This window comes from Varroa jacobsoni, unplaced genomic scaffold (assembly GCF_002532875.2).
Source record: "Varroa jacobsoni isolate VJ856 unplaced genomic scaffold, vjacob_1.0 scaffold_1468, whole genome shotgun sequence".
NCBI classification, from domain to species: domain Eukaryota; kingdom Metazoa; phylum Arthropoda; class Arachnida; order Mesostigmata; family Varroidae; genus Varroa; species Varroa jacobsoni.
Genome location: NW_019214370.1, coordinates 189,792 through 250,044, shown reverse-complemented (window position 1 = coordinate 250,044; position 60,253 = coordinate 189,792). Strand labels below are relative to the sequence as shown.

Below are 60,253 nucleotides of genomic sequence, written 5' to 3'. Positions count from 1 at the left end.
ATTTATATATATCAGACATTATCCAAACATCATTATCGAGGTCTAAGGAAATGGAAATGCTCTTTAATATGCTTTGATTTTTTTAATTTGACGAACGTTTCGTATTTTTTGAGATTTTAAAACTTATTAAAAACGAAAAATCTTGCATGATGCCTGTATCAGGCAGGATTTCTCGTCGATATACAATTCCTTGGTGAGAAACAAACTGTTGCCTTTCATTATGAGAGCGTATAACGTGGTAAAAGTGTCTTTGAAGCATGTAGTCTCTCGAGATTTCAGGCTAGTTAAAAGTTGGAAGCTTGAATCAAAAGCCAAATATTGCGGAAGTTCGGAATTGCGATGTGCCGATTTGAGCAATTTTTCCATACTCCTGCCAAGCTAGATTTTTGGCGCCTCGGAATGGCAACAGGTTCGTGGGCATTTCTCTTGTACGATTAACAGAATCACTTCAGCTCTGCCTGGAGCCTGAGCTGGTTCGTTAGCTTTACCCCGCCAGCAGCGTCGGTCAAGACCTCATTAGCCGTGTCGCCCTGGCTTTCGCGAGAATTGTTCTTAAGACATTGAGTACTTCGGAACCCTGAAACAAACAAACCCCTGCTAATGAGCGGTTATTTTGACAATAAGCCATACACCCTGTGTCTGTATCAAAGATGTTAGAAGGTAAAACAAAATTTACCTAAAATGGCGACTGTGGCATCTTCTACTAGTACAATGAATAAACGGGTATAACAGATGACTCACGTTGATGGCAATGTCATGATTTTATAAAGCACAGCGACATAGGCGTGTATACAGAGAGGCCCTGACGAGTAACACTCCCGAGATCATAACCAACAATTTTGTTACCGCTCGCTAAATAAGTCTACAAAAATACAGCTAAATTATATACCAAAGCTAGTTATACCCCGTAGAGCTTCGGATAAAGCTCTTTTTGCGTCGCAATTTTTCTAGAAATCGAGACTATGTTTAAAAAACGTAATGAATAGGTTGTTGCGATACGACGTAAGCACTCAAGATGGCTTTCGCACCATGAAATACCCCTAAAGAAACAGGTTCAGTTATGCTGTCATGCTCGTCCAAACAAATAAGTGATACTGTGAGAATTGTATTTCGGTGTTATCTAATGTTTTGCTCGAGATAGGATAGCATGGTACTTGAAAAAAGTATGCATACATGTATCCATGAAGCTAATTTAAAGTTGACCTTGAACTTTAATGGTCTTGAGCAATTGTCAACATCGACGATTGGTCGAGTGGACAGCAACGTCATAGCTGGGAACATTAGCCTCAGATATCGGCCGACATAGCAGAGAGGCGGCCGATTCATTTTTTAGAACGGGATTTAGTAAAGGACAAACATGATGGGTAGGTTTCTATATTTGGCACTCCCAGCTGTTTTTTTTGTTGTTAAATTTAAGAAAGTCCTCCGGACGGCTTTGTGGTTATACCGTCACGAACTCGCACTGTTAGATATTTAACCCTTATGTGGGTCCTGCTGGGCCTATCGTTAGCTGAATTGCAAGTATGCTGCCCATAACTCAAGTGGTTAGTTATTCTAAATATTGAAGGAAACGCTAAGGTTTCTTCTATATAAAATTATTGTTTACCCAATGGAATGGAACGATGCAGCACGACGATGGTGGTCTCGACGTGCGCGGCCAGTACGTCGAAAGACGAACTTGAAACAAACCGGTGCTCCAGCAGAACAAAGCGCGTAGGGTGCTTAATGAATGATTACTGATCATGAAACACATGAAATTATAAAAAAAAATGCAAAGATTTACGAAGGTAGTCATATAACGTTATTTTTCCAGTAAGCCTAGTTATTTACTGAAGCTTAAATCAGATAGGGAAACAGGCAGACATCCGTGTAGCAACTACCGTATTCTACAACAAATATCTGTCATTTACGATGCATAACGGTGTTTCCGACTACATGCTGAGACACTGAACACGCATGACTTCTTACTTTAACAATGCTTTAGCTATTCAGTTGAATGCGTTATCTAACATTGCCATCGTGTACAAACTTAATTGTGGAGTCAAGTTATTATTGGCTATTTAATCATTCAGCCACTCAAAGCAAGCTTCAAGTATTTTATTATTGTACAATATACGACTATACAGTGTCTATACTCAACTACCGAACTTGCAATCGCTTCCCATAAGTTGATGCTATGCTATAATAACCAAGTGAACTTCCGAAGAAGTGTGCCTTGCGAACGCAGAGGTTTGAGGTAGCCATGACTGTAAATGAGGGCCATCCAAATTTGAAGTTTGTGATGTCAATGCGCGTTGCAATGAGATATATTTTGGTGTGTCTAAAAGAGACAAAGGGGAGGTTGGAAGACCAGAAGTCAAAATTAATAACAGAACAATAAACTTTATTAGTGCCGGTCCGCAACTTCAAATCAAACCATCAGGGTATGGCAAAATGGTAAAACACCATCGACAAGTCATAAGAGGAAATGGCTTTTACAAGATCGTGTCAGGGACAAAGAAGTAACGCACTTGTAATCAAAAATGCATGATCCGACAAAATTTTCGTTAGCAAATAAAACGAAAAATGTTTTTTTATTCCGTTGATTATATACCCTAGTCGGTCATCAAAAATATAGTTAGGTTGTTACATTCGAGTCCGGTAGATTTTTAAAATGGATGACTTAGTTTGCTCAGAATGATGATTCTGAACATGTTAGAGGTATTGCCTTTCATTTTTCATACATTTGTCCGAAGTTTTGGCTGATTCTGGACAGTTACATACCCACTATTTGCATTCCCGTAACTTATTTCTCGATCTAGAACTTCTCGAAATAAGTCCATAGTAAGATCTGCCTGAGGCCCAGTTGCCATTTTAAGAGCATAGAGAAGCCAAAAATAACACGGACTTAGATCATGAGAATCAAAGGGTTGAGGCCAATGTTAAATATTTTTTTGCTCAATTCCACTGTAACTAAAGTATGCGTATAGGGTTTGACGTCGCGGTTAAATAACCAGATTGAGTGATTTTTGTCGTCATGCCAATGGTTCATGAGTTTTAAAGAACTCGAGATAGCGAACGCCGTTTCTTGTCTAATTTTTAACGAGTACTTATATCATACGGCGGCAGATGCTCCTTACGTCCATTGCAAGTACTATTTTCACCTTAAAGCCAAAGCTGATCGAAATTGCCAGCGGTTTCAAGGCAGGGGGACGCTATTCTTTCGCCTCGTCCCTCTCCAGCCGGTAGTTCGGATTGAACGATGCCTGCCTGCTTTGTAGCGACCGTACGCTTCAAGCGAATTTTCTGTTCGGCAGACTGTACGTAGAACACAGGTTACACATTTCCAGCTGGCTAGAGCCAATTCACGGGAACCCATTTTTTTAGCCGAATTCTGGAACAAAAATTTGGCCACTAAGCGTTAATTTTCGAGATAAAAAAACGGTTTTCCCTCTAAAGGAATTTCTTCTAGAGTAAGTTCGACCGGTTTTCTCAAGTTTCTAGTGTTGGCGCGATGCCATTGGTGGTCCAGATGACATATTACGCTTGGACGTACAAACCCCTCAAACCGAAGTCAAAGGTAACACATAAGGATAGCTTATTTATCACAGACCTGTATTCTCAATTTATTACAAATGTGTTAGGGCATCAGTTGACTGGGCTCGTTTATAGAGGCTAACGCATTGCTTGATTGTCCTTTACAAAGAAGATCCATACGAGCAAATTCGTCTTGTCCTTGTTCGTCGCTGCGGAGCTCAGAACAGCCTTTGGAAGATAGAAGATGAAGCCAATGTTGAAGGCGCATACTTACATATCCGTGAGATGTACCATATTCCTACAGTCTAGAACAATCGTTACGTTGAAAAACAACCACTGAACGGCGTTGACGTTGCTAACAACAGATACGCGCCAATCAAAGTTTATCTATATGCAATCATGTGAAAAAAATAGCTGGATAGATGTGTCAGACTTGAGAAAATTTTACTGCATTTCTAGGGTGATACTTTTACGTATCTCTGATTCAATATTAAAGCTGAATGTTTTCGTAACTCTATTTTTTAGGACCTTGGAGCTAAATAAAATTCTAAGGTGAATGTGAGAATAACGGATTTCTTAGTGATGACAGGTAGGACTATAAAGAATGCTCAAATATCAGTACGACACAAATGGAACTAGGATTCTCCGAGATAGATCTGTAGTTTAGTCGTCTATTCTTATAACGCTTTAGTAGTGACGTATTCGCCTACTAGACCTCAGGATACGTGAGGTGGTCTACGTTTGAAAGCGGGCCATTGGCCTACTTAGTTTTATGCCGGCAATCTGAAGCAATGCTTTACGACAGTAGCAGCCGGAAAATTTACGTGGTCGAGGTAGAACCATCCGTGAGAATGGTATCCGTGAGAAACCGCATAAAGAGATCCCAAAATATGAATATATAATATTGCCCATTATACCCTTGATTAAAGAAGGTCTAGTAAGATTACAATAGGACAAATACAGCTCAGCCTTATTCGTCTATTTAAACGTTGTGAACACCCAATTTGTCCTTAACTAATCCTGCTTATCAGTAAAATCGACAGACAACGTTTCCATGTCGTGGAAAAAAGCGCTCTCCGTCGCCCTTATATCTATATTATCTAACAAATTATTCAGAGAAGAATCCCTGCATCTAAAATTAAAAAAAAAACAAGATTTGCTATAGCTTTTTACAGTCTCTTCTGCGCGCAGCCGCGAATGTTTCTAAAACGCTGAATTGGCGTGTAGTTCTGACCGACTTTAGTAAAGACCCGTCATATTACACTAGTTATACAAAAATAACCGTCAGATTAGTGTCATAGTTGTCATATTAGGCAAATCCCAGGAACACTTTTGATAACTCACCTTCCTTATCGCAAATACACTTCCTTCGAATATACGAACAGATCCAAGTATCATGTGATTCATTTTGGCTTCTTAAACGTAGCTGCGCGCAGGTGAATGTCTGCGCGTCCCGTAATCACCACTGTCTAATTACTTATTTACTTACTCAAAAGCTTCGGTACTGAATTGAACACCAAGCAGATTCAGGTGCTTAGAGAAACACCAAGGCAGTATCAGTAGGAGCTTCGTACACTTTTTGTTAACAATGGCCGAATCGAGTGGAATATATTCTGCGCTATAGGAAACCTCTAGGAAACCCGCTAGGAAAATTCTGGGTGAATTACTTATTCATTTACCCGTTACCAGGGATCTGTCTCGCACAGAGTGTACAATACAAAACGAACGCCTGCAGTACAGCTTTACGTTAAATCAGGACGCACACTATTAACGAAAAAAACCCGATCTACGAATTATCCATTTGTTGAGGCAAAGACCGCCATCATATATACAAAACGACAAATAATCACCATTAAGAAGAACGATCGGGAGGTGTTAAAATTCGTTAAGTATACTTCAATAGAGAAGGGCAAAAACTTGTTTCTATATCTTCCCAAAAAAACAAAGCTGTACACAATTCAGTCATGCTATGGTGTAAGGTTTGAGAATCACCGGAATAAAAAACACATCACTGCTTGGAGGACAGCCTGCAAGATGGCTCTGTCGATGTATGGAAACAGTTTCTTAACAAGATAAAACAATTTATTCCGCGCGAGTCCAGACAGAAACAAAGGCATTGGATTTTATTTCAAGGTCATTACGGGGCCATTTCAAGATCATAAGCAACCCTAGGTCAGGTTGTGAGCAGAATTGGATAAACAGATCAAAAATGCCTCCAAAAATGAACTAGTTCCACCGTATCCCGGTCCGTGTGAAAATATTTCTCTATTTGATAGCTTTTATACAACCTGTATCCAGTTGAAAAAGATGGCCTTTCTCAACTATCCAAAGATCACCCCGCTAATATTCCTGAGCGATTCTCAAAGAAGCCGACAAATGGGCCACATAAAATTAAAAGGTACCGCAAATTTCGTGCAAACCGCTATAGATTATGACTAGCGTTCTAAAAAGTGGAAGTGGGAAAAACTATGAGGAAACGAGATGCAGCACGAGATTGAGGACGCTAATAGGTCAGGTCGAGCTTTACCTGATACCACCACATATTGTCGTTCGGAAGATAGTTCCTCCAGATACTACAAACCATACAAAACGAATGATGTTGGAGATCGTGACGAGCTTGAAATCGCTAAGGATGAGGATCAACAGATAATCATGTTAATCAATAATGCGGGCTGAAAAGACATTACCAGCAACACGTGGCGACTGAATAGCAGCGATTGCTGATTTACAGGTGATACAAAGAACAGGGATGAGAAGTCGCCATAAAACGAAAGCTGCAAAGCTTTGACTGGCGAGCTCGTACATAAGGGTAAAGATAGTTGATATTAACGAGTCATGATACTGTTTTATCAGCAGTCTTGCCCAAATAAGTGCCACCAATAAATACTGTGAAGTTGCCTTCAACTACTTATCAGTAGGATTCCAGTAAGGTTAATTTTGGGCTAGCATTATCAAACTGTTGACTAGTTAACCAATTAATTTATGATGTCGTGAGGTAATCTCTAAATAAACACGAAGTAGTTGGATTTCCAGTTCCGCCTACGAAACACGCTTTTCATTTTACGCCCGCTCCTGTTAAATAATCTATGGGGTTTCCAAATGTACAATATGTTCACCAGTGAGAATCTTTTCTATTAACGATTTTCGACAAAAATATTATTTTTTGCAGCTTTACCAAGTTTCTGTTGGCCTTAGTTTTTCATCTCAGCTCACTTCTTTTTTCCCCATCTCAATTGTTAAAACCCTCTAATTTAGCTCGCAATGAGCAACAGCTACAGTCGTGTTTACATTTGATTAGCACCTAGATTTTAGTAAAGTAGGTATTTTCGGTTAATCTGAATTAAGGCTATCGATTTGCAAGGGACCATATACTTATATATATAGAGACCTGAGATATGTAGAGTACCTTACAAGTTCCTTCGGCTGATAGGGAACTTCGATTTGCGGATAAGGGTTAGCGCATATCTTACAAACCTTTAATGATCATCTCTGAGAACAATTACCGGCAGCAAGCTGCGGATATTGCTAAAGATAAAAAGATCAAAGACTGAATTAGCGGAACGAATAATAGAAACTGAAAAATCTAAGAAAGACGATATAAAAATATTAACCATTTTACTTCTTTATTCCTCGACATGAACAATGGAACAGCGAAAATATATAATAATTCACGGTAAAATCTTATACATGAAGGTCAATCCAGATGCTACTGAGTGGAACTATTTTGATAACTTGAAAATTTAATTAAGCGGTGCTCAGTAAGGCCGACCTAATACCAAGGACGGGTGTAAGGGAGCGTACATTTTTGCTTTAATCTTTTATTTTTGACTCAAAACGAATGAGGATTAATGAAAAGGGAAAAAGTCTACCCACTGCGAAAGTAGGCCGCTATGAACTGTAAAGTACAAAATGAGGCTCATTATGGGACGTTTGCGGTGTCTAGATCAGTTTATGATATCGGTAATTGAAAAAGGCGAACTGCAGGGCAAACAGAATAGTATTGATTGGCTATTGGATTAAAATGATCCTTTGTTCAAGTTTTCCTATCGATATAGGTAGAATGAATCAGCAGTATGCATCATCTGCATAAAAAAGAAAAGTGTGAAAGAGTTACTTACATTTTTGTAAAGAGGTATGCTATTTCTGTTGTGAAAAAGTATTTTTTCTAATGAGAAATCTCACTCACTTGTTTATTTGATCTATTTTATAGAGTTTACCGTTTACCATTTGATTTTGTGACACTGAAGTTTTCAATAGGACCAAATTTGCCAACAATTACCAAGCGATCGTCAATGTAGATATACTAGGGTTCACGCGCGACATGCAGAACAGTAAAAAATATCTGCCTGACACAACTAATAAATTATTGAGAATTGATTTTTCCTATTATTTATATTTAAGCAGCTAATTTTATAGCAAGGTTGCTAGCGGTCGATTCGGCGAATTCATCGAGTCCTGTGTGACGTTTGGCCGCCTTACGATTAGCAGCCAACTGGTACTTAGTTAGAACGATGCCACTAACAAGGAGAACAGAGAAGGCACTGCGAAGGTTGAAGTGTGGTACTTTTTTCGTGCTCAACTATATATACGTCCGTATATTAGCTACAGCCGTAAGAGAAGCTTTGCTCTTAATGCAAAGATTGGGAAGAGCTTTACTTATCGCGTTCAAGAAACTAGATGCGGATGACGTTGCATCGTGGTTCTAGCGACAATAGGAAGCCGCCAGCCACTTCGACTATTTGCTTGCACAGTTGTGACGGTTTATACACAAACAGTGAGTAACGATTATCTCGTGACACCACCAGCCTGGCCCCGTTGACATAATAACAGCTAGTCATTAGACAAGGCTACCACTACTCCAGGCCTATAATCCTCACGATGAGCACACGTTTGTAACTGTTTGTGGTTGACTTTGTCTGCTGTGTTTAGCTAGAAATTTTCGATATATTTTGTCGTTAAATGGGCATTGCTTATACCTATCACTGGTTTATGGAGTCGCTGCTGGTACCAACTGTGAACTGTAAGATACCATTGTGGCTTCTCGTAGCTTCAACGAGGGCGGCCAGGGTCTGTTTACAAGCATCTATCTATCTATTGTGCCTTTTACGAATATCAGCTCATATTAGAAAGGTCAGTGGAAGCCGCCGGCGGACAGTCTATTCTAAACTTATTCTAGCACGAATTGTTCTGTGCATTCAGAAATCACTAAAGCATCATCATAAGATCAACAGCTAAAAAATGGTGCACCAGTTAGCCTTCTGCGAAGACAGTGAAATGTGGTCTTTGTTCGAATCGTGGTTCACCCCGTTCAGCCGTTGTTTCGAGTGGACCGCTTTGTGCTACGTGCCATTTGTTTATTTGGCACTCGCTTCGTATGTATGGATCTACATGGCCTATTTTCGAAAGCGCCTTGTTCGACCTCCAAAAAAGCGCCTCTCGGTTTGGACCCCACTACAATTTACGCGCTCGGCGTTAGCTGCTTCATTAATGACGGTATTCTTTATAAGTTCAGCTTTCGGTGAGGTTAGGTTCTATGGCATGCTATACACAGAGTACCGCGGTGAACTAGTCACTGTCCAAGCTGATTCTAATATAAAAACACGTTTCGTCCCAATGGCATCGATTCTTTACGATGTAGTCAACTGGCTCTCCTGCATCATAGTGCATGTACTTCACTATCTTCATCGCGATGTTGGCCGACAGACATCACGAATCCTGACATCATACTGGTCTCTTATGGCTATCTTCCACCTGCCAGCTTACTACCGGATCTGGATGGAGATCGTTTATCCTGCTGTACAGACGAATTTGGCCACCAACTCTGTAGTACTTCACACTGTCACGTATCCGCTAATAATCGCCTCTCTAACAATAAACGTCGTCATGAATAAAAATCAGACACTTCTCAATTACTATGAAAATATTCCCGGTTACAATCGGAGACGTTCCTTGACTCGGTAGACAACAACACCGGATCCGTACGAGGTGCTTTGAATACAACATCAGGTGGGCGTAAATTCGACAATGTTATTGACTTTATGTTCTTTGACTGAAGTGTGATTTTCGATGATAAAAACAGACAACTGATAGTAAAAGTACCATCTGTCCAAAAGTAATTAGCTAGCTTGCGAGTCACTTGTGAGAATGGGCCTGTTGAATCTTTGTTTCCTATACTGTGTTTATGCAAATACTTAGACCTTTATTAAAATCTTAGAGATAATAGTTTTACGTGTGGAAGCTACAAATTTGTGTAGTACTTAGGGCTCATTTAGTTAGAATTTGCATTTTACTTACGACATCAGGGCAGCCACTTCACTGAGCAGACGAAATTTTGTTCGGGCAGCTGCTGTGCGAGCACTAAGTAAATCTATTGTCAGAGTTAGCTTAGATTGAAAATAAATAGATTAGAATAAATATTATAACATTTTTTCTATCATCTTATATAGTGGAGACGTTACTTTTAGCTCGTGATATTATCGTTTTGTTCCTTTTACAAAGATTGCAATTTATTCATTTGTGCGCATGTTCAGCTGTTGTAACAAAGTAAAACTTGCTCCTGTGATGGTTTAGTATCAAAGTGTTTATCAACTAGATTTGGATACACGTGGCGATTTATGATTGAATTTGGACGCACCCATTCCCTTCACCGAAAACCAACCTTCTAAAACAATGCCTAACGCAGTACCGGACCAAAAACTCGAACCACTTCATCGCTATTATTAATAATGTATTTAAACAGATTCAGAATATTCATAAAATAACGCAATCCGGCTAATTAGCATTCAGTGCTTTAGTGGTAATTTCCGTGCAATTAATTTTCTTTTACTTTTTCCTGTATAAAATAATTCCGACATATATATATATATATATATATATATGTATATATATGCTGAAAAGGAATCTGCCAAAAATTACCTCAGGGGACTTCAAATTCGGCCGTAGTCTTGAATAGCTGGTTAAATCTAAAGCAAATTTTGTTCAATTTTATTTTTTTTCAAATTTTGTTTTTTGGCAAGAAAATTGCCTTGCACATTTCCTCTCAAATTTTTCTATCATACGCTATTATCCATGTAGGGCAAAAAGACAGAAAAATACTGAGACAAAAAATTGTTGGTACAAAAGCCTAGAAAAAGGGTTACTATTAGAAGCAGCGCGTTAGGCTTAATTTTTAGAACAGTATGTATTTTTAACAAAAAAAGAAAAAAAAATAGGACTCCAGTCCAAGACATCAAAGATAACATTTGACGTTTATTTCCTCGCCGATACCTTATCCACGAAATACTTGTTTACGTTTATTACCGCACATATATACGTAATACATGCAATAAACAAATAAATCATTACCAATGCCACTTACAGCCCTTTGTACAGGCAGGCTTAACTTAGCTCAAGCTTGAACCACAACATACGCATTACTTGATCTATTGATATACCGAAGCTTTTACTGTACCGCGTTGGGAGATATACGCTTACACCAATTAGCATTCGTGTACACCAGCTGTATATCTATGTAGGCATGACTATTAATAAAAGAGCACAGGACACCAGTGTACTAATGTTATTCATTAATTCCATAGATTCGATAGACAAATAGGGCATGTTTCGACACCGCAAAGCGAACCCAAGTGACCAATTCGATAGGCGGTGAATTTCCATTTAGTCTTCGAGAACACCTGTGCATAATATAACAAAACTCGAGGGCCGGCTGAACTCCGCTGATTCGAGCACCGACAGTACGTCTGAGATATTCGCGATGGCTAGCCGATAAGGGACAGCAACGGGCATACGTATAGCAAACAACAAAAGAAACGGGCTTCTGATGGAAAACAGCTTCGATACAACGCTGTCACCAGCCAAATCATCTTTCTCATGTACAGGCGATCCGCCATCGAAGGCACAAAGCTTTGAAGACTGTCCAACGCAAAACGAGGATCAATACGTTGAATTGCGCGATGCATTACGAATGTTCAGCAAAGCGAAGTAAATAAAAACCATGGCAAGGCATGGAAACGAGCGCTAAATAAAGGAGGTGTGCAAACAGAACTTATTACAACGTACAACATTCGATACTGAGTCATTCATGTTTACGGAAAATGATATAATTTGATTAAATCATTATCGCGTATGATTGATTGATTGATTGATTAAATTCGACGCTAGGTTTATTACGCGCTGACACACGTCCATATTCACACAGACGTATTTGGCTATCGTTACTTTAGATAATGATTGAATATCCATCATAAAGAACTTGGTAGTCAGACGGCAGTATTTGACACGGTCAGTTACAGTGAGGGCCATAAGCTGATCGTACAGTTGGGGGTAGGTTGCCTCGCAATGCGCCTACGTCTAAAAGCCTCGATTTTTCGCACATCACAACTTAAATTTTGCCAGTTAGTAATTTTTAGGTGGTAGAAAATAAAATTCAATAGTATGAAAGGACTCGAACAGTATTGTATAATATTTCATTGTTCCATTTGTTCCCTCTATTACTGCAGAGCCTTGAAATCTAGTTTACTCGGAAGGCCGTTCGCAATTCAACATGATCGACCGCCTATCCTGTGTTGTCTCCGTTGAATATCTCCAGCGAACTCATACTCCTCAAACAATAGGAAAAAACATGCAGGTGTCTCTATACATGTATAAACACACACACACACGGCCAGAATATAATGACACTGATTTGGTCCATGTGTCTTCCCATGTGGGAAGAGATTAGTGTCGTAACTTTGCCTTCCGAACGGGTATTCTGCGTCGGTCCGATGTTGTTATTTGCTTGTATATGTCTTGCATTTGTAAACAGGAAGGACGAATATTTTGAATGACGCCTATAGGCAGCTGTGTTTTATAATCAATACGTACCAGCAATACGTTCAAATGAATTGTAGGTACATGTCAGAGTTCCGACGGATTGTATCAGTGAATTGCGTCATCGGTTGTTCAGTAACATACAGAGCTACGCCATATAACCGCTTTTGTTATATATATGTATATAAACGAGAAGTACAGTGGGTTAAAAACAAAAGGCCTGCGAAATGGCGACAGGCTAATTATAGGTGATTTCTCTGATCGACTGTGTAGGCGTCAGTTAGACAATAGAACAGACTGTGGATGGAAAGCAATGCGATCATCCCTCTAGTCTGACGACACAAGTTATGAAATTAAGCCAATGAAACGGCAGTCAATATTGCGAAGAAAAATTTTGTTCTCCTACGTAAAATGAGTTTCTTGATCCATTCGGGTTACATTATCGTTTGCGGGGTTTGAATAGGATTCAAACGTACATATAATGAAGAGGGCATTTCAGTTCTCCGTTTGTGGCCTGAGCGCGGCAAAAAGAATTGATCTTAATACTTACTCTCCGAATCCGCGGTGTAGAGGTGTAGTTCCGCGTGAAATAATCAGAAAAGCTACCAAATATACGAAGCACTTTCGATGGAAGCTTTCTGTCTGCTGCTGGATCAATTTATACTTAGCATCTATTCTTGGCATTGTATCGTCGGTGGCATCTGTGATGAAAATACAATGCGTTTTACGTTCAGGTACATGCCCAGCTCCTTACATTGTGCTGTAGTATACAATGCCTAGAACACATCCATCCACATGTAATATTTTATATGTAAACAAATTTTATCATAAATGCTATTTGCTTATACGCTTTGAGCTTACACGTAAAGTGAACTCACCGTTTTGCGCCTCACCTATTTTAGAACAGCCCCTAAACAGTATAAATGCTACCCGTAGGCAGACCGCTTGCCGACACGATGCGATCGCAAAAGTATTTATATCTACAAGCCACGATAACAAGCGTCGAAAGCAAACAAACGATGACATTAGAATTTGGAAAATCTGTTTTACTTGCCGCCGAAGAGAACGAGGCAATCGTTGCTGCCAAAAGCAGATTTCCCTAAGGAGCAGGGTGTAATGCTTCTTTTTTGGATAACTGGGCAATAACGTAATCAATCTCACGAATAGATCTCGTATTATTATTTTTTTTGCGGACAAAAAAGTACGCTGCAGATACTACGGGCGAATTAAAGTTGCTCAAGCGCTTTTCCAGTATTTACTGAATGATATTGATATCATACGGCAACTGTGTATATAGTTAACATCTTTAATTATAGCGAGTTATAGTCAGATTTTCTGAGCCGTCCAAGAAAGGATTATAGATATATGCAGCAATGTCGTAATGTATCATGAGACCAACGAGTGATAGCGAAGTTGTAATCACAAGTTTTTTTTGTAAGTTTTGGTGGACCAGTCGAATATTGTATCAGCGAGACCAGCCAATAGTACGAGCTCAGACGCATTAGGCGAGCAACGGTGAACTCCGAAAAAGCCATTGTTAATGAATAGCAACCCTACTAGATAAATCCCCCGAGATTATTCATCGATAAACTACCTTCAGTAAGCAGTCTTAGCGGAGTTATTTTAACCGAATATCTTCGAATAGCTTCGCTAGATAGATCGCCAATTTGCATCTAATTTTAACTAGCTCAAAGAGTTAGAAATCACTGTGAGCGTTGTTCCATTTTGTTTTATATTTTAAATAGTTCTTCTCCTAACCACTAAACTACGACAAACAAAGAAGCAGATTTCTCAGAGTTTTACGGATTATAAGCGCATTTAGTAAACCCTTAGCTTCTTTAGACAAAAACAGACATTCGTATAAATGTTTTTGAATAGATACATTACAAAAAAGTAAGGTGATGATACCGCAGTGATAAAATATTCGTTGGTTGCGCTCCTTAGCCCTTATGTCTTGACAGAATCGATTTTGCTATGGAGCCCAGCAATGCTCCACAGAATGCGAACCACAAGGCTAATCAATAATAGATGTGAGAGTAGTCAGCTACGTCGCTCAAACCATACGATGCTTGACAATTTGAATAGCACTTTTGGATATAGAACACCAATAGACCTCTACTGAAAACATGAATATAGAATGGAGAAGTCAACTGAAAATGCTCTCGTTAAGTCGGTATTTTTGCAGCCTATACAAAATAAAAAGAGAGCGCGGTACCGTACCAATAGATACGAAAAAACAAAGACTATGACATCCATTTGTATTAGACGAAGCGCAAGCTGAGAATTCAAAATACTATAAACTCTAGCTTATTTTAGCCAGATGATTTATCTAATGACGGTAGCAGCGGAGTCTTAAGTTGAAAAAATCCTTCAACGGAAAAGGATATATCTGTTACCAAATGGGCGAATCGATGGCATACCACGCAGAAGGTCAAATGCCTCTTGTAGTAGAAAAATTCGTAATGTATTTCGAATAAGCTGTTTCTGCCTATATTTTGACGCCTTCCTTCAGGTAAGCTATTTTTGGTTATGTTCCATTTCCCACAACGGCTCTTCCATCTGAATTTTGTATACTTAGCTTGACTTAAACGTCACTATCCTTAGTCTTTGCTCATTCTTTCCATTGCGTTAGTTAAAGCTCAGAATTGCTATCAATCAGAATTCTGATCTGTAGCGTTCCGTATCACTGCAGACACACCGCGCTCAATCCGACGTTTGCGAGTCCCTATGCTAGCAGACGACAGTAACAATATTTAGCAAAAATGCAAGTCTCACTTGTGATTAGTGTTTATTATAGATTAGGCAACTTCGATGAGTGAACAGTTCTATAAGGTTCAGTAAAGCTAGTTCAATAATAAATATAAGTAAATTAATTCTTGACGAAAAAAATGCAAGCATTTATGTGAACCATCATGGCGTAAAAGACGCGCAAACTGTAGTTTGTTTCTGATTTTGTAACAGGTAATAGGTAACGAGATTCCGACAATCTAAAACGTTTTTACACTTCTGTTTTCATGATAAACTTTGGATTTCTATCATGTTACTGCGATAGATGTCGTTCTGTTGTACGTTCCTGTTTGTGTTTGTTTACGTGTAAACAAACTGTTTTAAGCGAATTACACAATTCATGTTCACATTCATGGTATGTAAGGTTATCTATACTACTAGATTAAAAAACTATCGACTAGGCCTCGCGATTTTGGTGCCGCACTGTCCGCTATCCGCAGGCTAATTTTCAAAGCATTCGATCGTGTACTTTATATCGTACACGGGTTTTAAAGTAAATAGCTTTTCCGTTTTTTTCCAAAAACGAAAATAGGAATAGAAATGGAAACAGAATATGTTTTGTATTAAAACTGAAATCTAGTACTTACAAATGATGCAGGTTCTGTAGAAGGTTTTTAAGGATCAGTATCAGGGTAATGCTAAATTTACAATGTTACCGACGGTTTCTCAAGAAACAAGAAAGTTTTGAAGACACATTTGTCTGGGCGACCCATTTGAAAGGAGTAGAACAGTTCGTATTAAAGAATAGTCGACTCATCTTTAAGGGGCTTCCTTCTCAGAAGACTCATGTCTCATCGTTCTGAAAAACATTCAGGGCCAAGACGATTCATAAGAAGAACTATTCTCTACACTAAATTTAGCGCGCGTAACGAGGAATCGGATTTATTACAATGCGTTCGATAAAAAATACAGTCGTCTAAGGAATACTTCAAAGGTTTAGACCACATTAAATAAAGCTGCAAGATCCACGTGGAAAAATAGCTTAAAGACAGTCTAAATTAGTCTGAATTTTGAGAAAAAAGACACAAGAATGCACCAGCACAAAGCATGTCAAGTTTGTAGAGAACGAGATCCTCGATACCTTTCTAACATTGTAGTACAGAAACCTAATGAAATGAAACTATAATGCTTGTGCGCTATTAAAGGACTAATTCTATAATTCACAAATCATAGCATCCATAGCAAAGTTTGCTATGGATGCTGTGATTTGTGCCCTACCCAATACAAACGTCCATGTACAAATACAGCTCAGTATCCATCCCTGTAAAACGAATACGCCAGACAGTAGAATTCCCTTCAACGCCTGTATATGTTGTTGCTTTGCATGTTCTAACCTCAAGCCTACATAGTACCATCATTTGGTAATACCGTACCTCATATGGTTCTCTCTCTCACTTTCGTACGTTCCCTCTTGGCTGAATACGGAGTTTCATCTATGAAAGGCGTACGTCGACCGAATTCCAGAACTCTCAGCAGTCCCCGAAGACGTGCTATACACATATCTAAAGTTCGTATCTAGCTTGCCAGTTGTGTCTATAGCCCCCGCCAACCCCTAAGGATGTTGAGGTGACGGCTATTGGCCTTACTGTATTCATCTTGCCGCCTGCGGCCTGACCCGCCCCTCACCGGGCGGCAGCTTCCCTACTCCATGAAGGTACTGGTCCTTCTTTACGTGACTCTGTTCTGTACATCGTGTCACCAACGGCAAATTCTCTGATGGCGCAGGACATCTGAGAGCTGGACCCACTAACTTGCCTACTCGATCGCCTCCGCTCTCTCAGTCGCTTTCACTGTGGGTAGAACGAGTGATTCCCACAGGTACATTTCCCTAGTCCCATATGTACGTCAAGGCAGCCGCCCAGGCTTCGACCACTGTCGCCGCGATTGCTACCGCAGCCGACAACACGTCAAGTGAAGCTCATACCCAAAGCCCAGGGTCCAGCTTCGCTCCAGGTCGGTGGCCGAGGCCAAGCAGTACAGCGTACTGACATCGGCTTGACGGTGTCAACTTACAGCGACCGGCTGAGCGACAGATGGTGAAACACAACTTTCGTCGTAAATAGCTGAAAACGGAGAGGTCGCCCACTCTAATAATATTTGCCGAGCGGTAGCGAGTACGAGAATGACTGCATGTTCGATTCCTTGATGTGCATTCGTCGTCCCCTGCTTCTCGTCCACGAAGCCCCCATCTCCGCCTCCAGCGGATTTCGTTGAATCACCAACTTGACGATTACCTTCACATGACAGTGGTGAAAGACTATTATTGAAAAAGTACAGGCTGGCAGATGTAAGTGGAAGGAGGTTGCCATAGAGATGAAGGAAGGTGAAAATGAATCGAAGAGGAAGAGCGACTGGGTTCCGTGAATCTTGATTTACAAAGCGACGCTTATGCAACGCACTAACGTGTCAAATTTGCCCTGCCTGTTCTCAATTCGACTTCACTGCTTTGTCGATCGTATCGATAGAGCAGCTGGTCGTGCAGCAATACTCGCTATAACGATCTTTTCACAACGGGACGATGGGTTTTGATATTGCGCATGTCCGTTACTATCGGGTCTAAGCATCTAAGTGTGAAAAGCTAGAATTTTTAGCTTTTTTAGTTCTCACTGGCAATATTTAATTATATTTCCGTATTTATTATTTATAGAAGGATGTGCTATATAATCATATTGCAGGAGAGGAGAATCCAAGTGTGGCTAAGATTACGTGATGAACGTTACTCCTTTGGACGTACTTCTCGGAACTTGAAATCGCATGCAGAAGTTACACAGTTCTCGTATTTACAGTTTTACAAGTTACGTAAAAGAAAAATAACTATTAACAATAAATTCTTGATTTGTCCCATCAGGTTTCAAGCTGCGTACAGGTTTACCCTTAAACGACTTTGACCAGTTCGTCTGCAGACTAAACGGCACATGAACATTAAAAAACTAACAATCCTAGCAGTGGCAAAATACAAGATAATGCTTATTTATTTTCCCCATCTCAAAAAACAATATGTAAATAGCCCGTTTTCCATACCGGTATGCTTTTGCTCTATTACAAAAAAAGGTACGTTTGTGCAATAAAATTATCAAACAATGCTTTGAAGCAGTTTTTTTGGAGCTCTCTTAAATCTGAAAATTGGCTTGCACAATTATTTTGATCCGTTTCGCCTTACTGAATGTTCAAACATTCACATAACTTCATATGGCTATTTGCAACGTGGCTTCTTAGTTCATTATCTTGATACAGCAGAGACATTCTTTAGGATTAATTGCGGTGCTTCTAGCAGCAACACTTACTATTTAAGGTTTTACCCCTAAATCAAACCCTTAAATTTTAAATGTTGATAAATTTTCGTGCTCAAGTACAAAAGATTAACCCTGACACCGTAATGTTTCGAATCGATGTATAAAGTCGAGAGTAGCAGATTGTACGGTAGAATCGTATTGGCTCTTCTAGGTAGATGAATTTCGGTAATGAATATGTCAACTTGTACCGGTTATCAAATATATATATTTAAGCTTTATATGTTTGTCTGTTCATTAGGTAATATCAAATGAACATGTAAATAGCAAGCAAATCTTTGACTTATGCCGTTTGAACAGGCTTTAAGTTTTTGTTGTAGATCTCACTTATATGGACAAATGTCCGTGATGAGCGTATCCAGAGAAGAAATTGCTACAAGCAGTTTTCGCTCATGTACTGCAACAAAATTTTCCTATAGTTAAAAAACACAGATACGGTAGCTGGGAATATTTAGAAGAACGGATTTCCGACAATTCAATGATGTTGAACCTAGGATCAAGTGCCCCGCCGAAACCTATCTGTACCATCGCAGCTGTATTTGCTGAAACTACGTTGATGTCCGTTAGTACTCATTCGACCATAAGGTTCCATCAGGCATATTTAGTTCAAAACCTCTTAAGGTAGCTAAAAGAATATCACTTTCATCGTTGCTTTTCGTTTTATATTAGGTGAAGGTCAGTTTAGTATGCCGCCAATGCGGTATAACCGTCCAGCAGATAAAGTAATGCTATTCGAAGAACATGAGTAATTGTCACTATGTGAAAGTGGGCACAAGTATATTGGTAAATTACTAATATGAAAAGGTGATTATTTTAACAATGCCTTTAATGTTTGGACACTAAAATGTTTGACCATTAAACTAGTTATGACGAACGACTTTAAAAGAATTGGTTGGAGAAATTTTTTCAAGGCTTCCAGATTTGCCAAGGGTATCGCGTCAACCTTAACAACTGCACAAATAACTGTCTTTCTTTTAATGATGGATGTACCGCCAATTAATACATTGATAAATACTTGGAAATTTTTGTCTCCATCACGACTTTGTTTTTGACTGCAGCTTTAACTATTCCGGTTCGCGATATAAAATTATGTGAGGATTTCGTTTGATCCCTGAGAATTTATCGATCTCTAGTTATATCTGAAATCTATAGCTGTTGACTTTTACTGGATTCAATTCAGCGAAGTTTCCTTATGGTAAAAATTGCCCATTATAAGGTTTTTGCGCATTTATCAAACATTTATTTATTTATAAACCAAGCATTAGTTAACTCAAAGGTTCGGCATGTCCACAGAACAGTTCCTACAACATGAAAGTTGCCAGGTTTCAGAAGTGACCATTAATGGGAAACCTGTATATTCATTTACCCATGTGCGACAATTTTTATTTACAAGACAGTTGCTGAAAAAACTACAACCAAGTACAAGCAACGTAACACACAAAATATAATATCATCACGTGTTTTCGTAAAAAAATTGACATAGCAAACCTCATAGTACAGATATTATGAAGGATAACTGATGCAATATTACTAACCTAACTGATGGTGATAAATCAAAATTCCGCTATTCATATTCGAAAAGCAACAAGCTATTTTTCATTCCTACTTGCTTAAGGTCATCTAAGGAGTTGAATGAAGTCGCTCGCTACAAATACTACATTTTTCCGAGGCACTGTTAGAACACACCTGATCATTCTTCGTTCCCGGCAAAAAGAATTACGGCCAAAAACACGGACCCATGTGGAGTAAGGTCCAGAAGTTGGTGTTGACTCATTGGACCCATCAGGTAGGCCGAGACAACTATATGGGACACTGAACAGACCCCTTTAATAACGGTGAGAAAAATACCCCCGCCGTCACTACCTTCCTTGCTAGCTAACGCTAAGCTTAGCAGCGGGTTGAGGGAACCCTACTTCAAAATGACAGCACATGACGATTTCGTAATCGAAAAAATCGTTACTGGAAAATGAGGCTTGCGGAAAATAGAATTAAGTACGAATGATTGAATTCGCATGACAAAAGTGAACGATACGAAAAGCTAAGTTGGGGTTACTTCAACACTATGTAGCTGGATATAAACTAGCTATCACTTAGCTTATTAATAAGCCTTGAAATTATTCATGATTCTTATAGAAATAAAATCGCGTGTTAGCAAGTTCTAAAAATATCAGAACAGGCTTTAATTACAACATTCACATCGCACATGTATGTGGATGTGTGCTTTCAAATTAACTTCACTATATATGTGTATATATATATATATATGCAAAAAAAGGGTCTTATACTACAAGATCCTTTCTTTGTGCCACCCTTATCAATCAAGCGACTTCCATGCATTATCCAAGTAACAATTATGCGGTAGTGAGATAAGAAAATATTTCTTTCGCTGAACGTGGAACAAGGCGGGTATGTAGCGCTGACGACTTGAAGGATTTCAACTGTTTTATTCTTTACTGCATCACTGCGTCTGCGATCTCTAGCGTTACCCACAAGAAACAGGTGACTATACATTTGAGTTTGTGGTAGACACGGTGTCCTTAAGAAAGGGTGCAAGAAAGACACCAGGGCGAATAGTAGGGATTTGAGTCTTCTTTGAACGCCGAAAGCATAATATAAATCTTGTGAACTGCACTAAACGTTCTAATGTTAACCGAGCATAATGCAATTATTCATTTGCTGTGCCTGATGTAAAATGGCGACAATCAAAATGTTGCTGAAGGTACACGGTACCTTTTGTTAAGTAAGAAATTATCGACCAGCGCCGTTCTAACCTGCCTAGGTAGCGTTCCAGTATGTCTTTTTGACATGTCAGATATCAGCTTCAGCTCTGCCGTTTTTAAAAACAATTTTTTGGTTTTTGAGTTATCAACAAATTTAATTTCTTTGGTTGCTATGTCAGAACGGCGCTAAGCACGATCAGCAACATTGTGCATAGTATGCATAATGAAACCAAGACTCCAAGTTATGTTTTAAAACAATTGTATTCTAAATTATTTTTATGGAAAAAATGACATGAACAAGAGTGTCCATTTCTTCGTTAGTCTCTCCGCAGTACGAGGATTTATTGTAACTCTCAAATAACTAGCGAACGTCTTTAAAATGTAACAGCCGAATGCCGCACTTCAGGAGAAGTTCAGGCTTTGATACTCGTCCATTCCTTTACTTTTTTGTAAAAGTCAAAGAACCTGCCCACAACTGCGAAATTATACGTTATGCATAATATAGACCGGCATAAGAGGCTCCAAAGACTTTAAAAAGAAAAAAATATAAGATAAAAAACACGAGCTTAGATTTGTAAAAACACTGCCAGTTGATAAATTAGATAAAACAGTTTCTAAAGCGTATCTAATTTCGATTGTACGCATTTACACGTTTAGACGTTTGCATGGTTTCTTGCTGACTTTCCATCCCAACCGCCGCGGGCAGCCATAGCACAAAAATGACGTCTTTGTTTCGAAAAAAAAACTCGTTTGGACGTACACTTTGAAGTAATGCACACAAAGCACACTTTTTTAATCTCCCTACTATTGCGACCCCCGTTAACAGTTATTTATGGTAGAAGCCCATCGACATGGTGTTCCAGGAAATCTGTACTGCCATTGCTTGTATATCTTGTAAATAATACACCGGGTTTTAATAGCTCCTGTTAACCCTGTCTCAGATTCGAAGTATACAAGATAGCATTATTTCATGAAAAATGAGTGCAAACCATAAATGCATTCTCTAAGATGAAATAGACTTAATTAAATTAGCCTATTCTGTCGACTTTTTTTGATTCTGCAGATGGACTTATCGTTTATCACTTGTTTCAATGTTGCATCTTGATATCGTAGGTTAGAACAAGTTTGATTATTGCGATAAAAAAATAAAATATTAGTGGAATATAATAGGTGAAAGATACATTGTTCTCATATTTTGTGTGTACTTAACGATCCATTTCAGCACAAATTCATCATACAAAACTGTGCAAATTATTCATTATAAACATTATAGATTTGCATGATAAACTTGGGATTTGTATGGTTCAAGTGCGTGACTAACACAGAGTATCTTCTTCTTAAGCGGCTTCCATTGGACACGTATACAAATAAGGTCAAACGAGCACAACGATGACAGTAACATGCTTAATATGTATCATTAACACACATACATACTGGACAGTCGGCAAATTAAAAACATCGGTGCTTGCAAGCTTAATAGTATATCCTATGTCATTAATCCTTCCAACGTTTTCAAATCTCATAAGAAACCATTGACTGAGAAAAAGATAATCAACTCCGAGTCGACTACCCCTACATACGCTTGATACTCCTGCCATCTATTCTGTACAGCAAAAATACCTGGTATTCATACGAAAGGAAGTTACGTCCCGAGGACGTCCATCATCACCTTTTTGGTATCCATTATGTTGTTCAATAAATTGTAAGCAGTGCTAAATCACAGTTTAAATTCCTCTGAAAGGAAACCAGGTATTGGATATGAAGAAGCAAAGCCCTTAAACCCTTAAACTTATGCCCTGCTGTTTATATTCGCATAATTTCACACTGTCTTGTCTTAGGGTATACGTATATGGAGGAAACCTAATAAGCACACGAGAAAATACTTCGATATTAGATACATAGATTGTTGTACAAAGTCGCATAAAAATGACAATAATGTGGTCCATAAAACCTCATCATTATATCATTCGTTAAGCATATTATTTTCTTATGTGTATGAATTGCATAGCAAATAAGCGGTTTCAACGGCGGTTATAATAGTTGTATTTATTAATACGTATTAATACATATGTTTTACACAATATACATTATAGTATTATACATACGCAGTTTAGGGTAGTCCTGTATTAGCAGTAGTAACATATTTACTATCAATGCACCATTGTTCTTTATTGATAATGAAAATAAAAGACGATTTTATTATATGGATAAATTATCAAAAGCACAGAGCATGAATATTCTCTGATATCCAACATTCGACAATATCTATCCTAATCAATTATTACCTCAAACGCATTCACTAATTCGCACGTTACACGATTTTTAATTACAATGACGGTAGCGGTGCGATGTCACCTCCGACCGCGGCGACCTCCTTCAGAAAGCTTTCCAGGTTGACAACATTCGGCAGTCGCTTTGGCTGGGCATTGAGTTTGCCAAAGAACTCTGTACATAGGACGTGCATCAGCTTGCCAAACTGTCTTCTGTACGTCTGCTTAAGCACGTAACCACTGGCTTCGAGCAGCGACTGCACGACCATGGCGGCAACATCTGCAAGTTCACTCGATCGTATCTCGGTTTTAGCAGTAGTCGTCAGCAACCTCCACATTCGATCGGGTGGGAATGGCAGACCCCACCGAGGTTTCTGACACATGATCACACCGAGAAGGCGGGAATAGACGCCCATTCTTGCCACAAAACGTGAATGGTCCTCTTGCTTGTTACAAATGAATTTTTTCACGTACTCGCTCGCTTCATCCGCATCTAAATTCGAGAAATATACCGGAGCGAGAAATGGACACCGCGATATTATGTGATCGAAGAAGATCTCGCCAAATTTTCGAGATGCTGACCAGATCGTTGCGATGACCACGCCATACGGCAGCCATTCTTTGATCTGTGTGAAGGACAGCTTTTCGATATTGCAAAGAAGCCGCTCCGCTGTTAGATGCATCGCGAAGTTAGATGCTTCAGGATGATCGCCCAGTTTAACTGATTGCGACCCGCTCAGCCCTGGAAGTCCAACCTCTTCTTTGCTAAACAGCCTTATAAAGAATAACGCGTGCTGAAGGTTGTTTGTATTGACCTGAATTTTATTTACCGTAAGCTGGATCGCGCGAAGGATATCCTTTCGTTGTCGTGTCTCGCTTTCAACAAATGCTTTTCGCTTTTCACCGGCTTCCTTTAGACGCTGAATTGCTTTCATGTAAATATCTTCGTCCACGTTTTTCTTCGCTTCATTCTTTGCCTTGTGCTGAGCTTCTGCTGCCTTTTGTTGAGCCTGCTGGGCTTCGCTTTCCTTCAATTCGCGATCGTATTCATCGAGAATAGCTTGCATTTGTTTAATGCCGTCATCAGCAACGACATGCAGATCCTTCCGAGCATTCTGCAGCGATGATTTAACTTCCAATAATTTTTTTTCCACCTTTTGGGCCAGCGGTGTATCCTGCTGCAAGTTGACTATGCACTGCTCGATTTTAACCGCCAGGTCCTGGATTCGCGCACGAGAGATTGCCAGTTCTTCTTCTAATTTTTTCTGAAGCTCAATGCGCTCCTCTTCCAGTTTGGCTTTTTCTGCCAATCGAAAAATCTCTTCTGATTTCTTCTTTACGAGTGATTGTGAAGTGACGATCTTCTCAGCTAAAACCTTGTGGAGTTGCAACACCATCTCACGGTTTCTCTTCGCCTTGTTTATCATATCCTGACGTCGGCGGGCGCTTTCACTTTCGATTTCTTCGCGCCGACGACTCATTAACGCATTGAGAGTTGCGTGCATCTCTAAGTACACTTTGATTCGTTGTTGGTGATCTTCTTGAACCTGGCGTTCGATATTTTCGTGCATATTACGTATTTCACGCTCTTCGGCAAGCGAAATTTCAGCAATCTCCCGTTGGAGACTGTCTTCAGCCACTTCCAGCGTGCTGCGATTAGCGCTTTCTGCAACGTCTCTAGAGTCATCATGGTGTATTTCTAGGCCGCAGATTTCACCGGTCGTCGTCGCACAGAAAATTGGCCGGCGCGCATACTGCTCAGCTTCCAGCTGCCGCTTGAGCTCCTCTGGTGTACGTGGGCACTCATTTAAACCACTGAAGTCCGCCGACTTCCGAAGCAAACGCCTACTTCGACCGGCCAGGTGTTCTCGAACCTGGCGCTGTGCATCCTGCAACGACCACGTCTCACTAACCGATCGAAGCATTTGTGAGCTCTCGTAACCGAGTCAGTATTTCGTATAAAGAGGTTAGAACCGACTATTACTATACTATAGTTCACTGCATCACTAGAACTGTTATTGTCAGCCAGCGCGCTCAGATAAACTGTCTGCAACCACTGAAAACAAACACAGTCGCATTGCTTTAGTGGCGCGAAATTTTGAAAAAAAAACCGTGTTACCCGTCTTCCGCAAGACGTTTATCATTCGAATGACAATACTTCATTGAAGTATAGCATTGGCTCGAAAAGTTCATCGACTCAGAGATACTATCTGCATCTGTATGTTTTGAATGTGACTTTCGTGCAAATATGGCAGTCATATTTGGAATTAATCATGTAGGTCAATAATTACATGCAACAAAGTTTTAAATAAATAAAAACAACCGAGTAAGGAATAATTACTATTTATGAAGCCGAAACTAGTTGATAACGGCTATCTGTTGAGGTTCGAAGGTAAGATATTCAAATTCACCCATACATTCTTTATACCTTTTCATACTGCTGTGATAAGAGATGGCTCGAAAATATTGCACTTAAAATAAATTTGATAGTAATGAACTGAACGAGAAATTTGGGAAAGAGAGGTAAGAGTAACTACAAATAAAAAAACACAAAATAACGGTTATTTAGCTGAACAAATCGGGCCTTCTGTAACGAAATAAGGGTGCGTATGTGACTATTAATATGACAAAATCTGAGAATAACTATTACAGATCAAGCATAAATGGTTACAAAAGCGGAAATACACGTTTTTAGTAAAAAAAAAATTAATAAAAGAGCGAGAAAGTTATATAATTAAAATGATACGGGTCAATTTCAGAAGACGGTTATTGTAGTAATTAATCTCATTTTATATCTCAGCCATTTACACTATATTCGACGATATCAAGCAATGCTGTAGCGGAGAGAGCTCAAACGAAAACACACGAACAATGAGAAGGCACTTAATTTGAGGAAACTATAAGCACCCGGCACAACGCCAGTGTCAATTGTAGTACCGTCAAACAAATTCTAACCGTCATCATATACTAGATTCACATAAAAATTATTTTAATTAATCAATAAATATCACACAAATAAATTGAGAAAGTCCGCACAGCAGGACAAACAAGTTGTATTCTGGTTAGTTAAATTTCTGCCGAACAAGGATTACAGTGTCCATATAGGTCCGCGAATGTATGGACTGACTGGCTGTGGGCATGGGAGGTCCAAGTCTCGCATTTAAACATATCCGTGAAGAACTTCCAGAGATCACTCTAACCGACATTCTCTCAGCCATACGTTACCTAAATTTGGGCTCGTTCGTCCCCTCGTTATTTTGCACCTGAAGCAAGTAAATGGCTGCAGGTATTTCTTAATGACAGACGCCGGCCCCCGCGGCCTCTCTTTGAAGCTGAATGGGGTTGCAGGTAGTTGCGTAAGAATAATTAGCATTTTGGCCTTTAACGAAGAGAAGCTCCAGCCGTCAGCAGTTTTAGAAGTACTTTTTAGTGCAACGAAAAGCGAACTGTCTTTCGATGAGACTTCATCGAGCTGATAACCTATCATTTGATAGAGAAGCCCAGTCCCCTGTGTGCTTCCCCGTAATAGCTTAGTGGGTAACATATTTGTCTGCTGATCTTGAAAACACATTGTGGACTACATTCGAATCCATAGGGCATAGATGGACAGATGCACTGTTCGTTTGGTGCTGGCAAGAGGCAGCCAGTGGTCCATCCGATGGAATGCCCAGCGGCGATGCCGGACGTGAAGCTTGAAACGTAAACGTTATGCTAACTTAGCGTTACGACTGTGCTGAAGGCCTTTTATTGTTTATGTTACGGCACGTTTAATTTCGACCCGAAAAAGCATGCAGAAAGTCAAAATAGTGAGACGTGTGTATCTTTCTAGTGGGTATAGTTTATGATATTTTGAGCCTGAAATAATTTGTTGAATAGACACTAGATAGATATTTTTACCTAAAGTTCATTCTTTTCGTTTGGGGGCCATAAATGTTTGGCCACGATTTGCACTGCTGAATAGCCCTTTGTTACAGGGTCGTTTGATATTCCTTTGCGATGCATATCTTAATATGTATCGATTTTACTTATTCAGGGTTGTCAGATACCTAAAACACGTCTTTCGCTATATCATTTGATTGTCAAATTCCAAGAGAAAAGTCTGTTAGAATTTCGACAATCTGTGAATTGTCGAAATTGGCCATAAAAATCTTTGGGTATTGTCTAAAATCTCAAAAAGTGTTGTCTTGAAAGTTTCGGATTCTCGTGGAAAATTTGCCACGAGTTTGACAAAAGGCATTGTACGTAGTTGTTCGAGACATAAGCAATGGCTTGAAATTAATACTTCAAGCGTTTCTCTTTAATCACACTCATTATGCGCTATATGTTATTAGGCAAAGCCTGGGGTCAGTAGGAAGAACAGAAATATCTTTTAACAGAACAGTGAAGCTGAACTTCAATAAGTTAGTGTACGCAAACGCTGAAAAAGGCTAGCAAATATAGCTTTGGCGGAAGAGTTTTGCTGAGTGATGACCAAAACCCCAAGAACCACAAGTGATTTGGCTGGTATTAACGATAATGAAAAAAAAAACGTGTGCGAGCTTATCGATGAAGATGTTTTCGTTCATAAACCTCACATTCGTCGAGATCGATTTCATCACGACCGACCTAACTGTGATACTAATTATGGTAATTTTTGAAACAGACGTTACAGATCTTCAACTGCACAACACTATAATAACAAAGTCTCGCACACAAAAACTACCGATAATAATTGTTTTAAAGAAAAAGCTGGAAATTGGCTTGGTCTCTTGGACTGACGTTCTTCTAGTTTCAAGACATAAAATAAGACGAGGCTTTTTAGCAAGGTGTAGTAAAATACCCTGATGGCTATGACCCGAGTGAACTATTGCTAGTTCGATAAGGGGAGCGCGTTTTGCATGGGCGCATATAGAAACGCACAGCACCCACCGTTCCTTTTTTTGCAGAAATTTGTGATTCATAGGGCAATACATATGCATATATATATCGACACAACGTTCAAGTCACATTTCGTATTCCGACTATGATCCTGCAGTCGGTCACTTAGTAACAACGTTAATAAACTTGTGGTAATCAAATGAGGGATCGTAGAACTATGATTAAGTGGTACTATGTTTTCAAAAAAAAAAAAATAAATAAATAACAACACGGATAAATGCCTTTTTTGGAAGGCTGGTAAGCTGTAAATAAAAAACTATTTCATAATACGTATATACACGTACCGTATTAATTTAGACAACACAATATCTTTACATAATGTAATGTTTTTCCTGTTTGTTTTTGTTGATGGTGGATCGCTCAGCCTTATGATTTCTGTTGCGAAATAATAATATAAAACTGCGTTGATATTATTATAGACGATGAAGGGCCACTGACTGGCAATTAGTCCCTTTGCCAGTTTACTTGGTAGCACGTGCTTCATCAACTGTCGAATCTATAATAGCCGGAATCATTAGCGTGTCTGAAACAAGCGTTGAATAGGGCACAGATATCATTCTTAGTGCCAATATTGTAATAATGTCTTCAAGATGAATGTGCCTTAATTAAAGCAGAACAATTGAAATTCAATTAAATATCATAGAAGTAATATTAACTAAGGCACAAATACAGCTCAATCTTCCATTGCAAAAGATGTATCTTGTAAAGAAAGATTGTCTGCAACGCTGCCGTTGGGTCCCGATGGTTATGTCCCATAAAACACCTTTTGACGATCGCATCTGTTCCAAAATAGGCTCCAGCAGTCGAATCAAATAACAGGTCATTGTTATTCCTCTTCTTTCGCCAGCCTTCACGACTGAGCCCAGCAGCATAGGATTCGACAGGGTTACATCGAGTCCAGTGGCAATAAATAAGGGTCTCATGTTATTGTTCTTAGGACCGATAGTCCTTTTCAAATGCGACTTCTTAACTGCCTACAAATAACAAATTCAGCATTTCTCTACGCTAGTCTGTGCTTCTAAAGAGTTTTCCTAGGATGGATCCAGGATGATTGATTTTCTGCGATTTTTCGTGGCGCAGTCCCCGAGTGCAATACGCAATGCCCTGTTTTCGTTAACATTCATTGTGGCTTTCCCCCCTCGAAAAAACTCAGGTGATTTAACGTCCTAGGTAATAACAAGGCACACGTGCACTCAGTCCATTAGCACATATTGATAGCCTATACCAATAATTCAATTTACAAGTACCTACTGTTGAACCTCAACAAGTTATTATTATGACGACCCCTTTCGTTGGCCGTGCTCGCGCATAAATAGCGTGTTCCGTTTTCCGTTTATTACATATGAGCAGGACCGCGTGCATCGCGCAGAACGAAGCTGGCGTGTATAATCTTCCTGTGATTTCACTTGCCTTAACAGCAACTTACCCGCAGTAGGGCTTGCGGTCAGCTGCGTTAGACGGGGAAAGTCGCAGGCTGACTCGACCCCAATCGAAGCTCTAGAATAGTCCGCTTTTGATTGTTCAGTGGTTGTGGTAGGAAAGACATTTCTCAGACGTCGCGCACATCTAGCACCAAAAAAAGGGTAATTCGTTTTATGTGAGTAGGAAGATTCTATTGAATTAGTTGAAGCCCAGATACCGTTCAGTGGATAATCTCGGCTGACTCGGTATAATCTGGGTCGACATCTAGAAGGAACAGTTTGAAAGAAAATGACGAAGAAGGCACTTGAGAAGAAGACTCAATGAGTAAATCAAGATAGGCAGTGTATTTCGAGAAATTCCACCTGATATATAAGAAGCTTTGTGGTATGACCGAAAAATAAGATCCAACAGGTTTATTGCGAGACGAAGTGGCTATTCGATAATCAATTGTAGTATGGTTATTTCATAGAGAACCAGTGGGTGAAAAGTACGTAGCATCCGTTATACCACTGGATAGACATCTTTGGCTAATGGGTCTAACTGTATTGCCGGGAGTTCCTCTTTCGAAACAGCTGTAAGTTTGTACATTTGTTCGCTACGCTCCAAGCTTAAAAACGACGCTTTTCGAATTTGTCGCAAAAAGCTCTGTGTTCAAGTAGAAGACATAATGCGTTTCACCCATACTGCTATATAATCGGAGACAAACTTTTATGTCTACGGGCAGCGTCAAACGAGGCTGCCGATGTTGTCCATTAACAACCATATTTGTACGCTGATTGACCACGTTTCGAAAAAGAAAAAATATACCGAATGAAAAAAATATTAATTCGGGCGCCTGTGATTATTAAGGGCTGTTGTAACAGAGAGAAACGTTTAGGAAAAGCAATATTAAAAAAAATTAGTTTTTGTTTAATTATTATAATGACAAATTCAAGCGTTTCGCTTTATACTAAGTGGAAGTAGAAACAAAGAACACGTTTAACATAAAACGCTCGCAGTGCAAATTGACGGACAAAGTGCGGACGTACCCTATAGACCGCGCTGCCGAATAAAATATCTCCTAAGAATCGAAAATTTTAGCCAATTTTGAATTTACAATAAACTACATGTCTAAATTGTGTGTTTCTATTACTCCAATTGTTATATGTGCATCTGTGGCTAGCATTATAGCTCTGTTTGAAAGATCAACGAACGAGTCCATTAATCGGCATTGTCTTAGACCCCAGAGAAATATCCGACCTAAAGGACTCACACGTGTAACAGACTAATAAAGCTGTTATATACGTTTACGCTAATTTTTCTTTTCAGACATATGATTTGCACGTGGTACCTTAAAAGCTTACAGGAAACACGCCATAGTATCGTGTAGTATAGAAAAATCGGTGCGAGCTCGAGTTCCATAGCTGATTGGTGCAGTAATTTGCAGCCGGCTTTCTTGCTTATTTTATTGCACAAACAAAGGAGTAGGTGTTAGCGTATATCTACAGATTTTTCACAGAGCATTCACGGAAATGTATTCTCTGAATGATGGTACTATCCGAGGGACGCCTTGTCACAGCTACCCATTCAAAAGTACTGCGGTACGACGAAAAACTTCCATTATATGCCACTCTTAATGTAAATGTAACTAAAGATGTATGAGTGAAATAATCGAGTATGGTAGTTTGCGGTCCTTAAAATTGAAATACGCTTTCTGATGGAAGGACAAAGCAACGTTAGAGAGTCCTTTTCGTTGTTAACCGTTTCCCAAAATAGGAATGCGCGGTCTTATGATTACCCACTAAATCGTTGATTTTTTACCATTAATTAACATGTTCCGAATGATGAGGTGCTATAGAACGAAGTTAATTTCGCACGACTATTGCATGTTTTTTTTTTCTCACCATCTTAACGTATTTAGTTTCTTTTTTCCGCAAATCCGCAGTGGTACCTTTTTCGTAGTTAGAAAATTGCTACGTTGTTGTGCTAAAAAGAAAAAGGATAGCAGCGACTTGTTTAAATTTCATTATCATATATTTAATAACTACCAATAACTAGCAATTTCTAGGTAATTGGCTAAGCTCTACACAGGGCATCAAGTGGTCTCGGGACGTGTGTTGAACATATTTCTCGCGCAAGCTTCTTGCAACAAGAACAAGATACGAAGCAAACAAATAGTCTTCTACAATATCTATCGTCGTTTAGCCTAAGAAGAATGGTACATGGAAAGTACCATTCGAATGTTATTTGCATACAAATCCAACTATTGTGTCTGCGCATTGATCCGTACAGTAGACCACATTAAAGTGGATTCATAACAAAAACTCATACACGTAAGACATTGAAGCTTTTAACAGATGAGACAGATTAGTACGATCGGCAGTTAATGGCCAAATTCCGAGGTAATGGTAACGGCAGAGAATGCTGACAGAGCTTCATCTTAAAGGATTTTCCCATCCTGATATCGGTATCCGCCGCATGCACTCCGTACAGGCTGTTTGTATAAAAATCCCCGCACACAAATATATTCATGATCAAATGCAGTGGCGTGCGATGACATCTGAACGAAAGCATGGTAGAGTCGGTAAGCAGTCCTCGAGACGATCTTAAGTGTGTCAGGGAGTTGACGGCTCAGCGGGGCGCACGTTGATCCGTTACTCGTAATGCGACGCAAGCAGCGCGCGTGTGCGTTCTATTTTATTGGCCATATCGCCTGTTCGCGGCAACGAGTTCGTGCAATCGAGAGTTTACGGTCGGTTTTATCTTGCCGAATGTCTGCCTAAAGTCCAGATTCAAGGATTTGTACTTCGCCAGCCGGAGCTGGCGGCTGTCTATATGAAACATATCTGAATGCCGGTTCTACTAAGCTGTTGTACTCATACAAGTGTTGCGGGGGTGGGCCACATTGACAAAGCAGCGACCCTTGGGACCAGCAGCGCCATAAGCGAAGACCCTGATGGACAGCTTGAAGTCGTACTCGATTAAGGACACAAGATGACATTTGTGTCACAACTAGTAAATATATATTTGTCAAATCGAAACGGTACACCTGTCTAAAAAAGTTAGCTACAGGCGATAGACGTGATTTGAATTGAAATTATTTGTTGGGCTAATTGTTATCTAGTATGTGGGCTTTAGCACTTGTTTAAGTACATTCGAAGACACTGGAAAAGATCGTCAATTGATGCGATGCCCATCGGCTAACTAATGGACCCATGGAAGGAAGGGGTGAGCTTTTCATTACGGTTGGCCCAGTCTCTGCGAGCAGTTGATGAACAAAGATCACAGTTAACAATGAAAGCATTCCGAAGTTCATGATATTTGGCCTTTCAGAGACATGAAGACGACTACGGATTTCATGATATGCAATCTTCTAACTCTAGATAATATTTTTTTTGTATAATATGTTGCATTCAATTTAAAAAGACTTTCATTGAGTTTGGCATTTTTCATTGTATAAACGAACACATTTTGTTTGTAGTGAAAAATTATGGTAAAAAATAGGTACTATAAATTATAAAACTAAATGTCCTAAAATGAAATTTTAACCAGCTTATTGAAAATAGGCGCTCCACTAGACGTAATGCAGCGCAGACACGCATTATTTACATCTTCTAGAAATTTTTTCAGCGTTTCAGTAGAAATAGATAAAAATAGCGATAGTTAGAGTAAATTAAATTACCAGTGTGTGTAAAGTATAAAAACGTTGTTGGGCCCATAGTGAGCTTACAGATGTCAAGATGCGAGTCGAGGCATCCAGCTAGCGTGCGAGATTAAACATTGACAAATGAGTTGGACATGGATAGGACAATACTAAAGACCGTTATGGTCAACGAAGTCATCCTTGCCACGGCCGGTCCAAGGATATCAATTTATTTGGCAGGCACGACCCATTGTACCATTTTGTGCGGATGCTCCCCGTAAAACTACTTTTTATTTTAGGGCACCAGTGCACATGGTTTTTCGCACTAAAATGCTGGTACCTTTTTTATAGAAAATTTTTACGCAAGTAACAAAAAAGTATTGGACACGTATATGCTGGTATGGTAACGCGCGTGTATATCCTTGAAAATTCTTATACCGTCTATTTGGCTGGCTTCTATGGAGGCAGAAGCATTACATTCTTGTTTTAAGTAGCCATTTTTATCAAAAATGTTAATTTTAATTGTTTACATTCACGTCTTTGCTTGTCACCGAACAGCTTGATTGCATACATCTGTTATCAGAAGACAATGATGAATGTGTGACTAAGCTGGTGGATACAAAGATAAAGTTTCAGAGGCGAATAGCATAGGTAGCACCTTGCTCGAATCACTCCAGTTCCTACCTCACAGCTGAATTTGAAGATATATTTGAAGGCATCGTTGAACGATTCCACGTGTTTCCAAAATGGTATCTCGCCGTTTTCGATATCTCCTTTATGACGATACTCACGGTGACCTTTAGTGGTGGTGATTTAGTATATAACGCTCAGAAAGGGCCCCGGTCAATGCTGCCTTTTTTCCGCCAGTGCACAGGCCGTTTCGGCCACCCATTGCCTTTTATCAATCCACTCTAGAAGTTAAAAATACTACCATACCGATAACGACGGCTAGCAACGCTATGTGACCACGACACGTTTTGCTTATCAGTAACATTCAAAGACGTTTGTCGAGCCTCGCACTTCGGGGAATAGGTGGCAAAGTCAAAGGTTTACGGACGATACTTGTGGCATATATGTACGAGCACGCTATGTTTGAATCGAAGCCTAGGAATAAGCCCCAGTCCTGAGTGCCCAATTTGTTTTTGTTCAAAGAACATTGTCGAAAACGTGAGAAAGGATGTTGCGCTTTTGTCAATGGATTCTATTGCGAGTAGCAAATATCAGATTCGAATGAACCTCGTCTTCTGCAGTCGCTCCTAACGGTGCTCAGGTAGCCCCAGATGTATTCTAGTACCATCCTAGCCGAAAAATGTATTCGTCCGCAATTTTTTTTTCGATTCTAAGCTCTTACTTGTTTCTCTTATTAATATCGTCAATGGCAATAGTGTTGAAAAAAGACGTTATTATTTTGTATTATTTTTTTAGCGTATCTTTTTTTTTCTTTAAAGTGGCTCGGGGCAACCGACTGCTTTAATTGTTTAAATGATCTTCATTCTACGACTAGTCACAAATGATGTTTCAGAGTTTCTACCTCGTTTATGCCTATTGACAATCACTCCCTGGGTGCGGTTACTCAAGCATGACTGATTACGCTAGTTCAGTTGATTAGCGACTCATGTTCGGTGCGTGTGAATCGAAGGACTACACGGTGGTCATAAATTAATTAAATCAATGAAGGCTTCGTAAAAGGGCAGAGAGGTTGATCCGGAAATTGTCTCAGCAAATTTAACACGAATGAGGTATTAGTCGCTTAGCTGGCCCCTGTTGAGGCTGCAAAGTTTTTTCTTAGGTTGATGAAATTGGAGGACGTGTAGCTGATGCAGGATTGCTGAACTCCAAGGGGCTAATCAGCAGAAATTTCTCTTAAGCAAAGCTTTCGTATCTAGAAAAAAACTTGTGCACAGAAGTAACGGCAGTTTTCTGTTACGGTTCAGTTACGATCTGAGGGCGGCCGTCCGCGAAAGACTTTCAAATGCGATTTACTTGAACTTCTTAGACGTAGTTACTTGCCAACAAAGGAAGAACTCCACGATCGTCTAAATCAAAATACAGGATACATATTCTTTGCGCAGAGGTTGTTATAAATCTCAAGTACGCTCGATTCACTGCGTGGCCCACCGATTACATTGTAGTGGACATTTTGCAGTGAAGCACTAAATAGGAAAAAAAGCCACGGTAGCTCATTTTCTAAGAGCTATTTCAAGGCGTCTCCCGTCAACAACAGGACTCTTCATTCGTATAGGGAATTGCAATGGATAATTTCACTGTAAGTAATAGAAAATAATCTAAGATTACTACCTACCGAGATCCTGCATTGATTTCTCGTAGTAAGCCAAATTCCGCTATATGTAATTCCTACATGCATAGTATTTGGCGATGTTCATGCTGTCAGAGGATGCTGAAAGGTCTGCTGTAAATTCACTTCGAAACAATCCCAATGTAGCGTCTGGATAAAGAGGGTGTTACTGTGCATTCGATATGTAACTGAAAATCAGGCTTTTTAAACCTTTTCCTCTCGGATGCTTAATCATTTTAGCATACTCTCTGATTAAATTTGAGCGGAATCATTGGCGATACATCCGACAATACGTCGAAGCCGGTATCAGTCAAGCTATCAACATTGCTAGGAGATGGATCTATTTCTAATCTCCAATCCTTATTTATTTCACGTAACGTAATGAACGTTTTATATAATAGACAACAGACAAATCGCTATAGCAATTTGTGTGTTTCGATCATATTAGATCCAACATTCATTCACAACAAGATTTAGATTAAAATCGTTATATTCGTTGCAGCGCTTTTGTTTTGGACAAAGCACATCGTGCAATAAAGCATCACATGTTAACCCGGCACGTAGCGTACAACGTGCAATGATCCTACAGGTAATATTAATACGTGCGCTGATTAGTCTCGAGCTTATGGTGGAAGTTTTACAGTGGGCAGGTAATTTTGCGCGTTTCCTCCTGTTTAGGTTTACTATTAATAAAATGATAGAGTGAAAAACAGACACACTCAATGAACGCATAAAGGAACTCAGTATCCATGTCCATTCCGGAACCAGGCGATGGAGGTATCTGTATCATTTACGTAAACTTTTTCAAGGTAATTTTCATATTCTCGTGGTTGCTGTGCCCGTTCTGCTTCGTGAGAAAACTATCGAAGGTTGTTCCAGTGTTAACATGTGCGCCCATTAGGCAAACTAAAGTACGAAGCCTCCAATATCTCCTCTCATTGATAGCATTCGATACATTGGTTAGAGTGGCGAACACATCCCAGAAGAGAACACTATACGACACGACTCTTGACATGGTCCACGATTGGTTAAAGGCAGCATCGTAGAAGGACGTAGGTTGAAAACCACTCTATTTGTCCACACATCCTTAGAAACTGAAAAAAATAGGGATAGCCAGATGGCTCATCCTTAAAAACGTGGTTCCCTGTGATGATGCTCTAAAGTCTCTTCAATTACATGAATTTCTAAGGCCCGTTAAACCAACAAGAATGGCTAGAGTTTCTATAAGTGTTATCTGAACACAGAGCCTCAACCAGCTTTAAGCAGTTAAAGACTTCAACTATCGATAGATTCGGGAAGGCCAAACTAGGACGATACAGGATTCTTCACTCTTTTCTATTTTGTTAATGCTTACCCGTCTCTGAAAGAAGATCGTTGGTACTGCAGCGCTGACTTTTACGGATGTAATGGGTTTCGACCTCTTGTGTGAACGGCCACGCTGTGACTATCCATAACTCGTGTAGTGTTATATGGAGAAAGTAGATATATCTACCCGATTATTATCTGAGCTTCGCTAGTTTGAATCTGCCGGAGGAAATATACTCACGGCATGTGCGTCAACGATTATAATAATCAGTGACTGTGTCCCTCAAGGCACAGACGCATTGAAACTATATAATAACGTAGTATTGCTTTAATTTCCATATGCAAAATCTTATTCAATTCTTACATCATGCCATGAAACTGTCTACATGCAGCAATCAGCTAAGACAAATCGCAGATAAAAGTGTCGCAATTCTCGGGTGGACGAAGCATTTTTTCTATATCATACATGCTAATTAAAATGCCCAAGGATATGGTTTATATTTACTATAGTAACGGCAGTATAGTCCTGCTACGGACATTTTATGTAAGGCTTTCTTTTATGGAACATGTTTAGCATTGCTTTGACGGTTGTTTGCTCGGGTTTCATATATCTCAAGTGTGACCATAGTACCCATGTTCCAAGTAGCTCCTGTATTCAAGTTCCTCATGAATAACGTCAACCATGTATGGAGTTTTCAGTTGAACGTGCACAATTCCTGAGGGACTTTTTTTGATAATGATAAAATGATTGTGTTTTGAATTGTCTTCAAATTGTGCCCAGTTGTCTCTGCCGATCCAAAAGAGGAGCGCTTTATGACTTACATAGGCTTCAGCTCAAGCCGCAAGTAACAACAAGCCGACGCCAGTTATTTCTTTTCCACCGAATGCTTTGCAGGACAGAACAAAGTACGCAGCTACACACGTCATCGAAAGAGCCTACTTATGCATGATCATGCAGCGTCACTTCACACTGAATAAACCTTTTAGCGGACAGCTTAACAGAGGTCACTTGCCGAATATACCGACGTTGACTGTTGCTTTCGTGGACCAGAAATATTGGCCACTTGAGGTGGCAAAGGAAATCGCTTACTAACCAAAATGCCCCAACTGAAGTCACTGCCCGGCATCTACCGCTTCTCAGTTGAGGCCTCAGGTTTTTATAGAATGCATAGTGCCCGCGTATTATTGTTTTCTCGCTTTGCAATCGGGAATTTCGTTTTCTGAGGTCTAAAACTGTCGGGAATAAGTAAAAATTGCCGACGTGTTGACTGGTTGCCGTCCGAGCTTGAAACTGAATCCAGAAATGTATTATCGTTGACTGAATCGTTAATGGGATGTTGTGAATCCTCGACCCACCCATACCTCCTACATTCTTAGTCACGTAACAAAAAAAAACAGGGGAACTTTTGTGTGACGTTCTCATAACCTAGGTAAGCCTAGGTATATACCCTTACTCAGACCCGCGCATATCAAAGAGTGAGAATTATGATAAACAGGCAAAATAACTTTTATTGGCTGGAAACGGGATTTCGATTGATCGAGGGGTTTAGATGCTGCGAGGTATACGACAGAAATGACGCTTTTTTAAACGACAGGTGGTCGTTGGGTTTTAGGAGCGGATTGCGTTGGTCCTGCATCGTTTCTAAAACATGATAGCATTTTAGTCACAATGATTCATATTGTTGTGATTAGTATTTGAATACGTCTCCCTGTTTAAACCATTGCTACTGAAGGACGAGCGTTGAAGAGGTGAAGTGAGATAATGAAATGAACTAAACATCAAGAGCAATTGAGGTGACACTGAAAATTTCTCTATAAACAGAATCTAGAAGATCAAGTCTGCACAGTCATTCAACATAGCACATTTCAACATTATTACCGTACACTTTATATTGCATGCCCACTTAGAATTACATCTTTAATATCTAAAATAAACATATACGAAAAACGAGGCACACGAGCAACCATCGAACGAAAGGTCCGACAAGCGAAAAAACGGTATGGATAACATTAACTGGTGATTTGGATAATAAATTTTAGATTATTTTAAGAACTCTGTATCAAGTTAAAGGGTAAGTTGTCTATCTTAACGTTTTCTACGGCCTTGACTAGAAAAAGGTGATCACCAACTCCGTATAATGCCTTATTATGATTGAAACATTTACAGTATAACTGTTGGATCCTATCCCAGTTTTACCAGGAAAAATAAAGGGTTCTATAAGACAAATATTTCGTACCGTTACGATCGAGAGCAACAGAAGTCGTTAGAGAAAAAGTATACATTTCTTCTGATTTATTAAAATTAACTACTTTTGGAGCGAGCAAAATGAAGGACCAGCATATTTAAGTTAAAATCATATGAGACAGAGATGTAGTATTTGTATTGAAATTAAGCTAAAAGAAAATATTTACCTTCCCAGAGGTAGCTGTAGCTATAATAGATAATGTTTCATAAACGTTTTGCCGCTGTTATGTCAAGCTAGCTGGAACAACCCCCCTAATTAATTCCCCGGTAATTCCTTCTCAGAACTATATAGACCCGAATTATTAATCTCATAATTACCTGCTGCTCACAATATATATATATATATATATATATATATATATATACACGCTTTCAATCTACTTAGCGGAAATTGCAATAGAACTTGCAGTAGAATATTTAAGTTAATGTAGAACGTACATATCTGCCCCACTTCATGAAATTTACCCGTAAAAATAGGTTTACAATTTGTTGCCACAGACGTGCCCAACTCCAAAACAACTACTGCTAGAAACCCTAGCTCCTGTCACATAGATCCTAGTTGATTTATTTTTTTCTTTTGCTGATCCTGGAAGAGTCCTTATCAGGTGTTTTGGGCTTGAAAACTACACTCAATATCAGAGTCAGCTGAAAATATCCAGAAAACAACGGGGAAAAATGCCCCACTATTGTTCTTTGGATAATTGTTTATGTAAATCATCTTAGTCCGACTTGCTTGTGAGCCAATAGACCTCTATACACTTCATTGAATTACTAACACGTGTTGAATATTTTTTAAATAAGACAATTTCGCTTTGGGCCTAATGTTTTCCAGTCCACATGACAATTTATGAGGGCATAGACTGTAGTGTTATTTGAAATAAATGCAGCTTCCATACTGGACAGTATCAAAAATGAAAGGTTTCTGGGATCCAACTGCTGCTAGGCGATTGAAATAAACTCGGTAGATTTTGGGAGATTTGTTCTTTGCGTAACTTAAATTGAATATGAATCACTCGGGTTATTTTGAAAAATGTTTCTATTTTTTTTTTGGTCTATTTAAGCCATTCTACGATGAAACAACAAAAGCACTATTGTAGTATGTATCGTTGATGGGAGTGTATCAAACGTTGAAAATATCAAAAAGCTAGCGAAGGAAAATGCCTTATTATCAATTTTTAAATGGCTCTCATAAACGTTTGTTTCCCACTTCTAGTCTTAAACGGGCTGTAGCGAAGGTATATTTGAGTATTGCTTTGGCTTATTACTAATATGAATAATTGAAACAGAAACTTCTTGTCTTAGAATCTATGCAATTATAATTTATAGAGTTGATGTCCTGATGGAAAATATGTAAATAAAATGTTATTATTTGAAATTTGGCGGTAAAATCCGCACGTCAGTATTACGCCGAAATTGGCCATTTCGTCTGCGCAAGATTAGATTTACATTTTAAAAATCTGATGTTTACAGAAGGTCGAAACTGAGCCTTTGCGTCATTTGAGTGCGGCCCTGGTCCATTCCATTTCAAAATTAGCTTCTCCGGGCTTTTCCTTGTTTATATCTATACAAGGATATAGTCGAGTCCACGTATATGAAAATGAGTCAAATATAATTCCAGTAAAGCTGATATAATTATTGTCGAAGGCTGGAAATTATAACTGTTTGGATATGGACGACCTCAATAAATTACGGAAGCAGAAACGATCTGAGCGCTGGCTCATGCGCCGAAACGTCGTAGAACATTCGATGCTAGTCCATATTGCCATTTCTGAACAAACGTATGCATGCGAAAAAAAGATTAAGAATCTTTTTTTAGGCTACTTTAAAACTATCAGCCGTACCCCCTCTTTTTTCTTCGTAGATGACTACACATTTGTTGGAAAACCCACTGTTTCAAACATCGAAAGACACTTGGCAAAAATTTGCTACGCGTCAAATAGTCTAAGGCTTCATAGTGCCTTCGTATAGCTTCTACAAGAAATTCATAAGGGACAAATCTGCGTGTTTACTAACTGCAATTACGGCATTTTACTCGAATTGCACATGCTACATGACGACAGAGCGAAACAATTGCGTTACTTATTATATGCTAAATATATTATATTATATTATATTGTTACTTTATCCGAGCTAATATTTGCAATCATTACGTCATCTCTTCGATTGTGGATGGTTCGTGGATAGCGGATAACGCCGCTAGTCACTATACTAAGTTGAAGTCATCTAAAGAAGGATTTAATCGTACTTCAATCTATAAAGGCTGCAGTTTCTGCCAAGACGGAAACTCGATCATATATTCTATAGTAACATATCTGTAAAGAATTTGGCGTTTGTCTCTCTATCAATTAAATTTAAATGAAAAGCTTTTGGATCTAGCTTTTCTTGGCCCCAAGTAGAAAGAATGTTTATTTCTATTTATTCGTAACGATAGGCATTCACGTAAAACCAGATACGCACTTGAAGACGTTATGAGTTACACTGCAAAGCCTGTGGCAAGCCTGACCACCGAAAGTAGCGACTATGCTACTGATTCATATACTGTGCTAGAGTAGCAAATGAGTCCTGAAGTGCTGCCACTCGCAAGTCCTTCAATGTCACAGAACAAGAATGACATTATAACTATATTCATATATCCTAAGTAAGAGCGAGATTGTTCAGCGATCTCTTGCGCCATTAGAAGTGAGCAAACTTAAATCCATCCACATATTCAATGAAAAGCTAATTTAACTTCAGCAAATACACCAATAATATTAAACGATGGTGTTTATATCTACGAGACTTTGCCTGCCAACTATACACTCGTTGACACTATATTTGACACTTGATTACCACGAGGGTAAGACGAGATGTTAAACAGTAGAGTATGTAATTAGCAAGAGTTTTTTCCCGAGCAACAAAATGCTTGACAAAGCCGAAGTTAGATTTGACTAACAGATATAATAACCATAGCAACGTTAGCGTCACGCGTTCAAATTAACTTCTAAGCCCTGGGCAAATAACCTTTTGCCTATAAATTTGAATCAATTCAGGTAGCGTTTTATACTTTTGCTGCTGTTGTTGTTAGGCCGTCATCGGCCTGGTGCTGCAGTAGTGTCGATGTTGATAAACAAAAAAAAAGACTAGGTGTCACAATGCTGCCCTTGGCGCGACGCTATGGCCTCCAGAAAATCAATCGCTTTCGTGTCCATCGGTTGTGGTGTACAAAAAAATATATTTACAGAAGCATCACCTGTGATCTCATTGGCATACTGATGCTACTCAGTTATTGTTTGCTAGCGTGGATGTTGCTTGAAAACCAACTGCCAGTTTATGAAACGCGTTGTTGGTGATTATCTGTACCTCTAATCAGTAGAAAGTGAAGGACGTTACCTAAGAGTCAATTTGGGTACAAGCACAAGCAAGTGTCCTACTTGATCGCGTTATGACAATAAATTACGCACAAAGATTATTCCTCAAATCCAGCAAAAAGGTGTGCATTTTCCGCCCACCTGTTGCGTTTTTGTTTGTCCTGAAAATAATCGGTAGCTTTTACTATTGAAAACGGCGCAATCTCTCCAAAGTGGTGCTCAGCTTCAGGACAATATTGATTTTGTTGGCCTCGCAGGAATACACTGGAAGCCATATGACCGCCACGGCTATACGAAACTGAGTCGAACCGCAGACCAATTAGGAGCTTTAGGAGATACCTCCCCACTCGCTTTCTCCTTCCGTGTCCGTGATAGCTCAGCGGGTAACGTACTTGCCTGCTAATCATAGGGACACATCGTAGCTTGGTTTCGAACCCGGGCATGAACAAAGACTGGGAACCAACCGGCCGGCCGTTCGTCTAATGGAATTATGACGATACCGGACATAAAACTCGAAACATAGAGGCTTTAGGAGACAAAAATAGCAGTGTTGAAATCAAATCTACGAAATGGTCTACTAACCAATTCTTTTACAGTTGAAGTGAAACAGATGTAATGTTTCATAGTTAGTTCTTAACGAGATGCTGTTCCCCCCTAAATACGTATAGCGTAGACATAGCTATTATTGATGCAGTGGAGTATACATGCACTGTGGAGCAGAAGCCTCTTGGCAGTTCAAACGTCTTTATTTTACGCGCATTAGTGCAAGGTATGTACCTAACTGAAATGAAGAGCAGATTCTTGGAAGAGATTTATTTATTGGAACATCCCTTACTGCTAAATGATATCTTTTCAATTTATCGGGCGACTTTTATCCTGTTCTGTGTTATCTTATCATTAATTATACCATGCTGCAACGTGGATGACAAGCTGTACGGCGATTGGCTAGCCACCATCATTGGTTTCCACCAGTTAAAATAGGCTCACGTAAGTCCATTTGTAAAGTTGCAAAGCCCGCCGCTCTTCTTTCGTCTCTCTGTTTGATAACAGCCGCGGTGATGTTATGCCAGCACAATAGTTTGCGGCCGTACTTCTAATGATAAAAAACTTTTACTCCTTCACCACCGGTTGAATTTATTTATTATGAAATTTTGATTAGCAGTATTTTTTTTTTTCTACTAACCTCGGCCAAAATTATTTTTCGTTTGCCACAATAGATCGTCTTCTGCCAGACTTCAGAATCGGGCAAGGAATATCCGCTTACAGCTGTGACGGCCAGCGTAGATCAGGCTTGCGAAAGCAAACGAAGCCAGTTACTTTATAGCAATATGTTAAAAAGTACTACTCGCTATTTACACAGATTGACACTTTAGCTGAGAAGGCTTAAAGGCTTGACGCATGCAAAATTTAAGGTACAAGGTCGATTGTTTCATATATTCGATTTACATCTAATTCAATGATATGCTTGAAGTGATGCTGTGCAGAAGATAATACTGCTGTTTGTTTGTTTGTTTGTTTCAAAGTAAGAGAAACCTAAGAAGAATTATTTTGTACCGCTGTATATACTGACTGGCCATAAGCTGATAATATTGCACTTTATATTACCATTTATTAACATGATATTTTTCTCTTACGATACACTAAAATTTACTGGTAAATTAATTCGATCATTTAGTGCTAATGTTTTTTACGTAAATTTTTTTTAAAAACCTTCCGATAAATCAGTATAGGCGTTGACAAACGCTTGTTTTTTGCAAAGCCCGGTCCTTTTTCACAATTGTCTTGAATCTTTAAATTGGCTGAAAATGACGATATATCAATAATAGCAATACTGCTAACGGAAGCTATAGCACCTAGAAGTAAATTAGATTTAAAATTTTAAACAGCAATTTAAAAATCGGCGCCTATTTTTTTACCTTTGCAAACTGTTCAGTAAATAACAGTTTACGTGGTCACGTGCTTTTGGATCGCCAAAGCGTGTATTTTGCCAACCATTAACAGGTCTTCCGATGCCGCTAAAGAATTACCTAAGCAATGGCCGGTACATGCCTGTCCCCGCTAGATCGTACCTGAACACCAGCGTCGATGTCGCTATCTCAGGTAAAATCACATCCAGGCACAAAATGAGTGGGACTTTATCCTTTTGTATTACGTTATAAGTTTGTATTACGATCGAAAAGAGCCTGAGGAAAAATTACAGCCTAACTCTTCTAGAAAACCCTAAGTAATAGATCATTGTTGTGGCGGCTTACATACACAAGTGACTCCTATGTAAAAAAAGCCAGCCTCGCCATTTATTAATGTCACACATCGTTCTATACAGGGGATAGCACGGGATAAACTGCAATAAACTCAATAAAAACTGCCAGTTTATTGACACTATAGCTTGAAATCGTACCTTTTGTTAGTTTGGGTAACGCCACACCCAAATCCATTCTTAATCAAAGAGAAAGGCCAGCCAAACCCATTATGTTATGAAATAAAGCTAAGGCTTGAGTCTTATTGGCCTTCGAAGGCACACGTGTGTAGAGTTCATATTCAGACAAATGGTTGCAATCAGTATGGCTTGTAATGTATAGAGTAATTGCCATAATTAGATTTGAACTGGCCACTGACATTTTGCTTTTTACTTTTAACAACGGCTCGGGCAATGCCGATTCAAGATGAGTCGAGATGAACAGACACAACTGCCACTGGACACTATCATATGAAAACGTACCTTATCGCACCATTGCTAGTTTTAGTTCATTTGTTTTACGGCTTTATAGCTAGAATTGACGTCACGCGATGTTTGGCCTGCGATATCTTTAAAAGCAACGAGGATTTGATGAGTATGGATTTTGGATCTCTACGCAGAACAGCTCTTGCAAGATAGATAGGCTGGCGTTCACTAACAGAGGAGATGTCACCTTCCACCTGGACAAGTGTTTCTAAGCTAACTTGTTCTTCGGGGTACTGCCTAAAATGCGTTTACTTGAGGACTCGTAGATGCTGAATGGTGTCTTGATAACTATGATCCAAATGAACGCAAATGTTCGAAACAAATCTGGCACATAATTATACAACTAGATGGTCGTTTTGAAACTAGAAAGTCTACTACATATAGTATCAATTTCATTAATAAGTATTTTACCTTTGACGTTTTTTTTTTTTGTAAATGTAAACTAAGATTTGTCGACGCTAATTTAGTGGTCAACTCCAGCCTTCTATAGAGGCGTTACGATAGGACCCTCGCGGTTGAAAATAGTTATTTTCTCCGCGATGGCTTTTGGAGTAAATTAGAGATTTAATCGTCCCATTCTGTGGCCGATATCGGCCTGGACTATCGTTAGACATCCTTGGAACCCTGGCTCAACTTTAATGTATTTAGTCATACCCTTCGCCGGCTACTGCTGTGGCTGCCTCCTAGCTTCTAAAAAAGTTAAGAATTACAACAGAGTTGGGCGTATACGATATGATAAGTCATTGATAGGCCGCCGCTCGGGCACGTTGGTCGACATCCACTAATACGACTACGATCAAGATCACCATGCTTCCCAGCACCTTATTTCTTATCTCCAAGGAACTCTGAACGGTTAAATATAACCGACGCGGAAACTGCAGTTGTACGGTGTATCAATTATGTAAGCCTTTTTTATTGGAAGACATCCACAAAACTGCAATATCGCCTAATGCTCAGACAATGCGCACCCGCTAAATTCGCTTGCTTCTCTGGAAAATCTTTATCCTTCGAAAAAGAGAAAATCTGTTGCCTTCGACTTTCGAATGAAAAACCTTCGCTCCTAGATTATTCATATACGAGCAAAAATATCCAAGCCTGCTAAAGGTGAAAGTGGTTTTTGCTAAAAAGCACAAGGTCATCTGTATGAAGCAGCACATCAATCTGAGCATGCCGGTCCTTGATGACGTTGGGGAGGCTACTAAGGAGTCTTGGAAACAAAGTAAGGCCCCCGCCTGGTCGCATCTGAAAAAACCTTACTTCCAAGCCTTCAGGTTGATGAGGAGACCTGAAACCTCGAAGTTGCGAACAAACAGGTTGCGGAGTGCCCGAACTTCGCCTCTTCGTATCAGCGTAAAACAGCGTATAAAATAGATTTACAACGAACGGAGTTGGTCGCGTTCACATATAGTCAACAAAGGGACCTTAAAAAGACCTTTGGTGGTTGAACGACATGTGATTTTTGAGGCACTGTGTCAGTTATCTTTGTTGAGCATATGGACAGCACATACATTTCAGTGTAAATTGATTCCGCCCGTACATACAGATATAGAAAAGGCTGAAAGCATCCAGCATATTAGGATCATAACTGTATTTTTGGGATACTGCACTCTATAGGGCTTTTTCAACGCATTCGAGCGTAGCTTTCTTTCGGACATATTTTACGCAATTATGTCTCAGGACTTCGCTTTTCTATACCAAGGACAAAAGAGTTTCTAAATTTGAAATTTCAATATGTTCGCTTTACAAATGCTGATATTTTGATTATACGAGCCTATTTCCACAGGTGTCGCAGGTCCTACGGTTATGCAAAACGCCGTAAGGACTCGAGAGACACATGTACGTTCCTACTAGTGACGATAGAAAAGTATCATGCCCAAAACAATATCTATGATAAATTGCGAAACAGTTAACTAATTGACCTCTGGTGATCGTGTTCTATTGATGCCGTAGCTAACAGCAAGAAAAAATCGGTCGGCTTCACTGATTTAGAAACATTGTACGAGCAATTAACTTTATTAGCACATTCATCACGTTCACATACGAAAACGTTCATAAACATACAGACATATTTCAAAATAGGCTGGAGTACTAATGAAAAACGCTTAAAAAGACAAAAAAAAAAAACGAGAAGAAACCCTGAAGAATCTAATGATAATTCGTATCGAAGAGTTAACGGCTATTTCTCACTCAAACTAATTACTATGATCATTGTCAGGTATTTCAAGTGAATAGGGAACTTCAGCAAATAGTCAAACGATATTTTAACCTATTGAGCTAGACGATAATTTTCCAAAAGAAGTTACATCGATGTCATTGACTCATAATAGCCCCATATAGTGCGCATCCTGGGCCTGCTCAAAAGATTACCAAGGTTTCTAATGAAATTAATGGAACAAGAAGGCCAAATGTAATCATAATTCACCTAATCTTATAATCGACTTGGCAAATTTGATTTTAATTAAATTCCCATCCAATAGAAATGTATCTATTTTTTTCTAAACCTGAGTTCAAAGTCATATACATATGACTTTAAACTTTATATATATAGATATAGATCAAATGTAAGCGATAAATGGTTGCACCGAGACTGTCGTAACTATGCTCTGAAAGTTCTGTGTATATTTAATATAATAGTATAAACAAGTACAAATTAAAAACATTGAAAAAAAAAACAATCGTTGTCCGATCATTAGTCGATTACTCTCATTACTGCTTAATGATTTACACTCTTAGAACGCGATCAGAGACATCTGCATTGGGAAATGGGACAATCTTTATAGGGAAATGTAAAACCCGTTTTTAAGAAATCACCGTTATGATCTCAGTGATGTTGCGTTGTCGGCGCTACAATCGTAAGTGTCAGACGACATCTGTATTTGCAGCCAAGAGTATTCATTGTATACTATTGAGGAAAAGCTATCGTAAAGGGAAAGAATATAGGAGAGGACAGTTTACGTAAACGAATACTGCATACGGCTTGTGTCATGGGTGCGTTAGCTGCAGACCGACCCGTTACGCCCATATTTGACTACATCTGCCTTCTATTTTTTTAAGTTGATAGCATCTCTTCTTTCGCTAGTTGAATATTTAACTTAGACTATCTTGCTAACGTTGTGTCATATATTAGGAAAACTACTGTAGAAGAAGTAATATGTGTACATACATGTATTTGAACCAAAAATATTTTAAAAATAGTTTCTGCTGTTTATCGAAGGTAGCGTTTATCACCTCCAATAGAAAAAATTTAAGTTCTGATTAATATGAGTAGTTGGCCTTCGACAAGCATTGGACAGCCTTTCTCTAAATCTGAAAAGAGCCTGAAAATCATATAACGCTCAGTTGAATTCGATTTTATCTCTGAAATGAAGATTTAAATATAATAAGCCCCGCACTAAAAGGTGACCTCGAAAGAAAACTACAACCACTTTGGGCGGGCTGTCTATAATATGTATATATACATGTATAAGAGGATATAACCCAGCTCGTGTCAATCAGCAGTTTCAAGTCTGGCCAAGCAGAGCTGTCTACCTAGCAATCAACAGGATTCCATTTTCGCGGAGCGATCCTTCAAAAAACTAAGAAAGCTTCCGTTCATCTGCGTACTAGGACATTTGTTCCTCTAGAGCCTTTACTGTCCAAACATGCTAAACTTACTTCGTGCTACCCCTTCTAAAGTCCATAGTCATATAATTAATCTTGCAGTCACATCTGCATATGTGTAATGACACTCAGACGTGGGACTGACTCTTACTACGGAGACAGTTATTGGGTTAAGCATTCACAACGTAGAAGAAGATTTACGAAACTTTCCTAAAAGCCCACTGTACCGATTATTTGCTACTTAAAAGACAGCCTCGTATAGAATTTATAGCAAAGCGGACACTACAAACCATAAGGACATGGCCTTAAAAGCGACAATACAATATGCTTAACGCTAAAAAAAGATGCCAAGGAAAAAGTGGAAATCGCTGACCTACTCACCCTTCGCTTGTGATATCACGTCATCAGTCATTGATACCATAGAGAAACAATAGTGTCAAGAATCTTAAAAGAATCCCTAGATTCCATCGAAGTCCCGTTGATTCTGATGATGGTAATTATAAGGATAATAATATAAGTAATTATGAAATCGTGGAACGCCTCTGTGATGGTTTCTTGAATAGAAGCGTTTCTTCGATGTCGACATCAGCCATTTATTCATCCAAGAATAGGATACGCGACTATCACTAGACAGAGCGTTACCTCTTTCGGATACTGCGGTCTCTAGAATAGTTTGGCTTTTGAAATATCGCCTAAGGCGAACTCGTTCTAGAGCAGTACAGATTTGCCCGTCCATGTACATACTATTGGGATTCAATCGAATTGAAAAGTACCACGATGGTAAGGCGTGATGGCAATCTATTAACTTTTATTTTAGCAACATCAGCCTTACCGATAAAGAGTCTGCTTACCAAATATCGAATAGACCAAATCTAAAAAAATTTACCAGCGCTCGACCGCTTCATAACTTCAGCTTTCTGGAGAGACTTAGTATCGAAGCTCACCTTCCGCAAAGTAAAACTTCAAAAAGCAAAACTTCCGCTCAATACTTCGCCGGGTAAATCAATAAATAAATCAATAAATTCAGTCGTAGGAGTTCGTGGCCAGCCACGTGCTAGCTTATTCTTAAATGTCCATGGTACTTCTGGCTTGACATTCGAATATTCATTCAACCGATTTGAAGCAATGATGATAGTTTCTACTTCGGCAGGGTTAGTAATGAAAAGTTAAGCGCGCTTAGAGCATTAAGTGAGCAGGAGATCAGGATCTAGATCCAGTTGATTGTCTGTTGTGTTACTGACTGTCAACCACCAGGAGGACTTTAACAAAAATTATGAGCTTTCCTAAAAATTCAAGCCAGGAAGCATCCAGGAGTTGAACCTAGAGGTTGAAAATCGCCTGGAAACTGCACTTCCGGGACATACCGACCCCATAATTGTTGTCCTTGTGGAAAACCTAACCTTACCCGAAACGTCGAATACGATTCAATCAATTAATGGCTTCAGAAAACATACGATAAAAAGTTGACCGGGTAACTATTTAAGTAAGACATTTGATCTGCCCAAAAATGCTAATGGAAATCTGTCTAGGATGAAGACAAATAGTACCGGTATAGGGAATGCAACGAATACTAATGTCTCCATCGATATCAGTACAATGATTTTGATGACCTAGAAATCATCATTCGAAATTGCATTGTTGGTTGGTCAGTCAAGATCCCTGCCCATACCTGCCCAGACCTATACGGATGCTATGCCTTTCCAGCGGCTTCGTCTTATAAGTCGCCTAAGCAGTAACCAAGTCAAGGAATAAAGCAGGACCTGTCTGAATGAAGCATCGCAGAAAGACAATAAACTAAACCATAGCAACAGTTAGCCAGGATCAACGTGGGTGAATAGACGTGGGCTGCGGCCGTAGATACCGACTTCCGGTTTGAAGTTCATCTTGTTTAAATCCTTTCTCTAATACACAGTCCCATTTTAGAATTGCCAGATAACTTGAGCGAGGCCAACGAATCGTGGACATCGTCAATAGCGATTGGGCTTCCGCAATCTTCTTGAATGAATAAAGAAAGAAAAGTTGTAGTTGTAGGGCGGGCGATATATTAGCAATTAGTCTGCCCTCTGCCGAGATCGGCTGTGCGTCCACGAAGCAATTGAGCCTAAATGCTATGCCTATAAAAGGGTAGGTAATTACTGATATGACGAAGTTCTCAACTGATGTAACGTCGATAGGTTCGATCCAGAAAATACCCCGTATAACTTTATAATAAAGCCGATAACCGAATGTCAGTATGGAGAAGTAAGTCCATTCAACCTCCGATCAAATTTTACAATAAATAAACAATATTAGCAGGCACCGAAGATAATTGGATTGAGCCGGAAATGACCGCTGGCAAGGTAATGACTTGAAGGCCTTGAATAAGGTCTAAAGTATAAGTAGCATGATGCATAACAAGCGTAATGCCAAGTACAACGGCCACTTTGCTGATATTGAGGAAGGCCAACGTTATTTTTCCGAGGTGACGTCACACATGCACCACGCTATAGTACTGCAGCAGGGACGTACATTAATACCGTCTATTCCAAGCATTTCGTGAAACGTCCACCCTATAGGATTGGAGGCCTTAGTTCTTCTCCGCCACAGAGACCTCGCTTGTAATTTACTGTCATAAAGATTTATAGAAAAGTTATACGTACAAGATGCATGAACTTTTAAGATCGTTCATCGACAGAACTAGGATATAGACTTAGCAAACTGCAGTCAGTACATAGTTTATGTAGTGGAAATCGTTACTGGTAGTTGTTTGATGAGCGGCGTGAAAGTCGTAGATGGGGTAAACTGTACTCTTCGGTCAACGGTCACTGCTTTCTTTCACATCCTCTCTCCTCTAAAAAGGATCCTGGCCAACTCCTTTGTTTGGTTGAGTTATGCACTACAAGGGCCAAGCGATGTAGTGGATGATGTATGCACTAACACCGTTTCGAGTAAATAAAGAATCACTATACGTGCTTGGCGAGCTGATGATTATCGCTGAGCCACTCACAGACAAATGATGCACATCATATTCTTCTTTCGGACCTAAGAAAAACTTGCTGACCCTTTATCAGTTTTTGCAAAGCAGATACACATAAGACATGTTTTTGATTTCTAAGTCTTGTTAATTATAAATGAACTAACAATTATTACCTTTACAACTAATATTCTTTGTTGTCGTTCAGGTGTCTATAGACGGTACTGCTTAAAGGTTGGGTCAAGTGCATCTTCATCAAGCTAAAAGTCAACCTGAAACAAATTTTCGGTGCCACAGCTTATGTTCACGTCTGCGGGTACCCAGCTGTTTTTTAGGGCCGCTCATAGACTAAGCGATTTAGTTATCTTTATATGATGTACAAATTGATCCCCCAAAGCGGTTAGAGCAATAACAAGTGGAATCTCATAACTCTAAACTATAACACTATCCTATAATTGATATGTTACTAGTATTTTATGAATTTAAACGATATAAAATGTGAACGCTTGTCCTCTAATCTTTATTAACAATTGATTTTACGTTAGTAAAATTCACCTTTCATTCTTTTTTAACTTATAGAGTAAGTATTCCTATTTTGCATAGGCCAATTTTAACTTTTTATTATCTATTGTACACCTATTTAGAATATCATTGCCTTTTGAAAACATTTTATTGTGCAAAGTGTTTTAGTTTTAAGAAACCTATCGAGTTAGCGAGAAATGTTTTTCTTCTTCATAAAAATGCATACTTGGAAAAAAAACCCTCTTTTGGAAGCCCAGGGGTGGAAGAGAGGGAACATGCTTAATGAGTTAAAGGATTAACAAAAATGGCTCTTTAGAAGTTTGTCCTAAAAAATTAGTTTAAAAGATATGTACTTTATGGATAGGTGAGATATCAAGCGTATTTTTAACGTTAGTTGCTCTTTTTTAGTTGGTAGCAATTCTTTTTTTCTTTTTAATTATTACTACGTTTTTCTCATGGTAGAAAGACCTTCGTAGATCTCTTCACATATTCCTAGTCACGAGTATTAACAAAGATGACGTTAAAAACGTAAGTGTACTTTTCGTGTGTATACATTTCTGCCGCTCGCGGACAGAAATGTAAGCAAGTAGATTATCTTTCCTGTGCCGTAAAAACCTGCTCGAAAGTAAGAATCTTTAGAATATATACAAAACCTTATAATTCCCTCTTAGATATACACTTTAAGGTATTTTTCAGTATATGAAACTAAAACGGAATACGAAATGATCAAACAGTTATCATATTGGGTACCACAGATGCACCGTCGTATAGGAAACGTGAGCATATTCTGTGTCTTCGGATGTAAACCGTCAAAGTTGGCTTCAAATCCTAGAGACTCGTGAGCTTCAGTTTGCAGTAGCATGCGACTGTGTCAGAATACTAAGAGAACGAACTGGCATCGCAAATGGGCTACCGATTCAAGTGGATCCTTGCAGATACAATATAAATTGCAGATGCTAACGTGGAACAATTCGGCTACAGACACAAAGTGTAGCTTTAGCCTTAATTTTCGTCGTGTCCTTAGTAAGTAATTCTTACGGACAAATATACCTATATATATATATATATATTATTTCGCAAATCTCCTGCGGCTCTTATACTTGCACCTAATTTTTTCGCCCATCGTTGCTCGTCGATTATTAAAATGACTGAGTAATATCAGCATGAATTTTACGTGTGGATTAGACTGGTCCATTACTAAAGCCGGTAATCAACTGAACGGCACCCAATTGCGACTAAATTCTATGCCAATAGACCCGGTGTTCGAAAACACATTTCGGAATTACGACGATACGCCGCTGGTTGAAACAACAGCTAAAAATTATTATCTCGATATCGTTAGTGGAACGTCAAGCTAACATGTCGCTGCTATCCCAGTATCAACAGCCAAGGCGATTCTAATAGAACAGAAGCGGCTTTCAATGTTTAGATAGCAACCTGGCGATTCGTATAAAATAAAAAGATTCTATTCAGGCTTGCTATTCATCTATTAATGCCAACTACCAAAGTACTTGCAAAGGCTAGCTAGGCTAAGAAGGGCGCCACCTGCGCTATTTCGGTGTACTGCCTGAGACGTAATGCTAATTGTGGTGGTGAAATCCATTCGGCTTGCTCATTCCATGTGATACGTTCGATAAAACTCGTTTTGATATTACTGCAAGGTGTAATCTTGCTTGATTACTGTAAGATTTCACCTCCCAGCATTCCCCTCATAACCGTAGTCTTACTCAGTTGTATGAATTATCTCAGCATGCTTCTAGAGAATAGAACAAATTCATCTGACTACCTCAAATATCATAACCTAATGTTAGATGTACAACTTCTTGTACTAAAAACCGGTAATATTTTGAGAATAAGGAATACATTAATTGGCTGTTCTGGGCTTTCAGAAACGTACTTTTCTAGCACATGTACGTGCATTCTAGCACAGCGGGAGACAAGTGTCTGCGGCTTCTATTACATGGCTTTTGACACATTGACAAATTTTAAATACTATACTTATTTGCTGTGTGTGGTTTCGCGGATCAATGCGTATGCGATCCTTGTACCGCATCTAACTAATGACCAATGATGCAGATCGGAGCCTCACCGACGGACACGTTATGTATTGGGAAATTTGAAGGGGAACTTTAGAAAGGTTATGGACGTGCAAGTTATTGACAGTATAGGATATGATGGTATTCTCTACAAACGCGTTGATTATTACCCAACAAGCTGGTGCCGACCTTCTATTTCGTGGAGGAGACAACAGTTGTTGAGCTAACGACCTCTAGTGGCACCCTTTTTAGACAGGACAGAACGATTAACCCTATTTGACACTCGTCTATGAAATCAACTTAAATACATGTTTAATAGGCAAGCGACAAATCCGTGTTGTTAGTTATCTTGAAAGCTGCATACAATAATAATATGATATGGAGCTCGGATCTTACCTATAATAGTGATAGACACTATTAGCCCTTTTTTACATATTTATTTACTATATAATATTCTTCATTACGCAGATACCGCCCGAAATGAACCCCTTCGAATAGATAACAGCGCGTTATCTAATTGAAATATATCACTGAATATTATGAGAAAAAAACTGCAATACTACCGAACAATCAACAAAGAAGAACAGTATTCATATCTGCGGTCAACTAGTCAAATCCAATCGTAGATCCTTGAGGTACCCTGATACTTATCTGATAACATGTGACGGATTCATTCATACTGATCTTCGGCATTTTCCTTTCTACGTACAAGATATCGCTATATATTTTAAGAACGATTTAGGGTTTTTATGACACTATTACTCTTTACTTTAACCAGCTTTACTATACAGGATGTAGCATTGTGTTTTGCTGTTCCACTATAATAGCTACGGTCAAAATAAACCTACCAGTGTCACTAACCCCAACAAGTTAACCCTTGACTTCGCTTACATTAATTAATTCTAAATTAGGCAGATATTTTTCAATTTACAAGAGTACTTATTAATTTCGGCTGGTAGAAGTAATGTGATTGTAATTAAGTAAATCGCGAGCGTCCATAAATGCAGATGATTGATTTGACAGCTTTTTTCTTAGTTATTTTTTACGGACGCTATAACTTGAACGAGAATGCATTATTAACATTACCTTTACCTAGGGTAGAGTATTTATATAGAATTATAGAAATAAGGTACGGTAATCTAAATGTTTGAATTATTAAAAGGTCAGTCCCTATAGCTCAAAAAAGTTGGTTACGAGCAAATTTGTATTCATTTTTTTTATAATACGAGCAGGAGATATTGGCTTGCTGATTGTAACGGATGTACATTCCTTTAAAACAAATAATATTAGATATGCCGAATATCCTGAGAATCGCATTTAAAGTTCAATAATAAAAATAGTTACCCTACTATGACGACCCATAACTAACTAGAGTGTATGTGAACAGAGGAAAACAGAACTTTCATTATAAATCGATGACCATGTCAATTAGAACTTTGACAACTTTTACGATCCGTCTTGATTGTTCTTCCAAAACGACGTTTTTTGTCTGCAAATCTTTGCTGGTGATTGATATAATTTTTAACGTGTGCAGCATCCGGCTTGGTATGAAAAGAACGTGATCGCTTGAAAAATAGTGAAAACAACATTACGATATTAAATATATGGGCGTTAGATGAAAATGTTGTTATTTTTTGATGACAACATGTAAATGACTCTAGGACGCAGAGCTCTATTGTCTCCAGCAGAATCAAAGTTGCCAAACGCAAGGCTACTTGAAGGTCAAAACCCATATATTAAGTGGAGAATATCTGTCCTAGAACGTTACCTTATTGTAATAACTATAAGTAATAATAGTATCACTGCTAACTGTATATATATTTGTTGTTACGGGTATTTTCACGTGCACTTTAAAAAGATTTCGTTTAATTCAGGAAACCTTAAAAGTTTTCACTTTACCCGAATTGATCTACTTGAGTGATGTGTAAATAACTATGGACGTTTTGGCCCAAATTATAACCCGGCCATTGGAAGGTTACCAAGGCGAAATCTCTACTCAAATCTGGTTGGGGGAGCGTAAAATAAGTACCTATTGCTTAGTCTATTTCAGAGTGGATAGTCAACTCAATAGGACCATTCGCGCTTAAATTTTTATCGGTTGATTGTAAAATAACATTGGTCCTCTCCTTTTATTATTCGCTAGATTGAAGTTTTTTTGCAGCATTTTATATGTTTATGTATATGGAAACTCTAGCCGGCGTAAGTAACATTGAACGCGCTGTGTTTTTTCAGCTTGTGCGTTGTCGCAAACCTAAAAGTTTAATACTACCATTTAGTCTCAAGTTACAAAAACGTCCCGTTTTCGGTAATAAAATTCTAGAAGGAAGGAGAATGAATTAGCATTTCTTTCCCGAAGCTGACAAACCTTTTCCTTGGTGGTTTCAATATCTTGATCGATTTATATGTAGTGTTCGCCTATGTCATCTTCTTCTTTAAACTGTTCATCCTATGTAAGGTACATAACATGATTTTTTATAATAGCTATTTTATAGAATAAGGGGTACTATATGACTTTGGTATAGTAAATGCTAAACTCCAGAAAAGCTTGGATGATCGTAGTGGCGGCTGTTGTTTGTTGGAGTTTGTTTCCAATAGGTAAAATATTTCAGTCTATGCTGCTTAGCGGGCACGAGCGATTCGAGCCTTTTGCTGACGCGATGAGTATTGAAACTAGGATCACCAGGAAGCGTATCTCAGTGATTTATCTTAACAAGTTTGTCTGCATCGATAACAACAATTACATCCGAGTCAAGAATTGTACAAAATCGATGAACAGGTGTAATTACAATTGAATCCTTTAACGTTTTTTGAATGAAAACATCGGTTTCCTTATCTATCGCCGTGGTCATTAAAATATGTGTTTTACGCAGAACCGCTTGAACGAAACAGACAAGCTGGCCTTGGCCCGCAGACAGATTTCCTTCCGCCGTCAACGCGTCTAAGCCATCCTTTCGAATGAAATATTTCTTAGGATGGGCATGCTCCAGTTTCATCCGTAGTTACGCATTTAAGTTCCCGGTAGTAGGATCCAAGTTGAAGCGGATTTTCGGGTTAGACAACATTGATTCTTGTGGCGTGATCGTAAGACGCGATCGTGGTCCTGAAAGTTAATGGTGGCATAAGTCAACATTATTCATAGTGATTTGGCGTCGCCTCAGTGCTACGAAATATTGTAAGCACCAGAGAGGATTTGGCGGCTTCGGTCCTACAACCTTGACCTTTTGTAATAGTTTAATGCTTAGATCAAGCTGGTGTACTATAGAGTCTAAGTCGAGGCTATGCTTCGCTGAGTAGCTTTTAGACTCGATCGTTCCTTGCGTCAATCAGTTATCGGCTAGGCACATTTTAGACGTCCATGAAGCCCCAGAGACAACCTTGCTGTACCCCTTTTTCGTAGTGATTAATAGTTCCTAGATTAAAAGTTGTAACGATTTATAACCAGTCACAGGATCATGACTAGAGTCATGAGATAATTTAGAATTCCAAGTCGCACAGGCAACCAACAGTTTAATACGGTGATGTAAAAGCCGCAGGTCTGTGTTGCTTCCCTTATGGATGATGCGTGACACACCGCAAGCACGAATACTGTTCAAACAACCAACATTTCAAAAGGATAGCTAAACAAAGGGGAACGCTCTCAAGATGCTGTACTTGCCCGAATACTTTTACACAAAACTATCTAATGTATATGAATATAAAAGGAATAGGCATGGTAGCCGCAAGAATACAGGCATGTCGATTAAAATCGGCACAGAGGGACCGACAATTTGTAAGAACATCTCGAACGTCAGGTTTGAGATTATTGAGAGCTGCATGTCCAGCTGATCTAGATCCTTACCAAAATAGTTTAGAAGAATGGTAACTCACGTCGTGTCAAAGAAGAACAAAGGCGTTCCCATAGCAAAGGGCAGCGTAAGTCGACGTCGTGAGTAACGAGACTCCGCTAAAGTTATATACAATACGGATTATTCCGATCGCTGTGTAGACGCCTAATCTGCGATTAAATATTTGTATGATTATTGTACGCGACCCACGAAGACAACCATATCCCATATCTTATACTAAGTGCTCTATTGGCAACGTACAAAGCCGACGCAAACACCGTAAGGTATAACCACCGGCTTCAGGTGGCTTAGATATAACGTTGATTTCATTGAACTTTGTTTGATGACTTCCTTGGTGATAACGTTGAATTTCCGCATAACTTTTTTAGTGGTTGCGGCAGCTCCGCCTCCTGTAAACGCGTTCGTCTTTTTCATTAGATTCGTTACAACTCCTCCTGCTTTCCTTAGACTGCCAGGCGCAGTCCCGCCCTTTTCTTATGTAAGAACTTCAAGGATATCAACTTATTCCTTACTAGCATGAAGTGTTTGTATGTGCCATCCTTGACTTGTTTTTTTTCTTGCCTAAGGTAATACAAACAAATTGTCCATTACTAAAACGCGAGTCATCCTGCATAGCCGTTCAGTTCAATCATCCAACAAATATATGCCTACGCCTTAGAAGCCGGTTTGTTTCCGACCAATTCGTTACCTTTGATCGGGGCTCAGATGGATTCTTTTCGCCCCAATCTCATTTTCTGACAAGCACTAATAACTTTCCGTCGCTAATGGATATTATCGTTTTGTGCACTGTTTAGTTTTGAATCCACGATTGTCATGGCGTGTGAGCTACAGATCGTGATGCTAACTGATTACGAGGTCGCCCAGAACCTCTGAAAAAAATGATCCTGATCTTTCCTGATCCTAATGGACCAACCATCGTAATCAGTATTTCTCTAGCTGCTAAAAAGTTGACATCATAGTAAACAGGTTCGCCATCAACAGCGCTCCAAAAAGCGGTTATTTTGATTACTGAAATTGTATTTCCTGCCAAGGGCATTGAATTACGACTGAATTGATTTCTTTACACAAAGAAACGTTCAAGTTCGACTGAACAAGCCCACCGTCTGTATGCCGCTCGAATTAAAGTCAGGGATATAGCTATTGCTGCAGTCCGCACTAGGCTGAAAAGAATCAATGAGACAAGCGTTTATTTACTCAATTAATACAAGTTTTAATTAATTAAGTTAATTAATACAAAAGTGAGAAACAGCAACGGACGTACAAGAAAAGGTGTATATAAGAAAGAAACTCTAATGACATTTACTCGACTCGTGAAGAATGGTTTCCAATTTGGTAAACAATTTTATCAATATCACAAAAAGCAGAGTCTTCACAGATTCAAAGCACGCAGGATCAAGATAATGCGAGAGGAGGAAGACTGAAAAAACCATGATTGTGAATGCCGCCACCATGTTTGCAGAACGGGCCCAAATCCTAAGGACCTTGTCCGCGTCTCCCGACACCGCATTGACTGACCCGTCGACTACGTTTTATCCTTGCGATTTCGACGATATGCGAAGAACTTAGCCGTAATCGCCGGCATAAGGACTGATTCTGTCCTAGAGCGCGTTTTGAAAATGTATAATCGACGTGGCGAAAACACAACGAATGAATGGTACTTGCAAACATTATCCAAAAAAAAATGTACGGTTTGCCCTTCCAGAGGGATTCGGAGTCTTGCATCATGTAGTTTCTTACCAAATCTACTGAAAGGGCTGGCGCCGCCCTAATGAATGACCACAAGAACCTGACCGAATATCCGATAAACATGATCAGCCAGAATGTCGTAAGGAAAATCTTGAATAGCGAGGATGGTCGACTATTAATGAAGATACGATTTTCTGGATTGTAGTTGGGCCGATTCAATTCTGTCTTCGAACGGATACGCCATCATCTGTAACTCTGGCCGGCCTTGGTTTACCGTAGTGGATTATCCATATCGTTTATATCGAAGGCCTTTTTTCTGTCTTCACATGATAATGGGAGTAACC

General features: G+C 39.2%; 1 protein-coding gene and 2 long non-coding RNA genes across 4 annotated transcripts; 1 reads left to right on the top strand and 2 right to left on the bottom strand.

The window, feature by feature from the left end:
* Positions 1–121: 121 nt before the first annotated feature.
* On the bottom strand, positions 122–5,073 carry LOC111270377 (uncharacterized). 2 transcript variants are annotated; one of them, XR_002686281.2, is made up of 4 exons: positions 4,861–5,073; positions 3,144–3,373; positions 1,607–1,736; positions 122–577 (listed from the first exon to the last, which is right to left on the bottom strand). It is a non-coding gene; the product is annotated as an uncharacterized LOC111270377 (long non-coding RNA). The 2 variants fall into 2 exon arrangements; XR_015314936.1 differs by lacking the exon at positions 4,861–5,073 and adding an exon at positions 3,593–3,675.
* Positions 5,074–7,841: 2,768 nt separating this feature from the next.
* Positions 7,842–11,578, top strand: LOC111270374 (uncharacterized). Its single transcript, XR_002686278.2, has 2 exons — positions 7,842–9,009; positions 9,155–11,578. It is a non-coding gene; the product is annotated as an uncharacterized LOC111270374 (long non-coding RNA).
* Positions 11,579–23,140: 11,562 nt separating this feature from the next.
* On the bottom strand, positions 23,141–25,443 carry LOC111270373 (mRNA export factor GLE1). Its single transcript, XM_022850563.2, has one exon. It carries the CDS (start codon positions 25,314–25,316, stop codon positions 23,448–23,450), a length of 1,869 nt encoding a protein of 622 aa, XP_022706298.1. The 5' UTR covers positions 25,317–25,443; the 3' UTR covers positions 23,141–23,447.
* Between the last annotated feature and the right edge of the window lie 34,810 nt (positions 25,444–60,253).

Excerpts from the sequence above, each read along its gene's own strand:
- LOC111270373 (XM_022850563.2), bottom strand. The coding sequence starts at position 25,316 with ATGCTTCGATCGGTTAGTGAGACGTGGTCGTTGCAGGATGCACAGCGC.